At 34.4% G+C, this 72,089-nt stretch overlaps 4 protein-coding genes, 1 long non-coding RNA gene and 1 other non-coding gene across 7 annotated transcripts; 2 read left to right on the top strand and 4 right to left on the bottom strand.

Annotated features, from left to right (window-relative positions):
- Window positions 1-3,045: 3,045 nt before the first annotated feature.
- On the bottom strand, window positions 3,046-5,354 carry LOC118747243 (tRNA (guanine(37)-N1)-methyltransferase). The gene is made up of 3 exons (XM_036481229.1): window positions 5,290-5,354; window positions 3,405-3,566; window positions 3,046-3,351 (listed from the first exon to the last, which is right to left on the bottom strand). Exons 2-3 carry the CDS (start codon window positions 3,555-3,557, stop codon window positions 3,217-3,219), a joined length of 288 nt encoding a protein of 95 aa, XP_036337122.1. The 5' UTR covers window positions 3,558-3,566; window positions 5,290-5,354; the 3' UTR covers window positions 3,046-3,216.
- LOC118747242 (tRNA (guanine(37)-N1)-methyltransferase-like) lies at window positions 3,671-5,281 on the bottom strand. The gene has a single exon (XM_036481228.1). The coding sequence runs from the start codon at window positions 5,172-5,174 to the stop codon at window positions 3,714-3,716; it is 1,461 nt and encodes a 486-aa protein (XP_036337121.1). The 5' UTR covers window positions 5,175-5,281; the 3' UTR covers window positions 3,671-3,713.
- Window positions 5,355-5,721: 367 nt separating the features above from the next.
- Window positions 5,722-8,137, bottom strand: LOC118747241 (kinesin-like protein KIF3A). Its single transcript, XM_036481227.1, has one exon. It carries the CDS (start codon window positions 8,003-8,005, stop codon window positions 5,993-5,995), a length of 2,013 nt encoding a protein of 670 aa, XP_036337120.1. The 5' UTR covers window positions 8,006-8,137; the 3' UTR covers window positions 5,722-5,992.
- Window positions 8,138-9,948: 1,811 nt separating this feature from the next.
- On the bottom strand, window positions 9,949-10,021 carry Trnav-uac. Its single transcript has one exon. It is a non-coding gene; the product is annotated as a tRNA-Val (tRNA).
- A 7,274-nt stretch (window positions 10,022-17,295) lies between these two features.
- On the top strand, window positions 17,296-64,880 carry LOC118747240 (putative phospholipase B-like lamina ancestor). 2 transcript variants are annotated; one of them, XM_036481226.1, is made up of 5 exons: window positions 17,296-18,241; window positions 49,611-49,664; window positions 60,128-61,126; window positions 62,472-62,588; window positions 62,675-64,880. In XM_036481226.1, the coding sequence occupies exons 3-5, from the start codon at window positions 60,867-60,869 to the stop codon at window positions 64,317-64,319; spliced, it is 2,022 nt and encodes a 673-aa protein (XP_036337119.1). In that variant the 5' UTR covers window positions 17,296-18,241; window positions 49,611-49,664; window positions 60,128-60,866; the 3' UTR covers window positions 64,320-64,880. The 2 variants fall into 2 exon arrangements, with proteins under 2 accessions (XP_036337119.1, XP_036337118.1); XM_036481225.1 differs by lacking the exon at window positions 17,296-18,241 and adding an exon at window positions 44,657-44,756.
- Window positions 64,881-67,968: 3,088 nt separating this feature from the next.
- LOC118747239 lies at window positions 67,969-71,955 on the top strand. Its single transcript, XR_004993930.1, has 2 exons — window positions 67,969-68,296; window positions 70,435-71,955. It is a non-coding gene; the product is annotated as an uncharacterized LOC118747239 (long non-coding RNA).
- The last annotated feature ends 134 nt before the right edge of the window (window positions 71,956-72,089 follow it).

The following is a 72,089-nucleotide window of genomic DNA, read 5'->3' as shown; positions in this document are numbered from 1 at the left end:
ACCTGTGAATGCCGTTCTAGGCATACCACCCCCGGACATAGACGAGACGGAGCTTCATCTACCTCGGGAGACACGCACAACACTTGCACAACTTCGCTCCGGCTACTGCAGCAGGTTGAACTCCTACCTGAGTAGGTTGAATGAGGATGTGCTGAATGAGTGTCCGGCATGCGGAGAGACCCCACATGACTCGAAACATCTCTTCGCATGCCCGGAAAACCCGACAACCCTAACGGCCTTGTCCCTGTGGACAAACCCCACAGAAGCTACACGCTTCCTAGGGTTGCCGTTAGTGGAACTTGACGACAACGACTGAGATACCAACCGTCCTGGGCGGGGTTGTTGTAGCCGCTACAACAACAACAACAACAACGACATACAGACGAGCCATCAACGACATACATAGACACCCCTATTGCGAGTGTCGACTGGCAGTAGAATAGAAATTTGTCGATAGAGTCGATCATCTTTTATTTTGCTATTGTGTAACTTGATCGATAAAAATTTGTACTATTGTGAATGGTTGACAGAATTGTAAACAGCTGTTTGTTTGTTTACATTTGTTTCTTGAGTGTTTTATTTACATCATTTTTAAAATAATTGCTTTTATTATTAAATTTAAAAAATGGACACAGTTGAAATATGGTTTAGTGATGAGGAAGATGATGCGGAAGCTAATAGATTAGTAGAGTTGGCTAAAGCAAGGAGGGAATTGCGAGATTCGTCGGATCCCTTGGAATTGGAAGGTGTAAGTACATGTGTGAGTTTTATGAACAAAAGTTGCGTTCCCGATGATTCACGGTTTTTAGGCTTTACATGATTTGCAGGAAAAGCTGTTTTCCTCATTAATAAACTTTATGGAAGTTTAAGAAATACGGTACGGTTAAGTTTTTTGTACAATGATGTTGGGTTTTTGTGTCCAAATGCGTGACCCGAGTTTAAAAACTTTAACATAACAACATAACAAGTGTATTGAAAGAATTCAACTTTAATTTAAAATAAAGATTTCAAATTTCCGAGCCCTAATCAATTAATAAATTATGCAGTTTTTTTGTATAAACTTTTGATGTTGGTTCTGCGCAAAAACACAAGAAATATTGTATATGTATCTTTTCCAATAAAAGCGGAGCTTCCTACCCTACTCTTTCCGGAAATTCCTTTGCCTATGTCTTCACTCTCCTGCATCAGTACGACCAACCGCGCAAGTTGCCTTTTGTTGCTTATAATTTTTGATCTGTAATTCAGACACATACATGCATATGTATATTTCACAATTTTTTACAACTTCCAGTTCAATTGACTTACTTTTTATCCATTATAGTACCACTTTCTTATGTAAATTTTATAAACGCAAACTCCAACGACTAAAAAACAGCAATAGAAGGATGAGCGATTAAAAAGTATTCACAGTCGCTAATTGAGCGACTAAGCGACACTCGCAATAGCATCGATAATCGATAATCGCTTAATAGTCGTTTATCTACTGCCAGTCGACATTCGCAATAGGGGTGAGAGAGTCAGTCACCAACTACCTCGACTCTCGACCCTTGAATGCCGTAATAGGAGCCCAATCACCACCTGTAGAAGAGACGGGGCTTCAATTACCAAGAGAGACCCGCGTTACCCTGGCTCAATTACGGTCTGGATACTGTAGCGCCTCAACAGCTACCTGTCCAGACTTGACCACAATATCCCCAATGAGTGCCCGGCATGTGAAGAATCCCCCCCACGACACCAACCACCTTTTTACATGCCAGCTCAATCCGACTCAGCTAACACCCCTCTTCCTCTGGTCCGAACCCATCGAAACAGCTCGTTTCCTGGGCCTCCCGTTAGTTGAGCTTGACGAAAATGATTGAACGTAGACCCGAAAAGGCGGGGCTTAGTAGTACCGCAACAACAACAACAACAGGACATCTGCGCAAGCTGGTAATGTGGTCGACCGTCCTTTGTCGTCTGCGACTCAGCTGACGAGACACCATCCAACTCACACCTGGAGTGAGATGCCGTACCGAGGCGACGAATGAACAGCATAGGCTCAATGTGAGCAGCCATACATTCCTTACCTCTAAATCCTTGCGATTAACAGATGTGTTGCGATGAGAGGAGGGCACAATAGACCCACTAGGTCGCGCTGCATACCTCTTTCAAATATCTATCTATGCCAAACATACTCTACACCTGAGACACCCGAAGTGCTATGGACACACGCTTCCTGGGCCTAAGGTGGGATGAGTCATGTGGGACATGAGTAAGGCAGCCTACGCAAGCATAATACTCGGCCACGTTCCTACAACTGCTGTTTCTATTTAATCGATCCGACACAGATTTATATCTGGCCAAGGACTGTCACACCAGCAGTATTCGCAAAAAAAGGGTTCAGAATTTTTCTTCATACAACAATACTTCGCGGCAAAGCCTTTCCACCACAAAGCTCCTAAACGTAGTAGCTGCAGTTAATCCATTAAAACTCCCTTTTCTCTACCATGACCCAAGCTTCCACACGGGATTGTGGCCATACCCCGCATATGGGTTGACAAAGTTTCAATCCTGCGGAAAAAAATTATCAATTCATAAAAAATAGCCCACTTGTAGTTAGCTTATTTGCGGGATTTCTACAAAATATATTGATTGTAGTTACCTATAATACAGATAATAGTGACCTTTAGCTCCTTCCTAATCAACTTAAAGTTAGCTTATAGTTAGATACAGTTCCCGCAGGGAAAGAACACGAACGTGGACACAAAAGTAGGAATTGAGTGTAATCGATAAACTGTAACAGCATTCGCAGAGGTCCTATTGCTCTTTGCAATCCATTATTTTGAGACAAGTTATAACTACATATAAATGGAACCCAGCGTTGTCCATTTGTATAACAGCAAAATTTTCAAATCAAGTAATTCTGTAAATCAACTAAAATACAAACTCATTCGCGGGCGGCTATTTAGATATACATTCATATGTATGTATTTTACCATAAATTGCCTATTGTCGTGATAAAGATAACTGTCTAGTACAGAATATACATTGATATGGTTGAATTGATCAAATTTTCAATAACATATACCGGTTGTTTTTTATATAATTTTCGCCATACTTAAAACATATAAGTACATGTTGAAACATCTAAACTTCAATTTTAATCGAGAGTTCGCTGCATTTGCGTCACTCGGGCAGACGAATTATTGCAGTCTAGGAAAATAAGCGTTTTAGAACTTAAGGAGCCTTTTTATTTTTCTTGATAGGTGTATTGTTAGCTGCGGCCTTCGGCTTCTTTACCACCATGTCCTTGTGTAGTTCCTTCAAGTTTGCATCGACTTTCTCCCGCTTATTTTTAACCACTTCCTTAATCTGAAATTCGATATGATGATAGTAGGTTTTTACCATAATTAAAATGTATTTACCTTTTTCAATTTTCCCTGAACTTCTTTGGGTTTCTTCTTATTTTTAGCATCATTTACTTTGAATATATTCTTGTCTTTTTTAGACTTGTTGATGGCACCCTTAGCAGATGCGGCACCCTTTTTACCAGCTGCAGTTTTCGATTTACGTCCCATAACTATTTACTGGAATTTAAAAACAAAAATAAAAAAAATATGTATTATATTATCACATAATATTATTAATATGAAAAGCCTCAGGGTATACATAAATAAATAAAAAGCAACAGTTTAACTTTGTTCAACAATTTATTGAGTTATCAATTTTTAAGATTATGAATTGCATTTTACTTTATTTGCAACAAGTGGTTCTTCCTCGTGTGCCTCAGATGCGCTCCTTTTTTTCGTTGTTGGGGTTTCCGCCGCAGGCTCATTAGGATTCTTCACAAAAGGTGTTATCAAAATTTCTTTCGTTAAACGAAATGCAACTCGATACATATCCTTATTTGGTGCAACATTCCGCACAAAATATATGCCTTCTAAATTGTCTTTCAACGGCAAACCCAAATTCTTCTCCACTAAATTGCGCACTAGCGTCTTCGTATCTTCGCCCTTTGCGAAAGAGTAAACATGCACAGTAGGGTAGCTCAATTCATTAGCAGGAAAATTCTTTTGCTCGTCTACGTTTAGAAAACCACGAAAGACATCCAGAAATTCTACCGCCATAGCCGGTAGATTCATAGTAATGTGTATTTGATTCGTCATTAGCTTATCAGCTGTCGAATTTTTCCAGCGTTCAAGTAAATCTACTTTAATATCCTCCAGTAAAAATTGCCGCCCATCTTTATTGAATGTTTTCATATGAGTTAAACATTTGTTGCGCTTGGCATTGTGTTGCAGCCATTTATAACTCTCTGGATTCAAGTCATTTGCAAGAACCCAACATTTTTTACGTGCTGCTGGCACACTAAATGGCCCTACACCAGCGAAGACATCGTACAGAACATCGTTCGCGTTAAGCATTTTTGTAATTCTTTCATGTTCCGTAGATAAGCGAGGGTTCCAGTACACGCGGGAGAAATCAAATTCAAACACCACTCCATTCTCTTTGGTCTCTACCTGATATTCAGGTTCACCACAAATAAGTTCCAACTGAAAGTTTCGGTAGGTATTGTCAATTGTTGCCGCCTTATTAACCACTGTTCGGCAGCCAGGCACTTTGTCTAGCAAAACCTCACCAACCAGTTTTTTGTAAGGCAGCAAATGATCTCTTAAATTTAAGTGCACAATATGTCCTATGCGAGAATAAGAGGTGACACCTTCCTCATCGGTTGGCAAAACGCTTTTGAATATCTCATCTGCACGCCAATTATCGTAGCCTAGTTCTAATTCATCATAGTAGAAATTATTAGGTTCAACTTTGAATTTCATTAGCTCAGCAGTGGGTAAACAATCCCATGACTTAACTGCTGATGGATGAAGTAGTATCTCACGCATGGAGGACGATTCTCCTCCAGCGCCCGCACAGGGTACTGCACGTACCGGACGTAGCTTCTCCATTTTCAAAAGCAGCTTTTTCAACAATGGCAATACTTTATTTGAATCCGGCCCTGGTACTCGCAAACGTGGTAGTTCCACACGTTTTTTAAACGAATCACGATTTAGTTCGAGCATACCACGAACAGACGCAGGGGGTTCCAAAAGAGAGCATCCCATATTTTTCCAGTAGTGGCGCTGTCTTCTAAGTTGCTGCAAAAAATCTTGAACCAAGGTGAGACGACGCAGTAAAACCATTTATTGAATGTTACTCATATACTCAACAAGATAAAGTACGAGTTATTTTTTTACATAAAAACTTTAGTTAATTTAATTTATAAATTAAATGCTTTTTCTAGTACAAAAAGTTTACCTTTTCTCAGCGCTGCGAACTGTCAAAACCAATTACATATGGGATGCTTCTTCTTCAATGCAAGAAGTTCACAATAGTGAGAAGAGAAAAGCCAGTCAATAACGTAAGAACTGGGAACAGTTGTGCATTAACGATTCATGTTATGTGGGTATCCAAATCCCTCCTTAAAAACATTCCCTTTGTAAAAATATCTCCAGTTTATTTAAAAAAGAATAAAGGCTGCACAGGCAAGCGTTTCCTCCTTCCTTACGTATGTTTATAATTACAACACTTTTACGAAAAAGGTTAAAAGTTTAGAAATCTGCCGTGTTCTTTCGACCAAAGCAAACGTTACCAACTTATGTAATGTTACGTTCTCTGCTCTTGTAACGGTACAAACGAGAATCGACTGTGTCTCAAAAAACATACAAATTTTGCATTTCTTCGTTCATTTATTTGAATTTTAGCGTAAACTAATAACATCTGCCAACAAAATGATAAAATGTTCTTTTAGATGTAACTTTATTTTTATGTTAGAAAATAAATGCTTATTTTGTGTTAAGCTTTGCGTGATAATTCGAGTCATTCAAAATATAAAAACGTAACAAAACCTTAAATTAATTCACAAAACGAAAAAAACAATAACATATAACAATTAAAAATTATATAGCTCGGATTATTAAAATACGTACATACATATGTATATTTGGTGGCTGCACAAAATTCAGTAGCGCCTTGCTGTGGTTGGACGTGGCACGCCAGAAGTGCGGGGGCGCGCAGATTTTGCACGCACCGGATTTGCCACACCATCTGTATTGTAGCTAAGATAAACATGTGAGAGATCGATAAATTCCTGCTTATTGGTTGTTTCCTGCGGCTCAGCGATGTGTTTGCGCATATTGTTACCAGTGTAGGCAACGCATTTCAACTGCCACTCGCCGATGTCTTCATTCCAGTGAGTATACTGATTTATCATTGACTGGTACTCCTTGGGTATGTAAGAATTAAGCACCAATTCACATAGAGCCAATTCGCGTGATAAGCTGCGTATATTTTCATAAATGCCTTCCTTCTCGCGCTGATGCTCCTGCTGTTGATCGGCTAATTCGGATTTAACGCCCATTAGCATTTGCATTACTCGATGAATTTTCTTTGTTATGCCGGTGCTTGCTTCTTGCAGTGACGAGTATCGTTCTTCAATATCTATGCGTTCAGTTTCTTTTTGCTGCAATGTCTGACGCAGCGTTTCCTCAGTCTTTTCACGTTCTTCTAATTCGGCCAAGGATTGCTCAAGTAATTTCTCCTGGGTTTGCGCCTTCTCAAGCAAGTTTTCTCCACCAACTAATATTTTGCCTTCAAGTGACATCAGTTTATTGCGCAATTGTTCTTGCTCAGACTTCGCATGTTCAATTTCGCGTTGATGTTCCCGTGCCTGTCGCTCTTTTTCCTCCTTTTCAGCATCGCTCTTCTCGCGTTTTTTCGATTTTTTGCCATTGATTGTGGGGGTTTCCTCAATTTCTATTTCAATGTCGCCCTCATCCTCATCAGCATCTTCATCATCTTCCTCAGATATTGGATCTTCGTGATTGCTCTCTTCCAGCTGTTTACGTAAACGTGCTATTTCCTCCTGGAAATGACGCAACAGCGCATCCTTTGGTTCCTCATTAACACGCATACGGTTCTGTATATTCTTGGCGCGACTAGCGTATCGCAGCGTAGAAATGGTTTCCATATAATTAGTGTCTGCTGGACTAATTGTGGCGCACATCACCGTTTTCGAATTGCCACCTAGTGAGTCTTGCAGCAAACGTGTCAGCTTTGAGTTACGATAGGGTATATGGGTGCTTTTTCCGTCCACCAAAGCACTTATTACGTTACCCAATACAGAAAGTGATAAGTTAATTTTGGTTGCTTCTTTCAAGCGTTGCCCACTTGCCTGTGTCTTACTCTGCCTCTCCGAGCCCGCCAAGTCCACTAGCTGCAGCTTACCCATTCGTACATTTGTCATGTCACCCTGACTCAGCTCGCTACTCTCTACTGTAATCGAGAAAATGGCATGTGAACGCGATGATTCTTGATTCATTTTTGTAGCACCAACAGCACGATTTTTGTTGCCCAACCGCATAATATTTTCGAGATCATCTGCATTATGCACAACATAGCCGCTTAGATCTTTTACGAATACGCCAATATCGGGACGTTCTTTTACTTCCAGACTTTTGCTAACATCTTTGCCCAGCAAGTCACGTACTTCTTCATTGTATATCTCCATATAGCTTACACGTACCAAAAATTTCTGATTTTCTCGAGCTTTAGCAATGTGTCCAAAGATGTGCGCAAATGCATTGGGTATAATGCCTTTCGTTTGTGGTGAATCGGGATTGCCCGACATGGTGTAGGTTTTGCCTGTACCTGTTTGTCCATATGCGAAGATGGTGCCATTATATCCCTCCAGCACCTTTTCAACTATAGGACGTGCAGTGTCAACATATAAATCGAGTTGGTTGGAGTCGCTACTGAAAACATTGTCGAAGTAGTATGTTTTTGGCGGCTCATTGGATGTTGCGTTGGGTTTTACGGCTGTGATGGCTCGATTGATTTTATCCACTTGTATAACATTAACAGCACCACAGTTAATTTCAGATTTCTCCATTGGCCGGACACGCACTACAACTCGAACATTTTCAATTTCATCGCCCTCCAATCCGACGTTGGGTATTTGTGTTTCTTGTGGCATTTTTTCGTGCGTTGGTTTTATGATTAACAAAAACTTTATTTAATTTGTTAGGTTACAGAAAAACTGCGGAGTTTTGTTTCCCCAATTTGCGTTGCCATGAACAGTTTATTGATTTTCTCAGCAGCTGACTAATGTTTTTCATTTCGCTTCCCTTTTCACGATATCTGTTCTCAGCAAGATGCACCGTGTGTTCTCAGTACCCAGGGTTGCATTGTTTGTACGTAAATATATTATTGTTGGCCACTCCATTTCATAGTGATATTGGGCCGTATGAATAAAAATAAGCAATTGCTTTTTCTTAAAATTTCAGATCTTTTACTCAATTTATTCAAACAAAATTGAGATAAAAGGTATGAACTTTTAAGAAAAAGCAATTGCTTATTTTTTATTCATACGGCGCATTGTTTACCGCTTATGTTTATTTATTTATTTTTTAAGAATTTTTAATTAAAATATAGTTCATTCTCTAACAAAACCCACATAAACTTAAGTTTAAAACTTTGTATAAAACTAAAAAGAAAATCAAAAAATTTTCATCTAAATTTAAGTTTTTTTCAGAAGTATTTGGCTTTTTGAGTTACAGTTTTATATCCCATTTTGGTGTTTTACCGTCGATTTTTTATATTTTTTTTGCCGGAGTTTCACGGTTTTATTCCATATAAAAATTAATTTTTCTATTAGTTACGTGTAAGCAAATGCGACAAAACAAACATTCTCAAAAATCAACGGCAATTTTTAACCACTTGAAGCTTGCATATTTATTCTTAAACTAAAATTTAATCAATAAAAATTTGCTTTAGCTTTTTGGTTCATTTTTGTATAGTTTTTTTTTTTTTTGAAATTGTTTCTTGGTTTTAAAATGTAGTTTTCTATTGTTTGTGATGAGTAGACTCAATGGGCAGTTGAAACGGCTGAAGAAATCGTTAGTATTTTTTAAATTAAATGAAGTACAAGTTTCAACCGGCTAAAAATCGTGTTGATATTTTAGATTTTTTTTTTGATACTGCTTTTGCGTTTATTTTATATAACAGGTGCAATTTCAAAAAACTGGCGCTGATTTTTTGAAATTTTGTTGCTAACGGTCATAAGAAATTCATGCTTATATGGAAAAAATGCTAAAATGCGTCACCGAAAAAAAGTCCTCAAAAAGCAACGGGATTTTTTAGCCGTTAGAAAATTTCATTTCATAAAGCGGCATTTAAATGAGGCGATTTTATATGCGATTCAACATTGCTCAAGAAAAATCGCTCGTATAAATTGTAATTCGAAAATCGCTTGCCTTAAAGTACAAAACTGCATACTCGAAAATTTTCTAAACATTTCTAGTGTATGTTAAATTAAAGTATAGAAATTATCACCATTTCTGTATTGCACTAAGTTAATAGTGATTTCAGAATCTTTTTTTTTTATACAGAATGCATTTTTATAAAAATGCATTTTACAATTACGTATGTATATGTATATCGTCGCCCGTATTCTGGTATTCTGGGTTTTGGTATAGCATAGAACATCTAAAGGTTAATCAAGTCAACCCAATAACTCAAACTGATAAATTTGCACATTAATGCTTCTGGCGGCAGAATCGACCAGTTATTATTCATATCATCGATTCTAGATTGCCTTTGTTTGATTTTGATTTCCCGAAAATCTTTTTTTCATTAACCCCATTTTGATAAAAATTTAATAAATTCACTGTGGCGCTGTCCTTAACCCAGCGCAGAAGAAATCGGTTCACAAACAAAAACCAAACATTAAAAAATAAACAAATATACACGACGATTTCGAAGTCGGTTAAAATTAAATATTTTTCGCTAACGAAATTAAAGGGCAATAAAGAAGCGTCCGACTAAAATTAAATGGATAAAATAAAACTTAAGTAGTATTTATAAAGACTGAAAAAAATTAAAATAAAAAAAAGTTAAAATAAAAAAAACTAATGCACATGGTTCCATCCAGGGTCGAACTGGAGACCTTCTGCGTGTAAAGCAGACGTGATAACCGCTACACTATGGAACCAGCTGATGAGTTGCTGCCAAAATAGCCATATCAGAGTAAAGCAAACGCGGCCAAAGTAATTGCGCTACTAAGCAAGTTTGTGTGAATGTACACAACATACATGACGAATAAGCTGCATTTCGAGTGTCAGTGTGACCAGAAACCTTCAAAAAGAAGTCAGATAGGCTACAAAAAGTCGAAAAAGTAAGAGTTCAGCTAACGAGTAAAATACACCGCTCAAATGGGTTGACAAACAAAGCAATCTCCTGACCAACGAAAAGGAAAGAAGTGGACGTCCCGAGAGACGAAAAAAAATACCATATAATTATTATGAGGAGACGTAAATCATATTCGTATTGAAATAAACGTCCCGAGAGACGAAAAAATATAAAAATCCCATATATGTAATTATTATGAGAGGACGTAAATAATTTCCGTCATGAAATAAACTTCCCGCGAGACGAAAAAAAAACAAAAGTCTCATATAATTATTATGAGATGACGAAAATAATTAACATTTTAAAATAATCGTCCCGCGAAACGAAAACCACTTTTCCATTGTTCTGCAATAGTATAGAGCAATATTTAATTTTATTTCTTATAATCGTTAAGGTCTCTGTGAATTCAGATTATTTTTTGTTCTTTCGTCGGCCCTGCCCTTAATCCGGCACTGTATATACATAGATGATCGCTTAAAGATTTCTGAAGAGATCCGAATGATGCACGGTGATATATATGCACAATTTATATGCTTATATCCAAAAAGTGAAATCTTACTTATGATTTAAATCAAAAGGAGCGCAATTGACCTGTAAGGATGACGTTTAAAATTTTAAAATAATATTTTAAATTAAGTTTACAATGCGTAAAGTGAAAAGTATACCCAAGACTGCAATCTCGTTAGGAAATGACACGGATACGACCACTGTGATTGATAAAGCGTGGAAAACTCGCGTTTATCGTTCGTCAAAACAGGCATGTTTGTACAAGCTCAGCATTCTTCTAGGTGAGCTGTAAACAATCGAGGAACCCATTTTCGCTTATATCAGACATTCACATGTCCACATAACTATAACGTATGTGTTTCAAGCAAGGACGGAAAATAATCATTATTTTTTAAATCTTAACCAAAAAATCAACAAGTTGTAATCGTCGTAAACAAATTTTAATTATACTCACGTATTGGTTTCCTACTGGAATTTACAATGAGTTTTATTTTTCGAGTTTAATCAATAAATATTAAAAATAATAATTACTATTTGAGTTTTATTTTTTCGCCCAAAGGAAATTATTATTAATCGATTTTTATTTTTTCTATCACAAATAATGATTATTTTATGATTTTTATTTTTTCGCTCAAGGTAATAATTACTATTGAGTTTTATTTTTTCACTTAAGAATAATGGTCATTCAAGAAACTCAAAAGCTATACCAAAGTGATTTCCGACGTATGCTTTTTAGAGGTAGCGACACCCTAATAAAAGGGATAAGTACCAAACTTCAGACCAAAATTTCAGTAGATTGCATCTGTATGGCCTTTTCAATTTTATTATTATTCATTAGTTTTCAGTGGAGAAATAAAACTCAAAAATAATGATTATCTCTGAGCGAAAAAATAAAAATCAAATGAGAATAATTTCCGAAAAAGTCGGATGAGGAGATTTGGTGATCTCCGAAATAGCTATCACTTCTACTATTTATAAATTATTGTTAATTGTTCCACAATAGTTTTGATTAAAAAAACTGCCTCAAGCTTAATAAAATTCTTGAAAATAATAAAACTCATAAAATAATGATTAAGTGCTGATTTAAATTATTTTACTCATACTCATTTTACCGTCCCTGGTTTCAAGCTTAAACTTCGACTACGTACATACATATCGTTATTATAGGTTATTATAGTATGGAAACGGCGTATATTTGCGGTGACCATCCGTCCTTTATTTTAAAGGACAGTTCTTTATTTTAACTCCCTGTCCTTTATAATTTTTGTCAAAATAAAGGACGCCATTTGTCCTTTATTTCTTAAACTGTCCTTTAAATTAGCTTGGGATTTTGCAGAGGTCAATTTTTAAACATAGAATATGAAAAAATAAAAATGTCCATAATAAAACAGAATGAAAACCTTCGTCAGTTTGCTTTGCACCCCACTTAAGGGTCCCGAATCCTTAATAATACTGATAAGCGGAAATGTATGTAATTGAAAAAAATTTTTTACTAATATTTAGACACTATTTACTTTTAGACATTTTTTTTTTAGATTATGGCAGCAAAGGATGGCGAAGTCCTTGATAAGGATTTGGTTTCATTTTTTGGAATCGGTTAAAATCCGGTTACAGAGCCTTTCGAGAAGAGGAACTTGTACAATTTAATAATGTAATTAACTGGCAAATATTTGATCTAAATTACCATCATACAAGTTGTATGTTCGTATTCTAAAATCATTGGGAAAAACGTCCTTTATTTTACGTTCGTTAATATGGTCACCGTACGTATCTTATATACATCGTCGCTGAAATGCAAAAAAGCCACAACTGACTAAAATTTTTTAATGCATAAAACGATGTGGGACTTATAATTCGATGAAATGCATCATAATCAATCAAAAAGTGAATTTCAGAGTTACGCCCTTTCCATAGTACACTAACGATATGTTAGAAAATTTCGTGTGTGAGCGGCATGCACAAAAGAATTCATTGTCAGAACTTTAGTGATATCCGAATGTACTCATGTATGTATGTATGTATATTGAATGATTTCATAATGTGGTGAAATTTTTTTGTGTAATGTAGTTTTTTCTCTAAAATTTACATTCATTAATACAAAAGAAAAATAGCGTGAATTGAAATTGCAAGTGTAAATAATAATAAAAAGTAAGGAAGTTGCGGTCTGCGGCTGTGTCGAAGGCTTTATACATACCCTTCATGAATAATAGAAAGTTTAATATTTTTAATCCGTTGTATTGGGATATACCTATTATACATTATACTGAATTGGTATTGATGATTTTCTCTGTTAACATTTTGTTTATTACATTATGATACCAATATTTATATATTATGATATAGTTTGGTAACAGGAAAATACCTTTTAGAAATAAATATATATAAAGTTATAATACCATTTCATATTCTTGACAGGTATAAAAACAAATATCCGCAAGTAATTATAAAAATAGAACGCTTTTACCTACTACTGCAGCGATTGGCGCAATCATGAATGAGCTGATGACAACACGTCCAAGTCACTAACAATCACCTGCGTATATTTATGCATGTATCTACTACATACATACTTACATACATACATCATACATTGGTGCTTACATACGAACGTAAATTAGGCATTTACATACATATACCATTTATCACTGTAATTGACAATCATTTGATATTTTAAGTACTTGCTTCGGCAGGTGTAGTGCAAGTACATACATATATGTATATACATACATACATACATATATTGATTCCGTAAAAATTCTCTTGCTACCTGTATTGATGCGCATATTTATTAACGAAATTCTACCTCAATGTTCAATCTGCTTGCAGATGTATGTATGTATGTACATTAGGGTGGTCCAGAAATGCATGTGAAAAAGTAAAGTCGGAATTTTTATGCTCTCACCCCTAGGATTGTTCAATACCGAAATTTTTATTTTAAAATTAAAAAATATTTAGAGGTCGCTCAAAGCGCCCAAAGTTTTCCACGTTTTTTTATGGAGAAAAAAACCACATTTCTTAGAAATGGTATAGAATAGCTAAAAATCAATATTTTTCTACCAAAAAACTCTGTTTATCTGCAGGAGATTCCCAGTTGTTTATTTAACCATTTTTTCCTGGCAACTATAATTTATAAGTCCGCCGAAAACCCCGAAAAATGCAATGAGGCGACCAATAAAAAATCGTTAGTATTAAAAACTGGTTAAATATATAATTGGGTATTATTATTGAAGGTCTCCTGAAGAGAAGCATAGTTTTCCGATCGAAAAATATTGATTTTCAAGAATTCTATACCATTTCTATGAAAAGTTGTTTTTTCCCACATATAAAAATACATGGAAAACATTGAGCGCTTAGAGCGACCTCTAAATATTTTTTGATTTCAAAATAATAAAAAACAGGGGTAAATTTTTTTCGATATAGAACAATCTTAGGGGGTGAGAACATTATAATTCCGACTTTACTGTTTTTGGACCACCCTTATGTACATAACAGATTTATAAGAATGTATGTAAGTAAGTTTCTCGATTACATATCTACATTTGAATTATGCCTTATCAATATTCAATAACACGCCGCTACATACCTGTTAGTCTTGGCAACAACACAGCATTTAGTTAGAGCTTTTGGGGAAATCCTTTAGCATTTGCTTTTATCAGCAGTTCCCGAGCTGATAGGCGCTTTCCTCCGTATCTTTACAGTGCAGTTACACGATCAAGAGCTTGGTTTTAAATTGATCAGCTGCGACGCAAGCTGCACGCAACTTGATAGTAAATTTTAGTTTCAAGATGCCATCGTCAAGGAAACCACTTAAAATTTTCGCCTCATTCTTCTTGACAATTTTTTTTAACTTAATTTTGGAGAACAGACTAACTGTGATCAGCTGTTTAATATGAATTTCAAGTTGCCTCACGGCTTGAAAGGAAAAATTAATATCAAGTCGACGTTGCCGCTGTGAAAGTGTGAGTGTGTTAGTAAAAAGTGTGACTGTATTGCAACTTGCTTTCAAGTTCTTGATACCTGTAACCTCCAACCCTGCAGGAAAACCGCGGACTAGTGAATCAAATTTCTAGTTCCGTACGAGGTCTTTATTGCCAAAAAGGAACTAGTCCGATTGGAACTAGATCCCCACCAGTCGAAAATCGGCGAAAAGTGGTACTTTTAAAAGACTATTTTTTTCCGAACTAGTCCTAAATTCTATAGTTCCGAACCAGTTCTAAAATCGACAGACGAAAGAAAAAAGTATCATGATTTTTCAATCTTTTTGGTTCTTCCGTGTGTGCGATTTTAAGTCATTTTTGAAGAAATGTGATTTCAATTTGAAATTAACTTTGTTTGAATGATTGTAAGAAATGTACGTTTACATACCTTTAGATGTAAGCTGAGTTTGCAGACGTGCTCGCTGTTATTTCTTACATTCCAGACGGTCCCAAGATGTTGAAATGTTAACACAAATTTTAGTTTTGTATTACCAAGCTATGAAAAAGCATCTGCGAAGCGCAGAATAGAAGCGTATTTGAACGAAAAAGCCGCCGAACACATACCTATGCAAAGTAAACCAGCCCCCCGCTGCATCCCTTTTTCGATAGTTCCGAACTTGTTCTAAATTCGACAAATAAGATCTAGTTCGTTCTGCATCCCTTTTTCTATAGTTCCGAACCATTTCTAAATTCGTCACTTTAGATATAATAGATTTCTAGTCAAAAAAACTGAAAAAATAGTCTTTTAAAAGTACCACTTTTCGCCGATTTTCGCCTAGTGGGGATCTAGTTCCTATCGGACTAGTTCCTTTTCGGCGATAAAGACCTAGTACGGAACTAGAAATTTGATTCACTAGTCCGAGGTTTCCCTACAGGGTATCTATATTTTAATCGATTTTGTTAATGATTTTTTATAGATTTTATAATCGATTTCGTTATCTATATTTTTATTGATTTTGTTATCGACATTATTATCGATTTTGTTGGCGATATTTTTATCGACTTTGTTATAGATTTTTTTACCGATTTTGTTATTGATTTTGCAATCGATATTTTCGGAACCTATCGATATAATAAACGATATTATTTATCGTTTTTTTATCGATATTTTAATCGATTTTGTTATCGATATTTTTATCGATTTTGCTATCTATATTTCTACTGGTTTTGTTATCGATATTTGTACCGACTTTGTTATCGATTCTGCTATCGATATTATCATCGAATTTGTTATTGATGTTCTTATCGATTTTGCTATCGAAATTATTTATTATCGCTTTTGTTATCGATATTTTTTTCTTAGTGTCTGCTTTCGTTGTTGACTTGGATGTGCTCTTAACCATATCACTAATTCTACGTTTAAATTTAGCGGCTGTTTCTCCGATATAGCCTGCAGACCAAGACGAAGGCGCTGGACTGTTCCTTTTTAGCTGAACTCCTCGATTGAGTGAACACCAATTTATTTCATTGAGTATCCTGTAGGGTGAACTTATAGATACTTTTGTACTCTCTCACGAAGAGAAAGATCTGAAGGGAGATTCATTGTTAATTCAATAGTTCTGAACATTTCGTGTTGCCATTGATAACTTACAGCGTTGCCAATGTTAATGAAATTAAATTCCTTAGCCAAGCGGTGAGCAGTTTGCTTTCTGTATACGCATCGATAACTCTCACCACACATTTTGGGACATGTCACAACGTCAAAAATTAAACATTTGAATTTAGGAAGTCAGTTCCGATAGTACCACCATCGATAGTTAAAAAAAAACCATCGATAGTCGATAGGTATCGATTTTTTCGGTTTATAGCCTGATTTTGGCAACTTAGCTTAACTTAACGTAACTTAGAACTTAAAGAATCAAAATGATACAGACTTCGACGTGGCATTAAGTTACGTTAAGATTCGGCTGTTCAGATAGTATAAGCAACATCCATGTAAGAGAATTTTTAAAGGATAGCCTCTAAGTTACGGAATGACGATATGAGTACTACTCACATGAGTAGGTATCGATACTTTGATGATCTCGGAAAGTCCCAGGAAGAGGAAAATTTTTACATTTCTAAAGCAAATTATTAACCTTCAACCTTTTTCTTTTCTATTTCCAGCGTTTGTCGTACAAGTCTTGTGCAGATAGAACAATGAAATTTCTGTTGTGCAGAGTTTCTCCGGCCAGAGCAGACACACTGATTCATACCAACATCAAAGTCAGTGGTGGTTTGACGTTAACAGTCAGGTATTACATACTTACATATTCATGTCTGTCTGCCTGTCTAGCTGCATTATGTCTGGGCACTTACTGTGTACTATGTACTATACATGCTTTCACACATGCATATGGATTTACCTCCATACATACATATGTACATATTTATATATGTACGATCGCTTGATGCATATAATCGTATCTACGAATATGAGAGAGATTCGAGGAGTACCTATTGATGTTACCAAGCTGAAAACTTCTCCGCCAGCCATCACAGTACTATATATACATACATACATACATACATATAGTATGAGCATATCGCCTATAGTCGGGTAACAGCGGATAATAATTGCTCGAAACTGTGGTGGTCAGGCGAACCGCACGAACCGGGAACAACAGTCTAATCATCATCGTTGATCGTTAAAGAACGTGAAACGCGTATAGAAAATCCGAAAAATCAAGTAAGAGATATCGTCTATTAAACGTACAAATCGATGTCAAAAATCGTCTGCGAGAAAATTCGGTTTGCATGCATTCATTTGTGCTAAAAATAAAAGTAGAAAGCAGTATACTAAATACAGAGTATTGAATATATGTACGATCCATCCAGCGAGATCAGTCAACCAAATCTGAATTGAAATAAGCGAAAATCTGAAGTACAGTAAAAATTCCAAAAACACAAACAAAAAATCATCCTGTAAACTGTGACTTGTGTACTGTAATTTCATCTCGCATACAGAGAGATAATATACAATAACACTAATAAAAGGTTTAAACTGTAGAAACAGCTGTTAAATATTAAAAAAAAAAATATCCAAAAATACAAAAGAAACAGTGTTCGAAGTGAACAAAAGTTAATCGTGTTAATTAAATTTGCAATTGCGATCGCATCAACGAAACCAGAGTACAGTTTTAGTTGAAGCAAACGAGAGTTAAAAGTAACAACGAACAAATCATCAAAGTAGTTATAGCTGGAACGTAACGCGGAAATTTTACTGAAAATTTTTGCATTTTCCAATGTAGCCGTTTGGGGAATTTTAACACGAACGTGGCCGTTTTGGATGTTTCGTGTTAATTACTTACTTAGTAAATTTCATCGATAGCGGTAAATGAATGTAAATACATACATATTTGAATATTTTCACTTTGCTCTCGTATTCGATCTGAAAGAGTGAACATTTTCGCACTACCATCTACATACTACCTACAGCACATTAAAATATTTCCGTATACAACATTTTTGGCTCACTTTGCCTACAAGCGCACACGCTAGTCACACCAGCAAATCACTTTAAAAAAAAAACGATAAGTCACGAGAGTTTGGAATTTTTGGTAAGTAGCACATTTGTTTATAAATACCTACAAAAAACATTTCTATGGTTGCTAAGCTGACATTGGAAAAAAATTTATTTGCAAATAAAAATAAGTTGAAGACTCTAGTACATATATACATATTAAAGGTGGGCGTGGGACTAAATATTCCCGCTATCTAACACTAAGTAAAATTCGTATTCATTTCAATTTAATTTTAAATAATATGTACATACGTATGTATATCGTCACCTTTATGCCAAAAGCATGAATGTGAAAATTTATCAGTTTTGAGTTATTGGATGTTGACTTGATCAACCTTTGGATAGAACATGTTATAACAAAGCCCAGAATACCCTGCGTACAGTGTTGCCAAATTTTTTTTCCAGCTATACGGGACAAATGCATAATTTGTCCCAAAAATACGGGATTTACAAAAATTTAACGGGACAAATGAGAAATAAAGGATTTGTTTGAAAAGTCCAACTACGAATCATATATTAACAAAGGTCATCTATTTCCACGAAGTAATGCTCAGACTAGTTATAAGCTTATGATAAATTTCGTTTATTTCATGGAAATACATTTTAATTTATACAAAAATATGTATGTATGTACGTAAACATATAATTGACAAAACCATATAAACAAAGTAAGAGATACTGCTGTTAATAATTTTCATTTAAAATATGGGTCCATCTATATCAGATACCACATAAATAAAAGTTTCAAAGCTTGCAAAAAGTTCACAAAAATTAATGAAACTTAAAAAAAATTTTGATATTTTTAATTAGCTATCCTAGAAAGATTTCGATTATGTGGGTTAAAGCCCATTCAATTTCAGTACAATAAAGTTTCAAGTCGCTAAAAATTACAATTGATTTTTAGGTTTTTTTGTGGAGGCTGTTGCGCATTTTCTTCCATATAAAAGTCGGTTTTGTTCATGCATTATGTGGAAAAAAATTTGCAACACCCTCCCCAAAAAAAATTCTAAAAACTTAACGGTAATTTTTAGCTTTATTTCTCTTACAGAGTTGCATGCAATAATGCTTGCTAATGACCTACTCACAATAGCCGCGTTAAACCATGATCATGTTGAGTGAAGTTTATAGGTTGACAAGAATAATGAAATTGTCGAAAATAAGGGCAAAATCTTGTCCCGGCGGAACATTTCAAATTTAACGAAAAATTTGGGACATTTGGAAACGCTACTGCCATATTTTACAGTTCCAATTGCATAAATGTAGAGTTGAGTCTCGTAGAAACAAACAGACTCCCAAAATAAAAGTCTTTGAAGACTTAAAAATATTCATATCGCTGATAATTATTATGAAAAGACTTCTATTATATAAGTCTTAAAATAATAGTTATCGATGACTTAAAAAATATTTTCTCACACTTAATTATTATCCAAAACCTTTATAATTCTTACGAAAATTTTGATGACTTTTTTTAAAACTCCAGCATGAAATAATTGTTATTCTGGGTCTCTGGTATAAACTCTTCAAGGCACTGGTTGTGCACTATCCTGTGGCATTCAAACTATACAAGTGCTCAGATCTCTACCGCCAGTAATATCCGCCTCGCCCCACTCAGTGTTATACAGTAAAACCCAAAAGAGAGAAATTTTAGCAAAAGTACGCGAACGCAAAATTAGCAAAAACTTGCAAGTTTTTAGTACAGCTGATCGAAATTTTGTTTACATGCAAAAGCATAAAACAGAAAACATGAAAAGAATATAAATTAAAAGTTTTCCAAAAGCAATTTGCTAATCAAACATGCGTAAATGAGTACTTGCTTTCTTGCGATACATTTGCAGTTCTACTAAGTTATTTCAAACTTAAAAATCATAATAAATCTAAAATAATTTTCCATATTTTCATAAATTGAAAACAGATGACCTTGATCGGCTGTTTTTCTTGGTGGCAAATGGCTGCTGGCTAAAATTTTTCACTGTACCAACATTCGTTTCTTTTTAGTCTGCAGGTGACCTTTAAGGCTTCTCCACGTAGGAAGACACAAAATGCCGGTAAGTGAAGCAGTGCGTCAAGAACACTATACACTAGTCAAAAAAATTAAGGGAGGTTTTAAAAATAGGAAACTAAAGGTAAATAAAGAGGCTATCCGATCTATATGCCGGCCTAAATGAACAAATTTTTTTCAATCCCGTGGACCAAAAAATTCGCAAAAATATTTTTTTTCGCGCTAAATGCCAGGATTACATCAAAATCCTAAAAATTTTTAGCCAAAGAAAATTAGAATCTACCAGGTTCACAGGCTCCCGTGGACTCCTGGAGGTCCACCTGGACCACTTTGGGAAACACTGGTCTACGGAAAATAGGAAAAGTAATTACAGCAGAGAAAAAGAACACGCCACCTTTGGGCTAGGTCGATTCTGTTTCGAAGGTACTGGTACGTTTGAATTACATTATTGTTGTTAGGGTTTTTTTTTTATAAAGAGTTTCCGGCGGCACTTTATTTCCTGAATAGTGGAATATCTGAGAAATTCGAATACGAAGAATAACAAAGTCCAGAACTCTATAGCAGCAGTGGTTACCTTTTTTCGAGTACCTTCTTCAAACAAAGTGGACCAAGCGGGTGAGCTGTATGAAAATGCAACAAGCAGATAACTACTGCTAACAGTATGTGTGGCTTCATACAGTGTAACTGCATTATTATGAAATCTGCAGTATAATGTTTTCTCAGCGTGCAACATCGGAGATGTCTCCCTTTGAGTTCGCTCAAGCTAAGGTTAATAAACAGTTTAAACGCGGCCTGTACAATAGTACGAGTATATGAAGTCACACACTAAGTACAAAGAATGCATGTATGTATGTATGTATGTATCTACTACATGCTTAAACTTCATTAAAAGTTACTAGGAGTTTTATTTACATGTAAACTGTTTAAATTGACGATTGACACTTAGATATCTCTATGAGACTCGAGTAGTCTGTGACAAATTGCAGACAAATACAATTATTGGCTTGTGAAGCCAGACTTTGGAACCCATCAACTTCAATTGCTTGTATATATGTGTACATATATTATATTCATTCTTCGTCGCATTTTTACATGCATAAATAAGTATGTATTAACAAAGTATGTATAGTGCATGATCTCTTCTTTTATAATTTGATGATTTTGATGTCCAAATCGCATGTGACCATTGTGTCTCAGGCGAAGTTAATACCCTTACTGAATGCAGATGCCTTAATTTGTTAAATTGGTCGCTTAATTGAGTTGATCAATACATTGAAGTAGATGTTGGTAAACATACATACATTTTTACATTCTTATATATATTTGTTTATACATATGTATGTATGGACACTTGCTCGATACATGTAGGTACATCTGCTTTGGTCGAGATTATTAATTCAAGTTGTTTATTTTTTAAATGTTTGCGCTGCCATGAACTGTTTGTTGATAATATCCTAACGGGATGCACTAGTGTACATACGTATGTATGTACATTAAAAAACACGTTTTTTGTTGTTCAAAAAATTGCTGCGAAAAAAATTTATTGTGAAATTTTATTACTAAAGTTGAAGACTTAATTTGCATAGATCTACTTTTTGACGATATACTATATGTATGTATGTACATTAGAGTGGAAAGAAATAAATTTCGAGAGTTAGGGTTAGGGGCACCTTTCAAAAGCTTTCCTCTTGTCGAGAGGTGCCTTTACGTTTCTAAGTATGCTGTTACAGTCGTTTTATTAACATCTTCAAATAAGTGTAAAAAAAACCACTGTGGGAGGAGTTAAAGGGTTAAAAATTCCTACGAATTTTTCACTTGATTTTACCAAAGATCTCTGAAGGCAAGATTTCGAGTTATTTATTATTTCTTAATTTGAACTCACATACATTTATAACGGCGTATGAGTTTTTCATCTTCGGTGACCCCTAATAATAAAATTTCTAAAAATTTGTCTAGAAAATTTTAACCCTGCATATGCTATGAATTAATGAACTTGCGCGTCCTTAAAAATAAGGTTCCAAAGGACACCTTATGGTATGAGATTAAGAGTTTTAAAGAATTTGAAGAACTTTGTTTATACTAAGTATGGCTACGTCACAAAATGGAAAACTTCGAACAGTGGCTCTATTGGAAAATGTTATAAAAAATAAGCAGATCTAGTTATCTGTGGTTGCATATGTATGTCACTGAAAAGGGAATTTATAGATGTTAGCAACGGTATATACATAATTTACCATCGGCCCTATGCTGAATATCGTCATCGTCAGTAAAAGATCGTTCCACAGACTGAATATATGGTCGCATAGAACCAGGATTTATTTTCTTGAATAACGGATTAAATAAATTAGCGCCTTTTAAGACCTCTACAATTCTCGTATCAAACATATTGCGTTTTTCGACCCGTCCTAATGTACATACATATGTATGTATGCAGACCTCGGAGAAAATTTTAAGTTGGTGCTAAGTAGATTTTTTCATAAAAATACTGTTGTTTAGTTTTTATCTTATCACATATGAACCTGCTTATCAGTTCTTAGAGTTTAATACCCGAGTGGTTAGTCAAATAAATCTTTCTATTTTTTGTACATCCATAAGATTGATTTGTTTAATGTCTTTCATTGAAGTGGTTGTCTGAGAGGCTTCTTAACGATGTCACGATAATTTTGCTAAAAAATGGTCATACATACATTTCCTATATGCAGCAACCGCACTTAAATATGTGGCCCTATGCCCAATATCAGGGGTATTCACGATCTGGTGCATACTGTCTAACATGGTACATGAATTTTTACATAAGTAACACAAAAAAGGCTGACTGCCTTTTCTTCATACTTTAATCACAAACAGTTGCTTATGCGCTGTTCTTTGGTTTATGTCATTCTTTCAGCAAACGAGCGAAATATACTTAATCTAATGTACTTAATCTAATATAAAGAAAACATTCAAATACATATGCTAATATTTTACTTTTGAAATACGTAAGAGATCTAAAAAATTAGGAAAACAAATCTCTTAGCGATGCTTACGCAGATGCATTTTATCTTTTGATAAGATTTCGGATCAAGTTCTAAGAAAATTAAGAAAAAAGATAGAAACCTAATTGGGGCGATCTTGGCACAGATTGTCCATCAAATGATCATTTTTAGTATGTATGCTGCTAGTGTGAGCGAAAAGATCGTCGGTAAAAATCGATGTGACAACTAATGCGGAGTTAAAATACTTAATTATCTACAATAAATTTTTGCTATACAAGTGAAAATTTAACTGAGAGTTTAATACGAAAAATTATATCGAAAAAGTGGAAAGTGTATATAACTCAATAAATAAACTAAACGCTAAACTAAATTGTTACTTATTTCGTACGATATGTAAAGTACTTATAAGAACTGAAAACAACCAAACAATAGTCTGTTTTAATCTTCTGTGATATTTTTGGAGCTTAAAACCTAGAAATCGTTTATTAAGTATATAAAATATTACATGTAGTAATACGAAATAAGTAAATTACAAAATTATCGCTCGAATCTTTCTTAGAACAATAAATTGAAGAGTATAAATAAATAAATTAAAGAGTAATTGTTTCACCGATCGCAACTAAGGATTTCACACAAACTATTTATAAGGGGTGATTTTTTAAGAGCTTGATAACTTTTTTTTAAAAAAAAACGCATAAAATTTGCAAAATCTCATCGGTTCTTTATTTGAAACGTTAGATTGGTCCATGACATTTACTTTTTGAAGATAATTTCATTTAAATGTTGACCGCGGCTGCGTCTTAGGTGGTCCATTCGCAAAGTCCAATTTTGGGCAACTTTTTCGAGCATTTCGGCCGGAATAGCCCGAATTTCTTCGGAAATGTTGTCTTCCAAAGCTGGAATAGTTGCTGGCTTATTTCTGTAGACTTTAGACTTGACGTAGCCCCACAAAAAATAGTCTAAAGGCGTCAAATCGCATGATCTTGGTGGCCAACTTACCGGTCCATTTCTTGAGATGAATTGTTCTCCGAAGTTTTCCCTCAAAATGGCCATAGAATCGCGAGCTGTGTGGCATGTAGCGCCATCTTGTTGAAACCACATGTCAACCAAGTTCAGTTCTTCCATTTTTGGCAACAAAAAGTTTGTTAGCATCGAACGATAGCGATCGCCATTCACCGTAACGTTGCGTCCAACAGCATCTTTGAAAAAATACGGTCCAATGATTCCACCAGCGTACAAACCACACCAAACAGTGCATTTTTCGGGATGCATGGGCAGTTCTTGAACGGCTTCTGGTTGCTCTTCACTCCAAATGCGGCAATTTTGCTTATTTACGAAGCCATTCAACCAGAAATGAGCCTCATCGCTGAACAAAATTTGTCGATAAAAAAGCGGAAAAAACCGAACACTGATTTTGGTAATAAAATTCAATGATTTGCAAGCGTTGCTCGTTAGTAAGTCTATTCATGATGAAATGTCAAAGCATACTGAGCATCTTTCTCTTTGACACCATGTCTGAAATCCCACGTGATCTGTCAAATACTAATGCATGAAAATCCTAACCTCAAAAAAATCACCCGTTACATAGGTAAGGAGCATCAGTGTAGCCCAATATTGGCATTTATTTATGTAAGTATGAAAATTTTTAGGAACCTAATGGAGCCCTTACTTACTATTTTACTGGAAGTGGTTTTTACGTGCCGGGTCCCACACCAAGCGCACATCCAATTGCTGTAAAGGTTGAAGTATATATGTATATGTATATGTATGTACTTATGCATACTCTGAGCCAAAAGCACAATGGTTTTTTTCACCAAGTTATGGTTTGATTTTTTTCACGGTCAATAAGTCGATTGTAAGAAATGTGATTCAAGTTGAACATTTGAAAACAAATTCCTATGTCTGGCTTTAGCTGAACATGAAGCGGTGCTTGCTGTTATTTCCCAGCCTGCAAAAAATCCGCAAATCGATCTGAAAAAGGGGCAAACAAGTGGATGAAGTGCAGATTTTTGTCCGTTTACTGATTCCATTTTCGGATACTTTGACGATCTGTTTTTCCACTAAAGTGTGCGGCAGAAATGTATGTACATATGTGCAGGCAACAGTATGTGAAACGGACACGTTTTCGGCTGTTTTTTCTGAAATTTGTCTGATTGAATTTTTCATTCAATACGCTTTCCTTCTGCACTTCACAGATACTTTTTCATGGTTCAAAAGAAATAAAATAAAATTAGGAAGCGCCTGACGGAATTCGGCACCTTCTGGAAGCTAACAAATAGCGGCACACTCCTCTGCACGCTCAGCCACTGCCAACTACGCATGCACGCTTTCAAATGTTTAGCTTGAGCAAATAAAATACAATTATTGCTTTCAAATGACATCATCTTTTTCGAACTATTCGAACGTTTTCCGGATACGAAAATTGATGATAACTGTAGTAGTTTTTTTTAATCGTTTTCGGATATGGAAAATTGAACTAAACTGTACTGTCGGCAAAATTTACGTTTCTTTGCCGAATTCAGACATCGCGGCATAAAGACAACTTCTTTTCGTGCTGTCATAAGCAGCTTTGAAATCGACGAATACATCTTCAGTCTTTCAAACAATACGCTGGATAAGACCTTGTATTTGGTGCGAATGGCGGAGTCGCCTTTCTTGTGGATTGGGCAGAGCACACTTAAATTCCAGTCATCGGGCAGCGTTTAGCTGGCCATATTCTGATGCATGCACCTTATTAGCTCCTCGCCGGCGTGCCTAAATAGATCGGCTGGCAAGCCCGGTCTTGAAACCTTCCGTTAGTCGCCTTACTCTGATAAAATTTTCGGGCGTTTTTTGTCGTCCAGCATCTCAAGCCCACTCACGTATTTCGGCCTCTCCTTATTGCGGCAAATACGTCTCGTTTCCCTCTTCAGCTTCCTGTAACGGTCCCACATGGCCCGCGTCGCGCTCAATCGCAGCGTGGCTCTGTAGGCGGCATATTTTTTCTCTCTGCAGTTTCTTGACACTCCTTATTATACCAGCTGTTCTTTCGGGATGAAAATCCGAATAATTCTTTGGCGGCGGTACTTAATAAGAGCTATAAGTTTACTTAAAAATATATTTAAATTTGGATAGTACCACATACTTTGAAATTGTGGAAATTGTCGATGGTCAAAATTGAAAAAAATAAGAGAAATACGGTTTCTTGTTTTTTTTTTTTAATTTTACCCTGTAAAAATCCCAACAAGCCAAGTCCGACAATAGAATATTATACACTATTTCAAAGGTCTATATATCTTCTCCTCAGATCATATTCGATCTTTGAAATCTTTCTTGAAGTCATTCAAAAACTCATAAATCTAAAAAATCGTATTTTCTGACCTACATCGACAAGTCGCGACCTCTAAATGACCTTAAAAAAATCTATAAAAATAGGAAAAAATATTTCTCATAAAAACGAATAGGGTAGGTAGGGTAGGGTCTTGAAATTTCCAAAAAAAAAGGCATTTTCGATGAGCACCCTACTGTATATATACATTCTTGTTACTGTATCCGACGGATGTCATCCGTTCGGATCTAGCCCTTCACCCTCGCTTCTTATGACAGTGGAAATCGAGAGTGGAAATCGGATTAGATCCGTGGGGATGGCATACCGGGAGGTACCAGGTTCAAGTCCTGGCGCAGGGAAAATTTATTTTTTTATATATTTTTTTATAATATTTCTTTTATTTATATTTTTTATTTAGGGTTTTTTTGTTATTCATAAAATTAATTAAAAAAAAATTTTTGTTAATCTATTTTTTTATGGCACAAGTATTTTCCCATACATTTGTTTCTTTTTTTTTGTAATGCAACTAGATTTGTAAGTCTGTTATTTATATTTAAATTGAAATAATTATTCCTACTTACATTGATCTAACTTTAAAAATCTTAACCACCTCCAAGCGGCCTCGAACCTGCTATCCCAGAACCAGAACCAGTAGTCTTCACGTGACGCCACAGCCGACATTTGTAAGAAAAGCAATTAATTGCGTTTTATTTTAGGCTTTGGCAATTCAAAGGCAGATGTCGCTGAACGGTTAAGTTCTTCGAAAATGTCGAACTGGTAGGCATATACTAGTTTATGAACTAGTATTTTTTCTAACTGGTTTGACTTTTCACTGCAGGGTAAATATAACAACTTTTAGCTTTTTTTGGCACGGCCAATACTGCTAAATAATAACTCATAATATAAATAAACACTCACACAATTCAACATATAACACAGTGTTATTAAAAGCAGATGCTCTATATTTTTCTTACCAAATACTTGAGCTATGAATCGCAAATTATTTGACAGTACTTTCAACACAACCTATTTGAAACTCACTTAAAAAATTTACTTAGAATTTTATTTCCAATCGTAAAAAGGGTAATCAAAATTAATTTAAAAACTTAAGGCCTTATTCATAAAAAATAAAGTAGGTTTAAAGAGCTTTATAAATTGACGTTTTCATACATTTTTCAATTTATAAACCTTTTATAAGACTACTTTATTTTTTATCAATTAGGCCATTAATTTGTTATTTTTCTCGGTTGATTCAAGATGTTTACATACATATATACTCTGTCTTATCCGCACGTTTGTTAGTTTTATAAAAAAAAAAATATTTTTGCTTTAAGGTTCACTTTCACGTGGAACTTTCCTATGCTAAATGACATAAATACATACATACATACATAGGTCTATTCAAATGAATATACAGATGTAGGCATCGATATACGTATGCATGTATGTATATACTAACGATACCTGTGCACCGATCGCTAAAAATGTCTACTTGGCTTTGTTGCCAAGTGTGCGGAACCAAACAAAATTCAAAATTCTCATCTTATATTGGCGATCACATAGCTAAGTAGTTAAAGCCACATATGTGCGAAAGCAAAGTAAAAAAAAAAACGAGACAAATAACTACAGCAGTGCAATGATCTCAAGCAGACAAAATGAACAAACAAGGAGACCAAAGTACAATGTAGAAAGGAGAAGACATTCAGTTTTTCTGAGGTCAATATCCTGGAGCTAATCGTCCTTCTGTGATGACTTGAGGGGACTTTTGCTGCTTTATGTGAATACTCACATACGTACATACAAAAGATGTACCAATGTACCTATAGGTATACTATACACACACTTGTATGTACATACATTCATACATACACTGCCGGCAAAAAGTATTGGCCCAGCAAATTTTTCACAATATATGCAACAATTTTGTTTTCTAATATTGTTCCGCCAATTTTTTACAAAAATATGGTTCATTCTACAATAAAAAAAAAAAACGCAAAAATATAATTAATAAATTTTGTGCAAAACTCATGAAAATTCAGGAAATTTACATGCAAATTTTCAACTTTTTAATCAGATTTTTTAGGCCAATCAATTTTATTATAATAAAGTACAAGTTTTAAGTAGCTAGGAATTACCGTTGTTTTTGGCATTTTTTAGAAAAAATGAAAATGTTTTAGAAAATAGTTAATATGGAAAAATGCTGCTCTGTTTTGAAGATTACCAAAGCATTGTGATGCCGCCAGCATATTTTGACGTTGGTATATGTACATAGTACAAAGCGGACCCGGGTTCTTGTTTTCCTGGTGGTGGGATACTCTTTCTATCTAGCAGTACTTTCGAAGGAAAATACAGAAATTATATGCACGATTGTTTTACTTACTTTTCCATAAGAACTTTAATAATTCTTGTATAACGTTTTTTTTACTATGAACTTTCGAGCTTTTTCTAGCAAAGGCTTCGTCTTACTGAAACCCATAATAATTTTATTTCTGATTACTAAGTATTTTACATACAGGTTGATATAATCCACGTATCCCTACGTCGTTCTTAATTAGTTACACGCAACTGCATAAATACATATGTATGTCTCTGAAGAGGAGAATTCTTTCTTTAGTTTACGCACACATATATGCAGCTACATATCGTCGATGTCTTTGCAAAGCCACCCATCGACCAGTTGCAAAACCGCCTAAATCGCCGTTTTGACTACTACAAAAGGGCTCTGGCTAACATTTTTGTAGCACATTTTAGCCTCTCATCTGCCTACTCCGGCATACACAGCCTGTGTTTCTAACCACTGAGCTAAGTTCGCCCCATGTAAACCGCTATTGTTTTTTTCCGTTCACTGACACTATTTAAATATCCGTGAGGTTGATAAAGATGTCGGATGTGATGTAGTGATCACCGGAATAGCAGCTATAGCTTCTAGCATTGTGAATTACTTTTGTAAAAAGAAATAAAAAATGAAATAAAAAATGGCCTCAAGCTCAAAACAATTGTTAATGAAATATATATGTATGTGTACTTTTGTTCTTTTCGAGTTTATTTACGTGTACATACATACATATGTACTTGTTACATATATAGTATGCATTCGAAATAATTTGTATATACTACATACTGTATGTGTTTTGCCAACAATTGCGTCATAAGTCTCGCGCTCCCGTTTTCTTTGACTTGTTGAGTAAACAATTTAATTTACCTATCAAACTGTCAATAAATCAAAAAACCTTATATACATATGTATACATAGTGAAAACATTTTTGAGTTAATGATGCGGAATTACTTCATATTCGTGCTTTATATTGTTTAAAAAGTTCATTCTATGATCCTTGGTAGTTTCCGTGTAAGAAAAGAATATTCATCGTATTTTTTGCATGGTAGTCGGCTGTTTTTGAATACTGTAAGGCCAGTCACAGGGATTGTAAAACTTGATTTTTTTCTTCTTTTTTTTCAACTCTGGCGAACAGCCATTTTTGGGCCTAAACCATACTATATGTACCATAACATTAGTATCAATACGACGTAGTCGAATTTCGAAAGAATTTTGCTTAAAGTTTCCACTTTTTGGTCGTATAACAAGTTTCGAACGAATTCCATGAACTTTTAAAGTTCTTCTATGTATTAAATTAAAAATATCGCATGCCTATTCTTTTGTCTATGAGTGTATGTTAGATGTAAAAAAAACACGTCTTTTCTCCGTGCATGATTTTCTACATAACGCACGTTTGCTGGAAGAACGTCATAACTCAAAAAATTAAGAACAAGGAAAAACAACTTTTAAGTTACGTGAACGTTTTTTGCCTTGAACAAAAACTAATAATACTTAGCTTAAAAAATCAATAAACATGCTCATAAAGTTAAATCAAGAGGATAAAGCTTTCCCTAAATCGAACTTTGGTCTCATATTTGGGTCAAAGAGTGATTATTTGCTTGTCATAGTTACTAAGCAAAGTAAAGGAGAGTAAAAGTGCAAGAGAAACAAATTATCTTTCTATGCGGCACACTATAACTTCTTCCTGCAAATGAATGATGTACATACCAGGGTGATTGACTCGGCCTTTGTCAACCGGTTTCCACCGTTTTTTGGATTTTGGATTTGGAAATGTTCACTTTTCGAATATCGAATTAACCCGTCAATTCCCATTTGTAGGATTCTGCAATATTCTGATATTTCTTTCACTTATTCATTACGTAATTGTACAAATAAGTGAAAAACATTGTTTTTTTTATTTCATGGCTACTTTTCATTATGTAAGTAAATGACTTTCATCTCTAGACGATCTACCCCCGACAAGACCTATTTGTATTTCGATCCTCTCTAAACCAACTGTTATTTTGACACATAAATTCATCTATAATAGACCGATTCCATATATTGTTTTGCCAATTGTATTTAACATTAAGACACATCGTTTACGAGTTTGGCATCATTAGCTGACCTTCTCATATAAAAAACACTCAAAAACGACGAATTCCACAAAAGCTCGCAATAAAAGTAAAAGATTTCACAGCAACTACAATTGCAAGAAAATTATGTACTTTCCATTGATTTATTAACTTGTTTTCAACAGTAGTATCCTAGGTTATTTGGGGGTATGTCATATTTGATTCCAAAGAATTAATGTTTGGCGATTAAACCTTTCCTAATTGTTTGGTCGAGCTTCTACTCCAATCTTCTGTTTCTTGATGTTGTGGCACAAATAGAGAGATCTACACTTTTTCTCCATCTCCGAAGAAGCCAGTGTCTGCCGAGAGGTAGCAGCTATTTGATTTTTATTTTTTTTTCAGTTGTGGGACATCTAAGCACTCGACTACAGCGGCCAGAACACTACTCAAATCCGAAAAAAGTCAGAAAAAATGCAACAAAGTAATAAAAATAAGTTGAAACAAGATCAAACGTGAAGGTTTCACTGATTTTTATTTGTTTTACTTATGTTCTAAAAAAAAAAACTTTGAACGTATTTGGCTTTGCCCTTTTCTAAATAAAAGATATTTATACTGTTAATAGTTTTATTGTAATTTTTGGTAAGCATTTTCACTGAATGAAAAATATGTAAAATAAAACCAGCTTATCCGGTTTTTTCTTAATTTCAAAACCGGGAACCGAATTTTTTCAAATTGCAATTTTACGAATATCTCGAAAATCGGATTTGGAAAAAGGCGATTAATCGAACACCCTAGTACATACATACAAATGCAAGAATTATTTGCACAGTTCAGCTACAGTTTAATTTTTACAAACAATAATTAAACAAATAAAAATGTTGTGGAAATTTTTAATGTACATATGTTTGTATGTATGTATGACGGAAGCATCTCAAGACCCACGACCCATATGAATGAGGTGAATGCATATTGACATATGTATGTATGTACATTAGGGTGGGCCGAAAATTCACGTGAAAAAGTATAGTCGGAATTTTTGTGCTCTCACCCCTAGGATTGTTCTATATACCGAAAAAGTATATCCCCATTTTTGGTTTTGAAATCAAAATATATTTAGAGGTCGCTCAAAGCGCTTAAAGCATTCCACGTATTTTATATGGAAAAAAAAACAACTTTTCGTAGAAATGGTATAGAATTCTTGAAAATCAATATTTTTCTATCTCAAAACTCTGTTTCTTTTCAGGAGATTCCCAATAATAATACACAATTGTTTATTTAACCATTTTATAATAGTAACGATATTAGGTAAGAGTCCCACATTGCATATTTGGGTAATAGGTTATATTAAATAATGGTTAAATAAACAGCTGGGTATTAGTACCTCAAGTATCCTGAAGAGAAACCGAAAAGTTGTTTTTCCCCATATACATAAATTACATGGAAATTTTTGAGCGCTCTGGGCGACCTCTAATTATTTTTTGATTTCAAAATAAAAAAAACAGGGGTATACTTTGTTCGATATAGAACAATCTAAGGGGGTGAGAGCATTAAAATTCCGACTTTACTTTTTTTTGGACGACCCTACTGTACATTCACAATGTTTGAAATACAAGTACATGTTTTATAGGAAGCGGATATCAATTCTAGATTTATCGAAGTACATTTGGTAGGCTTCTTGAAAATTATTCAAAGTAAAGTGTTTAAAGTAATAAAGACATTTACTCTTTCATCCTTCAGTTTTTCTTTTTATTCATTTGTATCGATCACTGCAATCAATCACGAACAAGAAAGAGGTCCACTTCTAGCTAAATCAATCAGCAGACGCGTCATATAAGTTCGTTAAATGAATGAATAATGCTCGGTAACTTATTGACGTCTGAATATTCTCATTTAAAATGCTTTGCAATTTTATAGCGTTTTTAATTACCAATATGAATTTTTGAAATAAACTTTTACGTACTAGACGTGGAAGTCAATATTTCTTTTACTTTGCATGTAAATGCATTCGTCGTACATATATACTATACATGAGTGTATATGCATCTTACATGCCGATATTAAAATATTTTATTTTACCATAGTACTTATCATAACTATACAACACCCGCATACATATTTGCAAGATTTCAAGTTTTAGCTCTTTATTTTTTTTTTTGGTAATATTACATTTTAATTATGTAAAAAAGATATATAGTTCATGCAAAAACGACATGAATTCAAGTCTACAAAAAAAAAAAAAATTCAGAAACCAACGGCATGTTTTTGTCACTTGAAACGTGCGCTGTATGACTTTTTTGCTGATTTTTTCCAATTTTTATACAAAATTAAAACATGCATTTATATGATTTTTGTTATAGAATGAACTACATATATTTTTATAAAAACAATGAAAATTAAAGCATAAAAAAGTTAATAGTCAAAACTATATGGTTGTCGTATAGTTATGATTAGCACTATAACTGGTTTCATTCATGCCCACTTCTGTCTGTAATTTAAATTTTCCGATTGACAAAGCGTCATACATATGTACATACATACACACATATATACATAGAATACTATAGACCACAAAAACTATAAAGTGCATCTGGATATATGAATTCCATTATTTAGTATGACGTGCTCGGATTTGATAGAGGAATATTTTAAGATACTTTGAATTGCATTTCACGAAACCACTTAAACGAGTACTTTGCATTTTCTTGTGCAATTTTCAGGAAACTCTGTAAATTTACAACTAATCTCTTTCGCTAAAATATTAAATTCAACTCATTAATATTTAAGTGTCAAAGATTTCCTTGCGGAATTATAAGGAATCACCATCAATCATATTTTTATTAAGAAATGCTTACTGGTTTATGCAGTGCTCGTATTATAGTAATTGCATTGCTGCAATTAGATTTAAGGAAATATTTTGTACAATTACTTGAAAATTTGCTATTGGCACAGGTGGCGTATTTCACGCCAAAAATGATTGATGTGTGATTTAAAAGTTTTAAATAGGTTTGCATTTGGGACTTTGGATAAAAAAACACTTTACCGGTCAGTATTACCGCTAAAAATAAGAAAAATCAGGCCGATAGTCTTAGCTACTAGTGCCTTTCGTAATGTAATATAATTATTCATAATTATATTTCTAATAAATAAATAAATAAAATAAATAAAAAAAATAAAAAATAAATAATGATAAAAAATTTGGCAATTTGGCATTTTAAAGTAATGGGCAGAGCTTTTTGCTTTGCACCTGATATGGATACCGGGACACAGTGGCATAATAAGGGTAATCACAATCTGGTGCATATGGTCGAGCATTTGAATATTTCGGTGCATTTGCAAATCTAATACTTGCTACTATGGCAACCGTTTGCACAACAATCGAATCGAAATATGCATAGGGGTACTTCGATTCCACTTTCACCAGCCTTCAAGAAGTGGAGACAAAATTGAAGCATATTGGTACATTCGCCTACAAAAACTGATTTAAAAATGAGAAGGATGCTGACTTTCCCCTAAGCCTAGCCAGGTGCTACAACCTAACGTAAGGGCACTTAACTTTTTCTTCTTCTACTTTACATAGTTTTGGTTAAAACACGAACAATATTTTTTTAGAAGAATAACAAAAAAAAATTTAACTAGATAATCATTGTGAATATTTAAAAAAATCAACACGTGTAGAATAATTTCATTCACGTAAATCATAATGCCTGAGAAATTAGCGAAATTAATAAAATGCCACAAGTGTGTGTCTTTTCGTTGAAAATATACGTATTCGAAAGCAAAAACAAAAACAAAACAGTTTGGATTTTATGTAGATTAAACAATTTCGTAAGCACCAGCAGAGAGAATTTAAATTTTCTTCTCAGAATCAACACTGTAAGTACAAACACTAGGCGACAAATCGAAGTGTACACCTTGTTCTAATATAATATTCAAAATTGTTTTAATGAAAAGTTTTTTGCATTAATTATATATGAAAATATAGTTCCTTCTATAATATAAACCATGTAAATCAAAGTTGCACACTTTTATAAAGTTAAAAAAAAAATAATAAATAAAAAAAAAGGTTAAACTTTTTATTAAAAATTTCTAGAAAATTTTGCTGAAAATTACCGTTAATTTTTTTAAATTTTTTTGTGTTGCAAGTTTCTTCCATATAAAAATAAATTGTGTTTATTTGTTATACGGAAGCAAATTCGCCAAAATAAAATCTAAAATTTCAACGGTAATTTATAGCGACTTGAAACTTTCACTTTGCTTTAAAAATGACTTGTTTATGAATAAGGCCATATAAGTTTAGTGTCTTCAGCGAATGTCTCATGAATTTAGTATTCACAATTTTCTGGCTATAAATTTTTAATAATTATGCAACTGGGGTGTTAGACAAACTTAAAGAGATTCTACAAAATCAACTGTAATTTCTACCCTACTTGAAACTTGCACATTATCAGACTGAAATTTAATGGAGTATAAAACTGTATACTCAAAAAAAAAAACTTAAACACTTCTGAGAAAAATGTTTGAAATTTAGGTGAAAATTTTTTAAATTTTTTTTTTAGTTTTCTACAAAGTTTTAAGCTTGAGTTTATATGGGGTTTGTAAGAGAATGAACTGTATTAAATATAATCGAAAATTCTTTAAAAAAAATATATACACAAGCGGCAAGCAATATCACTTTGCAATGACGTGCTATATATATGACCGATACCACCGTATGCATATGCAGACGAATATTTGCATTGAACGTAGAATAATTTAACAAATATTTGCCACAGCAGTTTACGGTTTATCAGCCGCATTTTAGCATGAGATATCCACACGCGCCAACTACTTCCATATTATTCAGAAAGTTGCATAGATAAATATGTAAATACTTATAGTTAGTATGTAGATATGCATGTGAATTAACTTATAAGTATGGGCGTAGGTGAGCATTGCAGTTAATTGGAGCAGTGTAGATATTGTCATTGTTTTTGACACGTGTACATATTTAACCTGGAATTTAGCTGCAGTGGTGCCAAGCAACTATTGCATAGTTAGCTTTATAAAGTCGTTGGCGCCTTCAAGTTAATTATCATACATACATGCATAATACATACTTAGTCTATTTAATCTCGCAGCAAGTTGTCATAATATTAAATTGGAAAAAAAGCTGCTGAAGCTTGTAAATTTGTAAAGCAAAAAATGCAGTGGAAACACAATCTCGTACAACAAAATGAGGTTTATGCGGCTGTTAAGAAATCGAGTACTTGGTACAAAGTGATTTATTGCTTGAATGCACTGAAATATGTACGGATGCATTTATGAACATAGGCATTTTTTGATTTTAATGACACAATTACTCAAAGTTTGAACTTTGGTAGTCTGTCTGTTGAAATTGGGGTATGCAATTTTATGATGTTTGTGTTTATACTGACTATTAAAAACAGAGGTGTTGATATGCGACGGCATATTAATTAGGTAGATATAATGTAATAAAGATAGGGTTTAATCAGAGTAATAATAGAAATATTAGGGTGGTCCTTCAAAATATCAACATCATGGGGCCCCTTTACTTTTTTTATACCCACAAAATAAAGAAGTCCAAGAAATTTTCAAAATTTGTGTTTTTTTTTTTATTCAACAATTATATTGAACAATTTATATTGAGCTCGAGGCCGTTTTAAATGAAAATTTTTATTGTGGAAAAGCAACAATAATTTGAAAAATTTTTAATTTTTGGGGTCGCTACCAGGGGGTGAAAAAATTGAGTTTTTCGAAATCACAAAAAATTTACAACATTTGACTTTGGCCAGCTATAACTTACCGTGTTAATGAATTTGTGAATATGAATAAGCTTCAAAATAAGTCAAATTTATCATATTTCAAAATAAAATTTTGTCGAATTTTAAGTAGTTCAAAATGAATTTAAATAACAAGTTAAACTAAATATTTTGATGATGAGTATCGAACGAGAATCTTAGATTTATTTGGAAAATACTTCTTAAAAAGGTTGCCACCTGTTTAGAAACTCAAACTCAACTTAATTTACAAGTTTAATGAAATGTTATAATATGGGTATCAAACAAGAGAGTCTTGAGTAAGCTTTATTTCTAAAATATTTTTGCATAGGAAATTTAAATCAATTTATTTAAGGTGCTCATAGAAAATGAGTTTAAGTAGACTTCCTTTCTTAATTAATGCACATTTTTGAAGAGGGTTGCCACGACTTTATAAATTCAAAATCAGTTTAATTAATAAGTTAATGAAATATTGTTTATTTAACAATTTATTAAAATATCCTCGTCCAAAAATTTCTTTGGGTTCACTTTTTTTCTGCACTTCACAAATACTTTATCAAATTCAGGACAAATAAAATGAAGATCGAAATTTTATATTATCATTTTGAAGTTATGCCTTACGCAATTCCAAAACGAGACCACTTTCAGCAGAATATGTAAACAAATATCCAAGGTCAAATATAAATTAAATAAATAAAAATGCAAATATTAAACAAAAAATTACCAAAATTTTTTTAATTGATATTTTATATCCAAAAGTAGATAGTTCCAAAATTAGTGTGGCCATCGCCCCAAAAAGTAGTTAGCTTTTTTTCGAACAAAATATACAGTTAATAGTTAGCACTAGTGTTCGCGTAAACAGACTAAAATTGGGTATAAGCTACCCTGAAGGAAATGCATCTAACTACGAGGGTGGATTGAAAAGTCGTTAGAATTGCGACATCTATCGGTCATTAATTTACTTAATTATTGTGAATGTTAAAAGTGAACTGTCAAAAGCCAGCTGTCAAAATTTCATAACATATGGTCAAACGGTACTTTTTTGAGAATTATTTTTGCAAAACACTATTGTATTTTTATTAAAAATGGACAAAAGTGAACTTCGCGCTGTTATAAAGTACTTTCATTTGAAAGGTTTAAACCAGAAACAAATTATTGAGGAGTTGCAGACAGTATTAGGGGAACATGCACCCTCAAATGCAACAGTTTACAATTGGGTAAACGAGTTTAAACGTGGTCGGATAAGCACCAAAGATGAGCCACGCTCTGGGAGGCCAAAAGAGGTAACGACTCCAGAAACGGTGGAAAAAGTGTACAAAATTGTCACACAAGATCGAAGAATTAAATTGAGAGAGATTGCTGACATTGTGAACATTAGTTATGAACGTGTGCATAACATAATACATGATGAATTGGGTATGAAAAAGCTTTCAGCAAGATGGGTGCCGCGTTTGCTAACTCCTCTGCAAAAAATGAACCGAATGTCGACTTCAAAAGTTGGTTTAGACATGTTTAACAGAAATCCATCGGAATTTTTGCGTCGTTTCATAACGATGGATGAAACGTGGATCCACCACTATACACCAGAGTCTAAAGAACAGTCCAAACAATGGGTAGAACGTGGCTCAAGTGCTCCAAAGAAGGCAAAGGTCGTTGCATCAGCTGGTAAGGTTATGGCATCTATTTTTTGGGATGCACAAGGTATAATTTTCATAGATTATCTTGAAAAGGGTAAAACCATCACAGCTGAATATTATTCATCTTTGTTGGATACATTGGACCAAAATATTAAGCAAAAACGGCCACATTTGAAAAAGAAGAAAATCCTCTCATCATGATAACGCTCCTTCACATTCATCTTGGAAAACGCAGGAAAAAATAAATGAGTTAGGCTATGAATTGCTCCCTCATCCGCCATATTCGCCAGATTTAGCTCCCAGTGACTTTTTCCTTTTTCCAAATATGAAAAAATGGCTCGGCGGAAAAAGATTTGTGTCAAATAGTGAAGTTATAGCTGCAACAAATACTTATTTTGAAGGTTTTGAAAAAACTTATTTTAGAGAAGGAATAAATATGTTAGAAAAGCGTTGGAAAAAATGTATTGACTTAAAAGGAGATTATGTTGAAAAATAAATCAATTTTTTGTTAAAAAACCAATGTCTAGTCTTGAGGAAAACTAACTATATTTCTATGGCGATGGTCGCGAAATAGTCAAGGGTGGTTACCTCTCCATTAGATGTCAACTCACTTGTAACTAATGACTTTTGGACATAAAATATCAATAAGAAAAACCGAAAATTTTTTAATATTTTTATTTTACTTTTTTATTTATGGCTTTATTTTATTACATTAGGTACATGTTATTCGTATTTGTGAAGTGCAGAAAGAAAGTGTACTCAAAGTTAAATTTGTATGAGGATATTTAAATAGAAACTTGTTTAAAGAAAACAATCTCCCGATTACGTCTGCATTATTCTTGCATTATTTTTCAACTAGTTTCAAGTTAGGTTTTTGCAGCTCACTACAAGTTAAATATTTCATAGAAATCCCACCACACGACTGGAAGCGTTCGTAAACTAAGCTAAAAATTAATTTAAAGAACAAAAATATAGAATTGTTTGTTAAAAGTGCTCCTGAAAAATAAAAAATTAAATGATAATTTGCGCAGCAGTACCTTGACAACCTGTTCAATGTAAGATTCACATTTACATATTGAATTGATTTCAGTCTGATAAATTCGACCACACTCTTTTCCTCAATGCTATAATTAATCTTTATATATGTATGTATGTAAATGTACATAAATATGAATAAATTAAGAAAATATGCACTTCGATCAATCAATATAAATTATTTATGCAGATATGTATCTTTGGAGTGCATTAGATTGCCGTTACTACAATTGCACAAATATGAATGTAAATATGTATGTAATTACATACATACAGTTGTGTTCAAAAAATATGATAAAAGCTATTTTTTGATATGTTCTGCTTTACAACATGAAGAGTTGTGATAAAATGTTTCAAGTTAGAATATAACAAACAGGAAAGTGAACAGGAAAGGAACAAAAAGCTCTACATCTATTAATTAACTGAAACAACAATAAACTTATGGTAGTCAGGGCAAAACAACATTCTAAGCGACCGTCTGTATGGACCACTTTGTTTGGTTTGGCTCCTCGGGTTTCGCAAAATTGATTTCGAATGAGCAAAGTCTTTCAAATAATGTTGTAGGTCTATGTGGTTGATTAACTGAAAGTAATTTTAAGGTGAAATTCTTCACAATGATATCATATTTCATGATGCAAGATGCAGAAGTATGAATAAAACGGTCCAAAATGAGCTTAATGAATTAGTCAACCTAGGGGTATCGAGTCTTAGTATTAACTAATAACCTCAAACTGGATATCGAGGGTTTATATTCAATACCCTCTATCTGCAATTTTGATCAAAATGAGTTTTTGATGGTAACGTGAGCTCCGATTAATCTTTCAGCCATGACAATAATGTCAAACTTAAAATATAGCTTTAATGGTATTATATTCTCATTTTGAAAAATCCACTATCTGCAATAACATTTTGTTATAAGAGAAAAATCCTCTATCTACACAATTTTACTGGAAAATTGTTTTTATTGACATTTTTTGTGGCAGGTAAGTTACATGAGCCTATGCATGTATGTATGTATATGTTACCGGTAAAATCCGATTTTAGGTAAAACTAGTTTTGCCCAGGCTAAACTAGTTCTACCTAATGCGATATATCTGTCCAACCGAACCAAATTTGATACAACAAAAAAATCTTCCATATCCCGTCAAACATAGAGTCATTAAACTCCATTACTCCATTCTATCTCAAGGGCCACCAAGAATGGAAAACTGATATTATTATTCCTATTGCCAAACTAAATATAAACAATTCATTAGTTTCTAACTACAGACCTATTTCACTCCTCCCCTGCATATCTAAAGTATTACGCTGGAAAAATGGTGAGAGGATGTACAATGCTGTTAAGTCTTTCCTTTTCAACAGGAAGTTCGCTGTTCGGGTCAAAAACTGTTCCTCTCTTTAATGGTCCCACAAGGATCATCACTTTCGGTTATTTTATTCAATATAGCCTTTGGGAAAGTTAGCTCTATTATATTTTTTCTAAGACTAAAGACTTGCCGCAATTGGTCCAAATCTTCAGGAGCTCAGATTTCAGTTTTTTCACATATGCAGAAAACACAAATGTATACATCCAACCCTCTCCGTGTATGACACCCCTATTCACGATACTAACACATTGAAAATATTGGGAATAATTTTTGACAATAAACTTACTTTTGAGCAGCACTGTCATAATGTAAGATTAAGCTTACTTGCTAGACTAAATATTATAAAGTTTTTACCATTCAAGTATTCTTTAGTTCATATAACTACACTGGCAAATGTAATTAGGGCTTTTATATTAGGAAAAATTGACTTTGGACTCGTAATTTATGGACACTGCCCAAAAAGCTTCTTAAATTGCTAGAAACACCTTACCATTCAGCAGTCAGAAGAACCATAACCATGAGGTAAAGTACAACACAAAGACGCTCATCCCAAAGATTGTTCACTGCAGAAATGAGACTTTATTCTCTCACGTCGAATCCTTCTTTCAACAAAAAAAAAACGATAAAGCAAGCAATCAGCTTTATTTCGTATATTAAGCTACATCAAAGATTTGGACATCATATCTACTCCGATGCCTACTAAAGTAAAAACTCTACCGCAAGGGCATTTGCCCAGTTCTATACTCATAAATGACCTGGGAGCTTATTTTCACGGACGGTTCCAGATATGATACCGGCTAACAAAAGGGCTTTGTGTTACAATTGTCGTCGGTGCTTTTCCCGCGTACTGCTCGGCATTTACAATTGCTAGAAGCTGTACGATTCGCCTCTAAAAACGAAGGAAATTTCCTCATATGCACGGACAGTAAATCAGCCATCGAAGCCTTCTTTAACAGTGCTTATATAATTTCGAAATCACGTGAAATACTCTTTCGAACAAAAACACCATTTAAATTATGTGGCTACCTGGGCACGTCGAATAGAAGGGAACGAGTTTGCAGACCAATGATTTATGTGTTAAAAACTTAGTTTAACATTACATTTACATACATCTAAAGAACTGACAATGTCATTATTCTTCAAAACCCGCCATCAGCACACCTTTTTTTTTATAAATAGTTACAATTCGAATTGCCATAACCTCTATCTGATCTTTAAACTAAAATAAAATGAATTAAAAGTAAAGTCTTAGTTTTAATATATAGCGTAAATTTTTAAGATATGCGTGGGTACTTAAAATTATTAACACTTTTAAAAATAGCTGTCAAAACAGTTTTTTTGTTCTCCTGAAAAATTGAGTTTTAGCAGATAGAGGGTATTGAATATAAGCCCTCGATATGTGTTTTTCCAGACTCTCCATTCGTAGTCAACAAAACATAGAAAACCGCTTAAAGTGCAATTTGAGAAAAGTTGAAGTGTGGTGGGCAGGGCATTACGGTATTGTTATGTTTTCCGTAATTTCGTATTTGTGCTGTCCCTATGATCAACGTCAATTATGGATAAACAATGTACTTTATTTTATAGAAAATCATATTAGTACTACATGAATGTTGGAAAACACCAACAAAAAAGTTGCCTAATAGATTAACGACCCAAAAAATACCAGTAAACTGCGCAAAAAGCTATTTGCGTCCAAAAGCGCTCGGCATAAGGCAAAGAGGAATTCCATATGGGGGCCTTAAAAGGATAGAAAGTCTGCGAGGAAAGATTAAAGGAATCATAACAACAACAACAAATCTGTTAACAAAAACAATGATCTAACCAAGTGTGAAAGAGAAATGGGCTTAAATCCGTATTAAACGCTATCGGGATCAAAGTAAACTGAAAAAGATTTAATGCACGTTATCAGACATAAATAAACAGCCCTAGCTTATAAACAAACCAAAATGTTTAATATATGAAACTTTAAATATCCTGGAAATATCTAGAATCCACCTTTTTAGCCTTTTTATATGCATCCTTTATGTGTAACACCTGAATTTCTTGTTTGATGGCAATGATACAGTGGCACTACTATTTTTTTGGACACAGCTGTATGTATATATCGCACACCGGCTTCAAAAGAGTCACAACTCAAAATTTAGCATTTTTGAAATTATGCGCTAAAACTATACACAGAGCTTTCAGCAAAAGCTGGAGAAAATTTTTGTTATAATTTGTTAGAAAGAATCTAAGGTAAAGCCGCCCTTGCCCAAATGATTTGCATGTACTACGAAATAGTTTTTTGTATTTTCTGACGAACGTATTATTTTGAGTTGTGACTCTTTTGAAGACGGTGTGCGATATATGCAAATACTTGGCACTGTAAATTGATAATGTAAAGGCTTTAAAAAATTACACATTCGACATCCATATGTAACAATAGCGTGCGAACAGCTGACAGCCGGCATAAAACTTGTCAACCTTCAATGAGCGGTGGTTCACTTGAAAATCGACGTCATGATCAGGTTTTAAAATATGCATACACATTCTTCGATACCTACCTACTTTTACAGAGGTAGCCCCCACATGCATATTTATATATGTATGTACATACCTTCATAAGTACATACTAGGGATGTTTCGAATGTCATATGCGAATTTTCGGAATGCGAATGTGCGAATGCGAATGTTAGGAATAACATTAAACAAGCTATAATCAACTTAAGTCATCGTTTTTGTTACTTAAAAATTTTGTAAATTATTAGAACATTGAATGAGTGCTTAACCTATACAGTGTTTTAATCTAGAAGTCAAAGTTTAAAAGGGGCATATTAGGTATATTTCAAAAAAAAGTAATTTTTCTGCCTTTTCTCCCGTGAGGCGATTTCTTAGAGGCTTGTATATATGGCCGGTTGCAGTGAACAATTGCTCACTTGGAACGCTGGTGGGTGAAGCGCTCAAATATTTGCGGGCCAGATCTGTCAATTTGTCGTATTTTAGTTTAGTTTTCCACTAGAGAGAGAGGCCTTCAATTGAGCTTTAATTTCAAATTTTTTAATGTCTCCAGATTCTACATTGGAGCCTTTGCTTTCGCTGGAGGAATCTAAAACTATTTCTAGGTTGCTTATAAGACTTTCAGCAGTACTTGTCGAAGGCACATCAATGTTGCTTGATAAACTACTTAACCGTTTAGCGCCTGAAGCTAAAAGCCGTTTATTGTCCACACTCTGGTTAGCAGTATTGCCGTTGTGCGAATAAAGGGACAACTTTACCCTTTTTAAGCGCCAATACCCTTTGACCCGACTTTTTGAAAATTTTGATTTTTTGACCCTATACCAAAATTATGTGCGACTTTTGCCCCTTTTCAGAGATCTTTTAGGAAATGTTAACAGAACCATGCTATTAAAAAATATTTCCTCCTGCAAATACGAAAAAATGCATCACTTAAAACTTTTAAGGGAAATGTAACTCTTCTCAATTTATTCTTTTACTAGTACATAAAAGTAAAAATAATATGGCGACCCTGTTTTTCGTCAATGACCCCTTTTTTGCTACTTTCTGAAAATGCGAATGCAAATATTCGCAACAGCCCTGGTACATACATATGCGCATGCGACTTGGGTGGACATATCGTATACAGCCATGATCCATTGACTTGGTTACGTAGCGTTGAAGTGAAAAAAAATAAAATATTTCAAATAAAATTAAAACAAAAAGGCGTCGCACGCCAATCGAATATAAAAACTAAGAAAAAAAAAAAAAAACTTTTTATACCTTCACGTTTACTCTTTCAGAGTTCATTTTCCGCATTCTCGCTTGTTTTGCACTTGCTCGCGCCTGCCTCGCTAGTCTCACTCTTTTGCGACTCGCATCGCTCAGAGATTGTGTGCCTCCGTATTTTGTATTCACTCACCGACCTCATTGATTGTCGCCAACTTAACCACCGATCGTCGCCTAATCCACCGCTCTTGGTTCGATTTTTTTTTTTAGTTCTGTACGTACACTCGCTCAGCGCTAACGTTTCCATCGCACGCTGCTGTGAATTTTGCACTTCAGCAACATTGAAGATATATTTCGTCGAAGGTATTTCATATTTAGTGATTCATATGAGAAACTTTTTTTATTGAATTAGTAAAATGTAGATTAATCGCGTTTAAAATACTATATAAGTGTGATATTTTTATTTAGTGAATTAATTAAAACATTTTGTGAGTCACTCACTGGTTGGATGACTTCAAGAATTTTCTTTCTTATCGCTATCTGTGTTGTAGTTGTGTTCATCTGGTTTTGATTATCTGACGCGCCGCGCCGCGCCTCGCTGTTTGTTTACACGTGTATCACTAGCCTAACACGTGGCGGACTAGGAGCCACTTAGTGAAAACATGTGTACATTAAGTTTTGAAAAATTTACTTATAGCTAAAGACAGGTGCTAAAAAAATATACATACATACATACATATGTACATACCTAGAATGTGGATGAGTGTAAAAAGCGTTCAGTGCTGAAGTTTTCTTAAAAAAAATCGAGTTTTAATATGCCTAGCTATCTCTTCTGAATTTCCACGGCTGCTCTGTATAAAATAATGTGTTGCTACACGCTTTTCGTGCTAATTTGATTTAGTATATAGAATTTCTTTTGTTCTTTACTTATAAACATTTGAGTGGGCGGTTTCCATGTTGTGGTATTGAATTTTCATATATAATATTTTTTAACTTTTAAAACGTAAAAATTAGCATACGAAAATATATACATATATGTCTGTGCATATATACATATATGTCTACGTAAAATACGTCCGATTAACAACTGCTAAATGTGGAATACTTGTTTGTAAAATGTAAACATATTCCGCATTTTTTTTTTTTTTTTAACTTGAAAGTGATTTTGCGAAGTGTGCCGCGCTTTGTGAATTTTTCTTAAGTGGTGAATTAAATAAGTTGGTATTCAATTAGATTGCATTGCATTAATCCCGGGAAAAATTGGAAATATCGAATTCATAGTAAGAACTTATTTAAGATTTTGAATTATGATTATAGCAAAATGCCGTTTTGTCTAAAAGTGTTGAGGCCGAAAGATGTTTTTCATCAGCAGGTTTTTGTATGTAAGAACTTCAGTTCAAGATTAGAAGACTCCGCTTTGAATGCTTTGCTGCTCCTACGAGCACATTTAAAATGCAATAATAAACCGGCAAAAAAGGGATGGGCGCTTTTAACCAGACCTACCTAGCAACATGTATTTCAACCCGCTGAATCCGAATCTGAGGTCCGTTTGACTCGTACACCATCAATATGTTGAGTAAATTGCGAAAAAATGGCAAAAATTGCTTTAGAATAAACATGTTTTTGTATTTTTTTGTAATTTTTTTTTATTAATCATTACTATTTGTATCAAAATTTTGAAATTTTTAATCTGAATTTTTAGGAAATTCTTTGGAATGCAGTAGCGTGGGCCGAAAATCTACAATAATTGTAATTTTAGTAAAAAACTTTTGTTTATTAGTTTATGTATTAATTTTTAAATTTCTTTATTTTATTTTATTATATTTTTTTTTACTATATAGCTGAGGTACCTGCATACCCTAAATTTTTCTAAAAATTCTAATTAAAAAGTTCAAAATTTAGATACAAATTTTTCTAAATTCTGTATGAGGTTTGATAGTTGACTTAAGTGCTTTTGATTAAAGCAGAAACTATGTTTTGATAAAAAATAACACAAAATTTTAACTTGAAAAACATTGCAAATATTTGACATAAAACACCATGTACACACTTTTGATCGCAAGCGTATGCGTTTTTCAATCACATAGCAAAGGAACATGCGTCTAATACCACTTTTGATCTCCTTATATGGAATGAACTGTTCGCTTTTGTTCGAGCATGTCCTATGAAGCTACTAATTGTTCCCCTCTATACCCAAACGGGTATAAAAAGCGAGACAAGTCACTTTTAAAAAATAAAAATAAAAATTTGCGCCAGCTGAGATGCGGAGATTCTCAGGTTTGTTAAGCGATTGGAATGGAATGGAATTGTGGGTGGCCGGCAAGGCAAAAAACAAATTTTTCCAAGCACTAAAGCAGTATTGCCCATTGTACTTAAGGCCAAGAAACAGGATTTAGAGGAAAGGGATATGTAGATGGGGGTGGGAATTCATTACTCCTCTGCAAACTTACCAGAGACCTTCATGCATTTTAGCAATTTGTTGAGGGAAAGTACATCCCACCCAAAAATGTACCATCTGAGTTAGGCGAAGGCCGGACAGCGGCAGAAAAAATGTTCTGTACTATCATCGTCCTCCAAACACGATGTACATAGTGGATCGTCGATGATGCCTATGGTGACCATATGTCATCCCCATGGATTGTGCCCCGTAATCAGTCCTACCAGCGATCGTAGATCACTCCTTCTTTGTTTGCTACCACCCTGTGAGGCTTTTTCATGAAACACTTAGTTATTTTGCAGGTGTCAATAGTGCACCAACGGCTCTCATGCTTTGCTCGCTATGCTTGGCCCTACAATTGGCTCCGGTCCAATTGGGCACTCCAGAGAACCGCAGTTCGCCAACTCATCAGCCAGTTAGTTACCTTGCACACCGTAGTGTCCTGGCACCCACACAAGTTCAAGCTCATTCCATCTTGTAACGGAGTTCAGCCCCAACTGGCATTCCTGGACGAACTTTGAAGAGGTTCGAGCGGTTTCCAGGGCCTTTAGAGCAGCTTGGCTGTCACTGCAGATTCTCAGTTTATGTCCGCGCCACCTTTCGCCAGTTATCCAGTCTAGCACTTTCAGTATTGCAAAGACTTTCGATTGAAAGACCGTTGTAATTGCACCCAAAGCGGTAAAGCATCTGAAGTTTCCGTCCAGATGCCATCCAACTCCATTACCGTTTTCAGTCTTTGAGCCATCAGTATAGAAAGTTTTCACCGAGCTTCCCAAAAGAGTGTCTGGATCTCTCCATTGTTTCCTTATAGAAAATCTAACGACGTACTTTCGACTAAAGGGGACTCTAGGTATCACTTTGTTATTTGGTGCCAAAAAGAAAGGATATTGCTCTGACAACCTTCTGAACAACTCTCTGTGCCCAGAGCTCCGATCGTCATGCCACATACCAAAAGAGTGCAGTCGACACATCGTTTTCATTGCCTCCTCTTGAATCGCTAAATCCAGAGGCGATAAATTCAACAAAGCATTAAGAGCCGTCCTACGGGCACGAATTTCAAAATTTCAACCCTGTTTGTGTGAAATATTTTATTTTTAATCAAACTAAATATGTTGAAATAAAAGTGAAAATAAAAAAATATTTAGTCGTAAATTAGCATAGCAGAAGTAGTAGTCATCGAAAGAGATTTTTCTGTTATTTCCATTGCATAGTCACTCCGAATCTCATAAAAATAAATACCATTTGCCACAATTGATGCAATAAAAGTAATGAACTTTAGATTCGCGTTTCATTCCATATGTTATGCCTTATTTGATGTATGTACATTAGACTGCATCACTCCCCATACAAAAAAAAAAATTGGTACTATTTTTCCATTGGAATTATAAAATCTATTATATTTTAAGACGTCCACCAAAATATTTCGGAAAAATATTAAGATTTAAGTGAGCTGGACCGATTTGAAAATACCTCCAAAAATGGAGTTTTTTATGAATAAAAATAGTTTCTTAAAGATTTTTTTTTTTTAAATCCCCTCAAATGATAAAACGGTTTAAGCTTATAATATTTGCATACAAATATTAAAAAAAAAATAAAAAAAAAATTTTGAACGGAATCGTAATGATGAGATTTTTGATGCTGTTTTTTAACTTTTTTCAAAGATTGGTATAGGAAAAACTTGAATAACTGAACCTAAGCTCTTCCGATTTAGACTTACATAAGAGGTGTCAATAAACTCATTCAAAGGATGGAAGAGAAAGGTTGGTATTCGAAAAAACAAGATGGGACACGAATGACGTTTTTTTGGCCAGAAATAAAAACAGTGTGAAAATACCTTTCTACTGAGATCCCATAAGTCTAAATCAGAACATTTTTGGCCCAGTTATTCAAGTTTTTCGTAAACCAATCTTTGAAAAAAGTAAAAAAACAGCATCAAAAATCTCATTCTTACGATTCCGATGAAAAGATTTTTAAATATTTTTATGCAGATTTTTTAAGCTTAATCTAATTTGTCATCTGAGGGGACTTTTTTCAAAAAGTTCTTTAAGAAACTATTTTTATTCATAAAAAACTTCATTTTTGGAGATATTTTCAAATTGGTCCAGCTCGCTTAAATCTTAATATTTTTCCGAAATATTTTGGTGGACGTCTTAAAATATAATAAATTTTGTAATCCCGGTGGAAAACCCGCAACTTTTTTTGGTGATGCAGTCTAATGTACATATATATGTATGTTTCCTACATGTATCCATTCCCATGGGGCATATGCGCGTGCGCATAAACATTAGTGAAAATAAATATCTGCGCTATATGCGATCACTTGGCTGCTAAGGATAAAATTAATACTGGGAGCGTGTAAAGTATTGAATTACAATAATAATGCAGAGTTCATAGCAAATGTGTATACATAGATACTTATGCGAGTAGCATATCTCAAAAGCAAATTTGTTTCAATGATAGTACTTATTTCTGGGCGGTCGCCGCAAGCGCCTTTTGTTTATTTAGCTGTCTGGTACTTGAAGAAGACGAAGCACTCAATATTTTAAAGCAAGTGGAGCAAGTCAACTTGAGTGATTGAATTACATATGTATGTATGTACATCTGCATTAAATGTGATAAATAATATGCATGTGTAAAATTGTATCATATTACCAGTTCTATTAATCTTTTTTTAGCTATTAGTCATGCATAATTAACTAAACATAATAATTAAAAAGTTTTGTTAAAATTATGTCAAATAATAAATTAAATATACAAATTTATAAATTTTCTGATTTCAGTATTTCAATGGGGTGACTTGTGGAACAGTACTCTCCTGAACCCGGGACCAAAAGGTAAACAAATATGTAATATATTATGCATACATACATATGTAGATACATTCCGGAGCGGATATCCACTTTAAAGTTAAGTTTATTAATAAAAATATTTAGGAAAAATAGTCCGGAAGATAGTACCAGAAGATATTCGGCCTTATCGCGAACATTATAATGCAAAGCAAAAAAAAAAAATGTTCCCAATTTGTTTTTGTTTTGCCAGTTAAATTATGCTAACGTTTTATTCACATGGCGTGGGCTACGTGAACGACTTCGGATTATTTCTGACTAAATTCGGGAGTACGGGAATAGGCTAATCGTATTCTTGAAGGCGTGTGGAAATTCGGAATTAGCATATTTTCTAATTTAATAATTACCTACATACATAACTAATTAAATAATGATACAACAGGAAAATAAGTATATTAAATTCAATGATAATAGCACGTTAAATAACCCATAGAGTATTACATTTACAAAAACACCTACACCTGCAATTATTTTCCGATCAAAGCAACAATTGTGAATTGATTGATCGCCCGCTGCTCATTTGCGCCAATTTCCTCCAATATACACTGTAATTACTATTTCGGAACGGCAGGGTTTTTAAAAATTCAACCTAATAATCGTATTAAAACGATAATAAATAATTCATTCATATTTCCTTCTCAAATCATTACATGTACAGTCGGTGTCAAATGTAAGTGTACACCTTTTTGTCTGTCTGTATGTTTGTACGCGCATCACTCGAAAACGAATGCATTGAATCGAATGCAGTTTCCACCGATGTATTGACAGAGGTTTAACTTAAAATTTATAAGAATAAAAATTAGAGAGTTGCCACCAGTTTGAAAATTGCAGTTTAAGTAAATTGATAAGATATAGTAAATATTGTAATATAGTTATCAAAGGAAAGAGGTTTAAAATTGTTTGAAAATTTTTAATTTAATTTAAATGATAAGATAAATTGAATTTTGCAATGTGGGTATCAAACTAAAAAAGGTTTAGGAAAGTTCACTGGCGAAAATGTTTTTTAGTTATAGAAAAATTTAATTCAGTTAAATTGATAAAATAAGGTAAATATTGAACTAGTATATCTTTGGAGAAGTGCGCGATATGTATACTCAAGGTTTAAGTTATTAATTAAATCGCCAGGAGAAAGCCGATACTCTACCTAATTTTTAAATATTTTTGAAAACATATTAACTAACTCCCACATTTATACAAAATAAAAAATGCTTCATAAATCGAAGATTTGTTTGAATATCTTCCTTCATAAGGCTCTTTAAAGCTATTTTTACTTTTTATGAGTGGGCCGTATTGCACGCCGGGTATTTGCTAGTTTTTTTTTTATAAAAATATAGCATATTCTACGTGTAAATCCGATTTTAAAATTTTATAAAAAAAAAATTTAAAAAAATGTCAACAAACGCATGCGCTATCCTAATGACTTTCAGTGAATAAGTTAATAATTTTTTTAATAAAATTTCGGATATGCAGTTTTGTAGTCCATTAATTTTTAGTAAAAAAGTGTAAAGAGCGAAATACACAACACAAGCGGCTTGACAAACCAAGCGAAATTTCCCTTTGCTTCAAGCCATTTGTGCTGTGTATGGGGGTGTTTGAAGGTTTGACAAACCGCTTGAGGGAAATTTGAGCAAAAATCAAAATTTTTTGATTTTCTGGCCTCCATGTTGATGTTTGATCAAACCGCTTGCGTTGTGTATAGCAAAATCGCCTCATTCGCAACGAAATTTTCACCGAGTAAGGACGTAAGAGAGGAAAATGAAAGAAAACCATAATATTTAGCATTGCGAACTGGAAGAAAACTAAAATTCTTTGCTTGAACGAGTCATGTTTGCATGGTGTATGGCGAAATGGGAAAAGTAGGTTTGAAGAATGTTTGACAAGCCGCTTGTGTGGTGTATTTCGCTCTTAAGCTTCAAGTGGCTGAAAAATAGCATTGTGTTTTGACAATTTGTTTTTTTTTCTGGTGACAGTGTCATGCATTTTCTTCCATACAAAGTATGCTCGAAAAAACCAGATTGAGGATGCTAACTATAAGCCAACTACATACATATACATATGTGCTATTTACATACATACTAGATATTATTTACAATACACCTGCCTTTGAAAATTTTAATAGTTTACACCACAATTGCTTGAAATTTTTATTTCTGTTTCACTTTCATTTTCCGCAAAACCTTTGATTGCCTGTACGATTATTGCCTTTGTTAAGGATACGCGCTGCCAAACGCATTTCAAAAACGTTTTTGTTTACTTTAAATCGAGCATATGTATGTATGTATATGCTTACGTATATATACTTACACATATTTTCAATTTTATTACAAATGTTTAAATTAATTCGAATAATGAATTCTTAGATTTACATGAATTTATTTAAAAACATGCGAGCGTGTACATACATATATACATATACATATCATTGATATTAGGTGTGAACAATTTTTTATTATACCCGAGCGCACTTGTGCACAAGGGTATTATAACTTTGTTCACATAACGGTTGTTTGTAACAGGCAAAACGAATCGAGATAGATATAGACAAATGTATACATAAATGATCAGAATGAACAGAGAAATCGATTAAGCGGTGACTGTCTGTCCGTCCGTCCGTCCGTCTGTGCACACGATAACTCGAGTAAAAATTGAGATATCTTAACGAAACTTGGTACGTGAACTTCTTTTGGGCGTGGGACGGATGGTATTGAAAATGGGCGAAATCGGATAATAACCACGCCTACCTCCCATATAACGGTAATTTTAAGAAATACGAAAACTGCGATATTTTAGTAACTACTGAAGATAATCCACTCAAAATTGATACTTACAATGAGTTTCAGACGGAAAACATGAATATTAAAAATTTTTGGAAAATGGGCGTAGCCACGCCCACTTATGGTTACATGTGTATATCTTGGTAACCGCTGCACCAATTTCTTCCAAACTTGGCACAGTTGTTGGCCTTAGTACAGCATACTAAATGGCTGAAAATTTTAAAAATCGGACAATAACCACGCCTACCTCCCATATAACGGTAATTTTCAGAAAAACGAAAACTGCGATATTTTAGTAACTACTGAAGATAATTCACTAAAAATTGATATTTGCAATGAGTTTTAGACGAAAAATAAGAATATTACAAAATTTTGGCAAATGGGCGTAGCCACGCCCACTTATGGTTACATGTGTATATCTTGGTAACCGCTGCACCAATTTCTTCCAAACTTGGCACAGTTGTTGGTCCTGGTACAGCATACCAACTTGCCGAAAATTTCTAAAATCGGACAATAACCACGCCCACATCCCATATAACGGTAATTTCGAGAAATACAAAATCTTCGATAAATCAGTAAATATTGAAGCAAATTTATTCAAAATTGATGATTGCAACAATTCTTTACCAAGAAATACGTTTATGACAAAATTTTGGAAAATGGGCGTAGCACCGCCCACTTGTGATCACATATATGTATATCGGTAACCGTTCTACCAATTTGTACCAAACTCGGTGTGGTTATTGTGCTTGCCACTTAAAAGCAAAACGTTGAAAATTATTGAAATCGGACTAAAATTACGGCCGCTTTTTATATAACGGTAAATTTCAGAAATGCTTGAAACTGCAATATTTCGCACCCCGGCTTATCATGTAGCGGTAGCTTTCGGAAAGGTGGAAAACATATATTTAATACTTGCGCCGGGTATTTAATGTTCGGCTCCGCCCGAACTTAGACTTTCTTACTTGTTGTTTTTATACCCGGGCGCACTTGTGCACAAGGGTATTGTAACTTTATTCACGTAACGGTTGTTTGTAACAGCCTAAGGGGGCCGTGGTAGATACGTATGTGAAAATGTTCAGCATGAAAAGATAAATCGATTAAGGGCCGTTTTCTGAAGTAACCTTTAACTTTTAACTCACTTTATATTTATTTAAAGGTTGGATTAAAAATAAAGCCTAGCCACACCCACTTATCATTACATGTGTACAGCTCGGTAACCGCCCAACTTCGCACACCTTGGTGCAACGATGCAAATGGTTGAACATTTTTGAGATCGGACAATAACGGTTAATCTCGGTAACCGTGCTACTAATTTCTTCGCTAATTTACTCGAAAGTTGATACTCACAACAATCTCTTAGAAGGAAATAATATTATAATGCGTTTTTGGAAAGTGGGCGCAGCACCGCCCACCTATGACGACATAGGTTTATCTTGGTAACCCCTTTATCGATTTCTACCAAACATGGTTAAATAATTTCATTAAGTCTAACTGAGCATGTTATCGAAAAATTTTGGAATATGGGTAAAAAAGTAAGGAATTAACTCCTTAACACATTTTTGTGGTTTACTTATTTTTGGCGCAAACCCGCTGTAAGCCTTTTCGAAGGGGTTTTTTTTAACTTTTCAGAGGATTAAAATATTACACGAAAATGTTTCCCGTAGTATTTAACATAGAGCTGCTGAACACATCCCGTATCTAAAATGTACGAATCATATGACGATTTATCAAAATAATATGCAGAAGAGGGAAAACCGTGACCTCCCCTGAAATAAACAAATTTTTGTTTCGTCCCCTCTACCAGAATCCGTTTTATTATTATTATTATTATTATTATTTTTTGGTCTCATACAGCATTATTATTTCACGCTCAAACAGAATTGTATATATGTAGTTAAATATGGTATGTATGTACATGTGCAGTATGTTCAACTATCAAGACGAATCAAAGTCATGCGGCGCACATAAATAGACATAAAAGGAAAAACCGCTGAAAAATTTTCTGTTGCTGAAAAGAAATAATCTCAAGAAGTGCGCAATTCCCGATTAAGAATATTTTTAATATAAACAATTAGTGGCGAATGCAAAAACTCTAAATCGATTAATTAAAAATGGGCCATTATACATTTTTGTGGGATGTTGTGGGTAATTATAGAAAATGGATCCACGCGCGCGCTGGTACTTAGCCCTGTTTTTGAAAAACCGATTTTATGTTTATACACAAACATAAATGCCCACATCCACATACATATGTACGTATGCATGCCATACAGAGGCGTAGCCAGAGATGAGCTATGGGAGCGAGACGATTAAGTCAGCACAGGACAATAAACATTTGTGTAATTTGCTATGCACATAAATACTTTTATTAACAAAAAAAAAATTCACAGAGTTTTTAAACTAATACTAATTTAATAAAAATATAACACTTTTATAATGAAACGTACATTAAGGAACGCAGCGGGATCGTATTGCTAAAAATTTAGTAAATAAAAAATAATGCTAGTATGCAAAAACATATTTATTTTACTTTTAAATTTAGCATTCCATGGCAAAAAAAATGTATGTCCGATAGGAGTACATTAAAGAATGATAAGATACCATTTTGATTCAAAAAACGATATTCTAGGTTTCAAAGAGCAGCGTTCAAGAAGGGAATAAATACGTTTATGCGAAAGTACAAAATTTTTTTTAGATGGCTACTTCGTTTCGGGACTCCTAAGGTGATATTGTGAGGTACACAAAAGTTATCTACTTTTTTTTTACTCACATTAGGCAAAAAATGTTTCTGAACCTTGGAGTTTAACGAATAAATCGTCTTGGCTTGAATATTCGTTCCAGGAAATAAAACGGTAACTAGCTCAATATCAGCCTAAGAATAAGATCGCATTCAAAAATCATTATAAAAACATGATCGGGGATTGAATTAAAGACAAAGTCTTGTAATCCTATTTCGTAAATTTCTGACCGAATACAAGCGGGTAATACGGCTGAAGATGAATTAGCTCCTTACAAGTGTTACCAGCGCCCAAATGGCGGCACTCAATATCGTAAGTAACTCGCATCGAAGTTTGATTCGGAGATCACGGCATTCGATAGCGAGTGCGCTTCGACAAAATTTTAGTAGAGAGAAATCAGCTGCCATTTTATTCGATTCGATACGAAGCGAGTGATCATTCGACCACGAATGCCACAATTCGGTCTTAGTTTCTTAGCCTAAAGTTCAGTTTAAGATATTTAAAAAATATTGATATATATATTTAGTTGACAGTTTTATAAAAAATAACAAAAAGATTTGAAAATATCAAAAGCAAAAATTAATGAATCGTATTTGTCCAAAAGCGTAGTAGAAAATGTAAAAATACACAAAACCCTGAGTATCTATAAGGTGTGTTTGGCTGTAAGCGTATTTGTTTACCATTTCGGCAATTGCCATATATTTGGCAGTAAAAGGCAATGGGGCCTTTAGCCTCCCCTACACACCCTCTCTCCCGCTACACCCTTGCATGAATGTATTAATGTATGAACACAAGTGTGTGTGTAGAAAAGCTATTGACCCGCAAATAGCGAAGATGTCTGCTGATCACTTCGAATTCCTTAGCAATTTTTTATTTAAATTCTACTAAGTATTGTTAAGTACATACATTAGTATATGTACGTGTGTTTTTCCAACGCTTTTATCAACTTGCAATGTTGTATGTCCAGACACCTTTGCTATAATTATAGATTAGTATTTTACGCTCTTGTCTAATTTATATTCATTTCGGGTAATTTATTTTTTTTTGCGGCTGGTCTACAAAATGCTTGTTTTTTTTGGAATTTTTAACCTATTTTATTTATGTTTTCTTTTTACTTAATTTTGTGCAAAATAATTTGGTGAGCTACAAAAAGTGCTACAACTTTATCGGTGTTTTGTTTACAAAACACTTTGCTTTTAATGTTTTTTTAAATTTCTGCTTTTATATGGTTATATGCCACCATTGCGACTATAAATTAAATTTATTGAGTTATAATACAAACAGGCAATTTTTCAAATATTTAGACCACTTAAAAATCGAAATCATTAAAAAGCAACATAAACGCTGCTGTATACATATGTATGTTGTATATTGTAAACATGAATTCATGCTCGTTTAAAATCGATTTCGGAAAATTTCCAAAAATTAACTATAACACTTTAAAATGAAATGTGGGAATATGCCTGATCAACGTTCATCATAGTAAGGCTTATATAACGATTTCATTGCAGAACCAGCTACTAAGCTGAATTGGCCCTGCAATTACTTTACGAATATAGCAAAGTTCAATCCGGGAAGACCTAGTAAGGTCACGGGCTTCGTCTTCAGATTCCTTAATGCCGGGGAATTTTGTAATTTTCGGAGGAACTACCAACAACCGTTTGTCGATCTGTACAAACCAGCACACACTATGTCCAAGTCGTTAAAAAGCTTATACAGTCTGCCATTTTATCTTTCTCGGTACCCGTCGCCAATGCGTATGGGACCATAGATCTTCGTCATAGTTCGTGTGTCTGCATCGTATAAAAGGACGGGCGCAATGTGAGACTTGTGGAGCGGGGTCTTTTTCAGAATTTGAAGAACTGAAAATCGAATCAATGGTGGACTTTACAGGTCTGATGCCATACTGATAAGGTAAAATTAGTGGTTCAATAAAAGCTTCAGTCTTTGCCAAGGTATCGTCGATAGGATCTTTTTCGCGGTAAATAATTGGCACGGATTTCCCTTTTTGTGGATCGGCGAAGTACACTGAGATTATAATCTTTTAAATTCTGATTAAAAGCTGGTACATGCTTCCTATCAGCTTTTTGTCGCCACCTCTGAACGGCCCAGTCGTTATACCCTCTGCTTGGTTTTGTACCTTTGTACCTAAGCCGCATTATTGGTTTTCTCACCTCGGCTTGGCCAAGTGTAGGGACTTGGGCTTCGCCCTATATGTATGTATATTGCTTCGGGTTCCACTAAAAAGAAAATCTGTATTATAGTTCAGTCAGATTAGCTTGTTACAGTGTTGTGCTAAACGAAAGTAACAAATGCTATTACAATTTTGATTGTCATTTATGGAAAACAACATTGCCATTTAAGGACAAACTAAAAAAATTGCCTTAACAATAATGTACTAGCGTAGAGGAAATCGATATAGTTTAAGAATCTGGTTGCTTTGTTCGCCCGCAACAGTGTATGTACGACCACAAATGCCTCTCTCAGGCAGTAGTATGGTAAAGTTGAAAAGAATACATTCTATGTATAGTATATACATTTTACTCTTTTTTTTTTTTTGTTTGAAATCTGTTTTAAGATTTTCATTTTCAATGATTCCCGTTTCCACTTGACAGCAATGAGTTATTTTTCATGTTATAATATACAAAATATTTATCTTAGTTTATATTTAAAAGTAACCGCGCATTTCTGCCGCCAGCAGGCATTAAAAATTATTTACTGCATTCAACATTTCAGCAAATCGGTTTTTCACGTTTGATAAATATTGATTGCTGTTTCCAAAAATATTTATTAAGAGTAATGTGGAAATTGAAATTCTCCTACGGCAAAATCAATGAAATCCCAAAATGTTCATAGATAAATATTTACTTTCATTTTTCTATTAGAACGTTGAATAAATAACCAAAATTAATATTTTCGCAAAATTGAATTTATTCACAAAAAATATGTATTTAGTATTTATGTAGAAGTGAATAAGCAAATCAATTAAAGTGTTGTGTTAAAAGTAAATCAATCGTTCAAATGTTTCCAAAAACATTTTTGTTGCTCCGGAAATTTCAATTCTTATTAATTGATTCTTATTTGGCCACTTAAAATTGTGGGGGAGTAAATCTCATAGAGTTCTAGAAGTGGATAAATTTTTTAAAAAATTATTAATATGCATACTTATACATATGTAGAAAGTTTCTTTATACATTCTTTGATAATTTTTTCTTGAACGACTGAAACTAATTTAGTGCTGTAAGTCTATTCGAATTTTTTAAAGTTAAATCTGAAGACAATTGTAAATATGCTAACGAGGAGGTCTAAGCGGTATACCTTTTAGCAATAAGTTTTTAAAAAATTGAATTAAAAAAAATTATACCTATATATTTTTCTTTTTAAGGCCATAAAAATTAATAAAGAAAAAATTAAATTAAAAAAAGAAAAAATAGAGTTAATTAAATTTTTTTTCCTTTTAAAACAATAAAATATAAAAATTAGATTAGAACAAAAAAGTAAATCTATAAAGGTGAAAATAGTGCTTAAAAATAAAAAAAAAAGTTAAAAAAATATTTTTATTTTTGACTAAAAGAAAATTAAATTAAAAAAGACAAAAAATAAACTTAAAGCCCTAAAAAGCCCTAAAATTAAATTACATGAAACATATAGTTTGCTTTTTAAAACAATAAAATATGCAATCAAAAGAAAGTGAAATTAACAAAAGAAAAACAAATAAAACGAAGGAATATAAAAATAAGCTTCGAAAAATTAAATAAAAAAATAATTTTCTTTTTTAAGCAATAAAATCTTAAAATTTAACTAAAAAAGGAAAAAATAAAATAGTTCATAAAAATTAAATGCAATTAAAAAAATTTCCTTTTTAAAACAGTAACATCTATAAAAATAAATAAGAAAAATAATAATAATAAATAAGAAAAAAATGTACCAAGTATCTAACTATAAAATCTAAAACATATAAAAATTATATTAAAAAAAAGGTGAATTAAAAAAATAAAAAATCCACTACCCCGAGACTCGAAGTCGGACTTTGCGAATGGCGCGACAGCGCCTTGTCCACTCGACCACTGCAACTGTTGAAGCGACCAACACAGGTCGGATTCACTAAATCTGCGGGACAAAATGTAAAAATCAAAGTCATGCGAATAGCGTCCAAATATCATGGCTTGCTTCTTAATACAATAGATAATTGTAACAAATTTTTTGCTTTAATGTTGAATAAATGAATTTTATATCGCTCTGTAAGCTCAGCACGAAAAGTTGGACTTGAAATTACTTTATTTTAATATTTAAATAGAAAAAAAACTAAATTGTTCCTGAGTTTTGATTTGAAATTCATAAAATTTTTTCTGCTTTAAGGTACAATAAGCTATTTTTACGCGCTTTTGCGACACCCATACAATTATTTTCACTTTTCAGAAACCCCAGAGTAACAAGTTTCAAGCGAATTAAATAAATTTTAGACAATTTTTCCGCCATATTGAATTCTTGAAACCTGAGTGAAGATTTGTAATCAGTGGCCCCATAAACTAGTAGGTACGAAGTGGTGTACAAATCCATCAATGCCAATCTATTAAGTCCTGCTAGATTCCGTATTCAGACTGTTCACTGTGCGACGTGAGCTATATGGTAATAAGTGCTTTCTCTCAATATACATACATACCTTTTCATCACGAGGGGTAAATGAGAAAGCTTTTTTTCTAAGATATTGGTGCTATAATAACAATAGGCTTACAAACTCTCTTGTCATCTGTCCATCATTTGCCATAGGAAAGACTTTTTACTAGCTGAGCGAGAATTGCCCTATGAGATTATTATGCAGAAAAGTACTCCTATAATATGGGGGGGGACACACAACTTTTTTATACTATTTTCAGTCTATAAAATTTTGTTAAACAAATTTATCAAGTTATTCTTACTTTCTCTTTTATTTCAGGGACTTAATTGACCAAACACTCAACTAACTTCGGCCTATTTAATAAAAGCAATAAAAAAACAAAAATACAGCAATACTTTTGGCTACCTGTTATTTTCATCAACAGCTAATTTTCAAAGTTTTCCAACACCACAATCACACAGTAAAATCCTTGTGACATTTACCACTTCATAATAAATACATATCCAGTAATTTGCATTTAAAAACCAACTACCTAACTCACAAAGGTTAAAGGAGCAGACTTTTCTTGATCATTCACCACTGAAGCCAAATTCACATCGTACACATTGTACAGCTAGCGTCTGAAACGCCTCCTCCGATGAGCACTACGGTCGTTTTGCCAGTCAAAGTGGCCACAGAAACGCTATACCCCCACCACCGCCACCACCAACGCGCAAGTGTCAACGTTGTCCACGCAGTTGGAGCAACAGCCGTCAAGATCGACACGCACAGCCGCAGCTTCGGACATTCGTACGCCGCACGCGCCGACCTAAATTATTTCCTCGTGTAAATCCTTCACATCAGCTAGTATTGCAACCAGCCAATTTTTGTGTGAAATCCATCTTAACCCTACGTAATCTGTATTAAAACTGTAAAAACGAAGAGGCTTATATCTTAAAACGTATCGTCGCACTTAACGCGCACACCAAACACCAATCTCGTAGCAGCAGCGTTCCGCGCGCTTGAAAAGTTTTTTTTCTCGCTTTCGTATCTCGTAAACTTCAAAACGGCGGGAACAATGCTTAAAGTTGTTGGTGCATCGTGGCAGAAAACGCGGATAGGGACTTACATCCTTATCGGTGCTGGTTTACTTGTGATAGGAGCTTTCTTCATCAGTTACATGGATCGGCCGAAATATAATGGCACCTACTGTGCCACTGCGTTTTGGTCGAAGCAGACTGGATTTCACATTGAATACTGGAAACAGCAAAATGATCTTCTCAACATTCCAAAAGGTGCTGCTAGAGTATGCTACAAGGATTCCATCTATGAAAATGGGTAAGTGTATTTTTTTCAAAAGTTCTGCATTCAACACAGGTTAGTTGATAAAAATCCCCGCCAAGAAGTTATTATGTATACGATTTTCACGGTTAGCTTTCCTATATGGGCCCACCGTCCCGGCTAAGGGGGAGGTAGTGCCGCTTAGTGTTTATAACCCTTACTAAGTAGAATTTTGCTTTCTGTGTTGTCGGAGCCGTCTTCTGTTGTCAATGGTATATAGAATTACTGTGCAAATGAGTACTCAGCCTTTGTTTTGCCATTTTTCTAAGGGCTCCCTAGTGACCCATAAGGAGCCATGGCGGTCGGGGGTTGCACTTTAGCGAACGGTGGTCAATACCCTCTCAAAAAGTGGTGGTACGTGCCGCGCTCTTTTTTCTCCTCCGGCCACCGCCCTTTTAGGAAAGTTTCTCCGATTTTCAAGCTAAAAAATTTCTTCTTGTCGCCACACCCAGGTCTTCTGTAGAAAAATTGAGCGTTATTGCCTTTTACTTTTGGCTTAATAAAAGAGGTTCGATTCACAGATTAATAGATGACAATGCCACGTAGTTTTTTTCCTCCACAGCTAGGAAGTTTGAAACATGTCTATGATGGAGCCGTAACCGCCAAAACACCTAAGCGAATTTTTTTTCTAATTTCTAGGCGGTTAGGCCGATATGTATGTATATTAGGGTGGTAAAAAAAGTTTAGAATGTGAAGCTCTCACCATTAGGAGTTTTCTAAATGAAAAAATAAATTTTGTAAAAAAAAAAATAGTTTAGAACTGCCTCAAAGCCCATGAAGTTTTTCATGTATTATATGTATGGAGAAAACACACTTTTTCGTTGAAATGGTATGAAATTCCGGAAATCCATATTTTTTGATCGGAAAAGTCTGTGTCTCTTCAGGTGACTTCCAATTGTTTACTTTTTTTTAATATAAACGATTTTTTATGGTTCCCCCAATTGCACTTTTTGGGGTTTATGGGAACTTATAAAAATAGTTAATACTAAAAAATGGTTAAATAGGCAATTCGGTAAGGTCTTATTGGAAGTCTCCAAATGAAAAAATATTGATTTTCAAGAATTCAAAAACTTTTGCTTTTAAGTAGTTCCCAAAAAAGCTAGCTTTTGTTTTCAAACCGCTTTTTTTGGCAAATTTTTACCGAAATTTAGCTTGAAGGTCGGCTCTATAGATTCAGGATTTACCCATTAATCTCTGAAGCTACGAAAGGTAGCTCTTAAGAAAAATAATGTGTCTATTACTCTGCCACTATTGAAAGACTGTTCTTTGATACCCAATTGCTTCGCTGAATATTTTTGTATAAAATCGATTTTTTTTTGTTTTAATTTTTTTCATGCTGCAGTTGGGCGCAAATCGAGGTGGAAACTCAACGTACCTACCCGGACTGGGTACAGGCTTTCGGTGCTGGCATACTTGAGGGCTCATTGACCTGGAATAATATCTACAATCAATGGAAAAAGTAAGTTAAATCAATGATAATTTCAGCTGCGTTGCAAAATCATATCCGCACATTCTAACGACCTTCTTTTATTTTCCTCTCTACAGCACCATCGAATCTTCCTGTGAGCGTGATGAGAGTTCGCAAAACTTCTGTACCTGGCTGCGTGATCTGCTTGACGAGAATTACATTCGCATCAAAGAGACAGCGGTACAGCGTGGCGAGCACGATCACTATTGGCATCAGATCAGCCTCTACTTTAGTCAATTGGAGGGTCTGGAAACAGGCTATATACGCGGCGCGTCTCGTGCACGTTCAGATCTCGAAGAGGAAATACCTTTTTCCGATTTTCTTCTCCTAAATGCCGCCGCTGACATTCAGGACCTTAAAATCTACTATGAGAACTTTGTATGGAAGGAGGGGAATGAAACAGCCGATGTGGGCACACAGGACCAAGGCACAGCTGTGACTGCGACTTCGGAAGCGGAAACAGGACCAAAGAACTTCTTTCTGCCAAGCGCCACAATGCTGACAAAGATATTTCAAACTGCCGATTCGCCAACATGGAGATTGCTTTTTGGTCACAGCACTGCCGGCAGTTATGCCTCAATGTTGCGCATACAAAAGCGTTACAAATTCCACTATCACTTCTCGCCGAATCAACGCTCGAATACAGTGCCTGGCGTCGATATAACATTTACCGGCTATCCAGGCATACTCGGCTCTACAGATGATTTCTACATCGTAAAGGGTCGACAGGTGCAGTCCATTGTGGGCGGCGTGGGTATAAAGAACGAGAATCTGGATTTGTGGAGGACAGTTAACGTTACGCAGGCATTGCCGCTGGCAGCACGGGTCATGGCAGCAAATCGTATAGCGCAGAATCGTCGCACATGGGCAAAGGCAATGTCGCGTCACCCATTCACTGGCTGTAAACAGTGGATAACGGTCGACTTGAACAAATTGCGTCCACAAGACAACCTATATGTGTCGCTGGCTGAGGATGAGAAGCACGATGATGCTGCATTGCCGTTGAATGCTGCGGATGAGGCAGCCATAAATGAGCGTCATAACCGCAATAAGGGATTGGTGTGGATTGTGGAACAACTGCCGGGTCGCATGCATCTCAAAGATGTTTCGGAAAAATTCCTATCGGGCGAAAACTCGACGTGGATTGCGAATGGTGTGCCATACTTCGATGAGATGCTGCAGGCCAGTGGCGTAGCGCCCGATAGTGCCTACCTTGAAATGAAAGCTGCGTTCGACGATGAACTAACCAATCTCGAAGCGGTCGATCAGTTTATGCGCAATCATGGCTTCCGAGGCGATTTGATGGGCGAGGAGTCGGTTGCTTACGGCAATATTGATATCAAATTGTTCTCCTACAATGCGCAAATAGGCATTAGCGACTATCATGCTTTCGCCGGACCCATATTCATTCGGCTGCAACATGTGCAACCGCGAGAAGCGATTGAGAGTGAGAGTACCGTGAGCGAGTCAACGGATATCGCATCCAATTTGAAGGATGAACGCTTGAGTGTGAGCATTGATGATGCGGCGCAACTTGCCGAACTGGAGCGTATTACCGAACGGCGATCTGTACGCAACGATATGCAAGCGATTGCAATGCGGCAGGTATCTAATGGCCCGTTCAAGTGGTCTGAAATTGCGGATCGCATAACGGACATTGAACATAAAGGACATCCGGATGAATTCAATTTCGGCAAAGTAGCTCCTCATTGGGCGTGGTAAAGAGAGGCGTGGCGGTGTGGTGGTTGTCTTAACGACCTCGCGGCCATTTAAATATATAGTAAAAATATTTTAATTTAATTTCACAAACATTTGTACATATATTACATAATAATTTGTCGAGTGGATTTTTGAGCTATACACATACCTACATAAGTATGAATTTTTGCATGCAACTCCAAAATTAGAAAACACATAAATTTTTTGTTAGTAAATTTTATGATTTGTAAATAATTCGTATCAATTGCGTGTAGAAAAAGTTGTGATTTTAAGTCGATTGTGCAAAAATGTTGCTATTTTGTATTAGATAAAAGTGAATTGTAGAAATTTTATAAACTTTATACGTCCATAGCTTTAAAAAACTACAAAAATTTAATAAAGAAATTACATACATATGAACACTAGTCTTCCATAGTTTTATCTCCATTTTTGGACTACTGTATGAACATACATACATACATACATATATAAGTAAAAGATATGTGTATCGTGCTGGTTTGAGATTTCTAACTTTTATACAGAGCAATTGTGAGAATAAAAAATATTAAAAAACAGAAAACTTGATGTATTTTGTTTCATTAACTTTTATCTGACAACTTTCCGTCAAGAAGGATAATCATCGTCATCGTCGACGATCGTCACTTTTACTGACGATGACGATGTTCAACATAGGGCGGAGTAGCTGGCCTGACAGCAATTGTAAACGTTGATCTGATAAACAGCATAACGTGGCGACCTGTGTTGACTCTAGCATCAGACCCTCTGCCCATAGTGATCTCAATTAATAAACCCGGTGACTTTGCTTCCGCAAACCTATGTACAATCAACTTTTCCAAAGATGACTGCAACGGCTTCGCGAAAGTTACTGAAATCACTCTCTCTGACCTCCCCACACTAACCGACGCGTACATAGGTGATCGTAGGTTACGCAAGGTTATAACTGCTGCTGCAGCACGCTTCATTATAGCTAAGTGTATTTAGCATCCCCGTCTAAATTTTCCCGCCGAGGCGGCTGTCCTAGCTGATGAGCGTGATAACCTTCTGCCTGCTAGCGACTTGAGAACCTTGTTGCTGCTCTGTACTCTATTAAAAATTGCGGTTGTTTGCGCCGAGGAGACAGGCTATCATATGTATGTAGCTCCCACAATTTTTGGGTTATTCACCGTCCAAATTTGTACGCTATGAACGTGAATTCCCAGCTGTAGCCTGATCTCCTTCGTCCAGTTGGTAAAAAGGCTTGTCGAGGATTTTGTAGGTGAGAGGGTTGGCTCCTTGCAGTGAAGAAGCGAGAAAGTAAGGAGAGATACCCGTTTACTTCCGAACACAAGTCATCAATTCCATTCCCAGTCGAGGAAAGGAGACCGCCTAGTGGGACACCCTGTTTAATTTTTCTTGGCTTGCTAGTTTTGTCACTGAAAATTCCTGACGAATGTCGACCACTCAGATAATTCGCTGACCACCGTTTGAGTCCATGTGGGAGAGAGGAAGCCTCAATGTCTTCCAGTAGTGTGGAATGGCTGACGGTATCAAACGCCTTTGACAGATACAACGCTACTTGGGCTGTGCAATTTACGGGACCCATGCTGATGCCTCTTTGGGGTCAGGTGGTTTGTATCGTGTGCTTATACTCTCGGATTTGCATATTCGCTACATTTGCAAATTCACAACAATAAAATGCACACGGTTGCCATGGCAGCAAGCACAAGATTTACAAATGCAATTCCAACTGCAAATCTAAGACCATTTCCACAACATCCGGAACAGCCCTTATGTGTTTAATAAAAGATGAAATAAATAAATAAAGACAACTCTATGTGACATGTGACCACTAGGATGGTCCAAAATAAGTAAGGTCGGAATTTTAATGCTCTCACTCTCTCCCTATATAAAAAAAGAATTTAAAATTTTTACTTTGAAATCAAAAAATATTTAGAGGTGGCTCAAAGCGCTAAAAGTTTTCCATGTGTTTCAAATGAAAAAAAAATCTGAAATTTTAAGAAAACTCATTTGGGTAGGTTTTATGTTAACAAGTTAAATTAAATATTTAATTGATTATTAAAAAAATTATTTCAAAAATCAATTTAATTAACAATTTAAATCAAATATTTTAATGCCGTTATCAAACGAAAGAGGTGTTAGGAAAGCTGTATATACCATTGACCAGTGTTGCCACCAACTCAGGAATTTAATATCAATTTGACTGATTAAATGAAAGCTATCAGCTATCGAAATATGTCTAAGACGGGTCCCGACTTTTTGCACCTATTTGTATGATCAGCGTGAATGTGTTAGTTGACGCAGCGCCCTTAAAAGTAAAAATGTAATGTTAAAGTTTTGTAAAATGGGGTTTTCTTCTACAGGTGAGTTCTGTATAAGGTGCAATTTAAAAATTTCTCAATACGTTCAACTGATTAGAATTTATTGAAATATTCAAGTGAGTTTTTTTAATAAAGAAAATTTAAAGAAAACGTCATGTAACTTTCACCAATAAAAAATTAATGTTTATTTCAACATGCATAACTACATATATTCAAAACTATAATACTAAGCATTGAATCCGGCCGCGATTTTTATTTATTTCAGTTTTATTTTTTTATTTTATCATATATTTTAGTATAATCATTTCGGCTTCTCGGCAACACTGAAGTTTATGAAGTCGTTTGCGCATCAAATTTGCCTCGTAAATTTACGAGGGGCTCGTAAATAGAGCTCCATACAAATTTTAACTGTTATTTTATGAGGCTCGTACATTTACGATGTTTACGAGGCTTTTACGAGTTTAAGGGAATACCTCTACTATAATTCCCTAGCTTTCGGTATTTTGAAAAAATTTAAATTATTGCGTTTAAGACTTTAGATGCCATATTGTGTCGGCCATTTTGTTAATTTGACATCAGATTCGAATTCAGCGACCTTAAAAATCCCTGTAAACCAGAATTCATGGGAATGTACTCAGTTTCCGAATTATGAGCAAGTTAAAGCATACTTCTTTTAATAAATTAAAAAAAAAAAACTTATAATAAAGTATGTACTTGAATGCATAAAGTAGATAAATAAGTTAAGCTGCCTGCCTACACTACTGTGCAATAAACGTAACGGCATTTTCTCATTCCTACAAAATTTTCGAACGTCCGGTCATGCGTCGCGCCATCTAGTGGCGATAGTTCGTAAAGTCAATTCAGCATTGCCAACTCAAAATACAGCGCTCTCGGTTTTTCATTTCTTCGTTTGTTTACATGACTTTGTTGTTGCTATTTTCTCTAACATTCGCTATCCGCTACTCATTCGCACTTTTTCGGCTTCGTTGTTTTGTATGGCCATTCGCTTTTTTCTTATCATTGCTAGCGCTGCCGGCAGAGGCGCCGCCTTGCGTGTTGCGTTGTTATCGTTTCTACGTAGAGTAGCTTCGACTTGGACTAATTGGAAATTTTTCCGGATGCTGACACTTGTGAAAGTTTAATAAGAATTTGTTTTCGTTGCAATTGTTCATGGTTTCATTTTTAATTGGCAAGCAAATATTAAATAAATAGTACCGTTGTATGCACAAAATATACGGAAGAATATATCCATATTTGCAAAACACTCCCAACAAGTTGCTCTCTTTTGCAACCCTGACCATTCGCAGTTTTTGTCTTTGCTTTGTGTTCTTTGCATGTCTGTCTCTCTATCTACATTGTTCGATGCTTTTTTAATTAATTGCAAATTACTAAGCAGAAGCAGAGAAAATTTCGCGAATCCAAATCGCATTTATTTCAGAAGTTTGTGCAAAATCTTGTATTCTATACTCGAAAGTGTTTAATATATTGTGCGAGGAGAGCAATAATTTTGAAACATACCTAAAACAAAGAAAATTCGACCGCGAAAAACAGAAATTATTGAGTAGTGCAAATTGCTGGCGAAAACTTCACAAAGGCAAACCGAAATTGTATAACAAAGCAGAAGAAGTTGGAGAAAGAAGAACTTAGGGTTTGAATATTCTAGTATGTTTAATATATGTATATTGTGGAAGTCCCCAATTGCAAAAGGAAAAACTTTTGTTTAAATAAATAGGAAATAATAGCGGTATTGCGCGTACCAAATGGCCATTAAATGGCCGCTGAAGTGGTTGTAGAGAAGCAAAATCTAATTGGAAAACACTGCCAGGAAATACGAGTGTTTGGTAATCTAAATGCTGCAGCCATGGTTAATTTGTGTGTGCAGGGTGCGCGGCAAGCGGAAGTTGACTGCTGGCTTGGGACAGACGCATCAAGAAGGAAGTGAAATACATATGTTTTCTTCACTTTTTGACCATGCAAATTATTGAAATATAAAATAAAAACAAAACATTTGTAAGCCCCCCCTTTTGGGCTGTGGTTAGACAAGAATGAAGAAAATATCCACTGGACGCAGTGCATATGCACGCCCAATATGCTTACCAGCCGGCTGTCTGCTACATTAAGCGACAATAGATAACACACTTGTCTACACACATACGCATGCAGCTTGGTCATTGCCATTTGGCGGACACTGTGCTATCGAAGATTTGTACATTACTATAATTGTAATTTTTATGCCAAGTTTTTCCCTAGTAAACCAAGGCGATTTTAAATTTTTTTTAGTTTTCTTTTAAAAGTCTTTTAAATTTAATATGCAAGCCTAGTGTACAGGCGTCTGAAGAGCTTGTTTGTGTGGCCGCCGTTTTACAAACATACAACTGCATACATAGACTACATACACATTTGTCAGCCCACTTCCTCTTATTGAGGAAAATACATGTTGGCTGCATCTATTTTAAGCCTTCACATGGGTACAAAGAGCTGCAACAGCTGCGAGGCAGTCAGCGTTGTCTGCAACACCATCACTGTCCACTCGATTAGTGGAGTCTGTTTTATTTTTGCTTCTGAGTTGGCTGCTCATTTGGTGTGTATGTACATACATATGTAGCTTGGGTGTAGACAGAAAGCTGGGAATTAAATGCAATAATGGTCACTTTTAATAAATCAGTCTGCTTCAGCGGCGCATACCTACATATGTATCTATGTATGTGCAGTCATGTGAAAAATAATAGGCGCGCACAAGGCTTATTAAACAGGTAGTAGCATTAGAGCAACAATAACAACCTTTACGTGTATTTTTTTGTTGCTTATGGTCTTTAAAGTGTCAAACAATATTGTTTTTTTTCAAACATATCATAGTAGGCATTGTGAAATATCAAAAAAAAAAAATTATTTAAATTCAAAAACAAAAATTTGTGCGACTTTTTTTTTTTGTAAATTTGTTTCTTTCCAGTAGCACTAATCCATTCTTTGCAGGGCCCAATAATCAGCGTTTGTCCACCTGAGTTAAGCGAACGTTCAAAAAGATGATTTTCAATAGCTTCCTTTTATGCAAAAAGTTTCAGATGAAAACACATTTTGGTAGGTAATTAAGAATTTTTGTGAAAAAATAATAATATTGCTTGACACTTTAGAGGATAAATAATTAAACAAAAATCAAATCACTACTACCTGTTCAACTTACATAGTTGGGCACTCAACATTTTGACCAGTTTTGGTTATTTTTCTTCTGTTTGTTTAATGTTTAATTTTTTTTTATAAAAGTACAATACATTATCTAACAAAAATCATGTGAGTCCAAAATTCAAACTTTGTAGAAAAATAAGAAAAATTCAACAAACTAAAAATTTTCAGAAAAATTCTAGCTTGCAAGCTTCTAGGTGCAAGTTTCAAGTAGTTTAAAACTCGCTTTATTTTTTTGCCTATTATTTTCTTCTATACAAAAAAAATTGTCGAACATAGTATTTGTATTAAAAAAATGCATGACACCGTGAGCAAAAAAAGCTAGAATTGAATGGGCTATAAAACTACATTCCTAGAATTTTTCTAAAAAATTCCTAATAAAAAAGGTGTAAAATTTTTTTGGAATTTTCTAGTTCTTCTACAAAACTTGAAAGTTAGGTTTGTATGGTTTGTGTGTTAGATAATGAGTTGCATTTAAAAAAAAAAAATTAAAAACATTAAAAATTTTTCACATGACTGTATATACTATCTACTTGCACTTATGTATAAAATTGCATATCTAGAAGATGACTTTCCTTTTTCATTACAGACACTGCTAAAATTATATATTCTTATTGCAGTTATCTTGCATTTGGACCTATCTTGCATAGTTACAAATTCAAAAATATTGCGTGGTGCAAAAGCTTAATAAAAGCAACTAAAAACTTCCATAACTTAGCAAACAAGTACTTTACTTGCTCAAATTACAGCAAATATCTACCGGCAGGAAACATTTTATAAAACAAATAAATACATACATACATATTTATGCAATTGCAAAAAAATTTAAGTAAATGTTAGAGTGAACTGAAATTTTTGGGCGTAAAAACCGGAACTGCAGACTGTTTCGTGTGCCTTTAATAGAAGGAATGAGTGAAATTTTCCAATAAATAAAAAAAAAATCATTAAAATATCTGTAAACTCATATGTATCTACATTAGTATATACTAATTCAGTGTTTATAAATTGAACTGCAAAGTATTTACCAAGCGCACTTCAAATCTTTTTGTAGTCTACGCCAACGATTTTTTGTGTAATTGGCTATTTTTAGCATATCGATGTGCCGAAAGTGCATTAATGCTTCCCAGTAGTTAAAAGAAAAAATAACGCAAAAATATCGAAATAATACGCAAGCAATAAATGTAAAAGTCTTGTCCGGAACTGATTGCTATTGTCGCCAAAGGCTTATTCCGCAAAACAATAAGTATTTCAACAACAAAAAAAAAATATAAAAAATAAAAAGACTGTGGAAAATTCAAATTAAAGTGCTTAGTTGCGTCACATGTGCCCGTATATATGTAATTTTCTCCTCGACTAAAACGATCCAACAGTAGCTTCCAACCCCTTCTAAAAACATATGCGTATTGTGTTCTCGTTTTACATACCTATGAACATACAAACAACAAATTAACGCAACGCTATCACATAATCAACGCCAACATACCTAAATACATTTACATACATAAATATATAACCATACTTTTATGCAATAAATATTGAATGCAATTGTAGCGTATTGGAATTTGGAATAAAAAGCCAGCATACTCCTTTGTGTAAAGTGAAAGCAAAAAAAAAAAACAAAAAATAAAAATAAATCCATACCTAATATAAATATAAAACACCTGTGAATTGCTCAAAGTGTGTTTTTCGGAATAAAATATTAACACATCGTTGGTGCCATACAAACATACATACGCTCCAACAAATAGTCTAAAATAGGTATGTACTTGCTTATTGCAGTTAATTTGCCGAAAGCCGCAAAGTGTCCAGCAAAGTAAAGTGCCAAGTAAAGATAGTGGAGAAAACAAAAGTGCTAAAAAGCGTACGTCTAGAAACAGAGAAGAACTGATAAGAGAATAAATAGCAGAAGCCTCAGCCCCATTAGCTGTGCGAAAGTGCCAACAAAACAGGAGAAGCAAATAAAAACAAAAAGACGAAATAAAGAAAACAGCAAAGCAAAGATACATAAATAAGTAAATATTCGGTGAGAAATAGCGCGTTGATTGGCGGAAGCAAACAAACAAATTCTGAAAGAGCTGAAATACAAAGTGGCATGTGAATGCATCACGCTAAACACGAGACACTGGAATTTAAATAAAGTAGCAGGAAAAAACGGAAAAAAAAAAAAAAAAAAATATTAATATAATATAAGGACCAAACATAGAAAGAAAGAGTGAAGAATTGCTAAAATAAAAGCTAAATTTAAAAATAAATCAAAGTCATAAGTAGCAAATAC

This window comes from Rhagoletis pomonella, unplaced genomic scaffold (genome assembly GCF_013731165.1).
Source record: "Rhagoletis pomonella isolate Grant_MI unplaced genomic scaffold, Rhpom_1.0 Rhpom_scaffold_00011, whole genome shotgun sequence".
Taxonomy (NCBI): Eukaryota; Metazoa; Arthropoda; class Insecta; order Diptera; family Tephritidae; genus Rhagoletis; species Rhagoletis pomonella.
This window is presented reverse-complemented; position numbering and strand designations above follow the sequence as displayed.

Bases quoted from the DNA above. Each gene is read 5' to 3' on its own strand.
- LOC118747243 (XM_036481229.1), bottom strand. From the start codon at position 3,557: ATGGGACGTAAATCGAAAACTGCAGCTGGTAAAAAGGGTGCCGCATCT. The intron at 3,352-3,404 runs GTAAATACATTT...ATCGAATTTCAG, and splicing joins TTCAGGGAAAATTGAAAAAG to ATTAAGGAAGTGGTTAAAAA.
- LOC118747242 (XM_036481228.1), bottom strand. From the start codon at position 5,174: ATGGTTTTACTGCGTCGTCTCACCTTGGTTCAAGATTTTTTGCAGCAA.
- LOC118747241 (XM_036481227.1), bottom strand. From the start codon at position 8,005: ATGCCACAAGAAACACAAATACCCAACGTCGGATTGGAGGGCGATGAA.
- LOC118747240 (XM_036481226.1), top strand. From the start codon at position 60,867: ATGCTTAAAGTTGTTGGTGCATCGTGGCAGAAAACGCGGATAGGGACT. The intron at 61,127-62,471 runs GTAAGTGTATTT...TTCATGCTGCAG, and splicing joins GATTCCATCTATGAAAATGG to TTGGGCGCAAATCGAGGTGG. The intron at 62,589-62,674 runs GTAAGTTAAATC...TCCTCTCTACAG, and splicing joins ATCTACAATCAATGGAAAAA to CACCATCGAATCTTCCTGTG.